Source organism: Mytilus trossulus, chromosome 2, assembly GCF_036588685.1.
Source record: "Mytilus trossulus isolate FHL-02 chromosome 2, PNRI_Mtr1.1.1.hap1, whole genome shotgun sequence".
NCBI lineage: Eukaryota > Metazoa > Mollusca > Bivalvia > Mytilida > Mytilidae > Mytilus > Mytilus trossulus.
Genome location: NC_086374.1, coordinates 35,925,033 through 35,992,956, shown reverse-complemented (window position 1 = coordinate 35,992,956; position 67,924 = coordinate 35,925,033). Strand labels below are relative to the sequence as shown.

At 31.8% G+C, this 67,924-nt stretch overlaps 3 protein-coding genes across 3 annotated transcripts in view; 1 reads left to right on the top strand and 2 right to left on the bottom strand.

Moving 5' to 3' along the window:
- Nucleotides 1–14,019: 14,019 nt before the first annotated feature.
- Nucleotides 14,020–29,964, top strand: LOC134705080 (transcription factor 15-like). Its single transcript, XM_063563847.1, has 2 exons — nucleotides 14,020–14,897; nucleotides 29,546–29,964. Exons 1-2 carry the CDS (start codon nucleotides 14,412–14,414, stop codon nucleotides 29,603–29,605), a joined length of 546 nt encoding a protein of 181 aa, XP_063419917.1. The 5' UTR covers nucleotides 14,020–14,411; the 3' UTR covers nucleotides 29,606–29,964.
- A 2,742-nt stretch (nucleotides 29,965–32,706) lies between these two features.
- On the bottom strand, nucleotides 32,707–36,853 carry LOC134707103 (uncharacterized). Its single transcript, XM_063566622.1, has 3 exons — nucleotides 36,485–36,853; nucleotides 34,042–34,131; nucleotides 32,707–33,508 (listed from the first exon to the last, which is right to left on the bottom strand). Exons 1-3 carry the CDS (start codon nucleotides 36,573–36,575, stop codon nucleotides 32,883–32,885), a joined length of 807 nt encoding a protein of 268 aa, XP_063422692.1. The 5' UTR covers nucleotides 36,576–36,853; the 3' UTR covers nucleotides 32,707–32,882.
- A 13,619-nt stretch (nucleotides 36,854–50,472) lies between these two features.
- Nucleotides 50,473–67,924, bottom strand: part of LOC134707102 (ATP synthase subunit beta, mitochondrial-like) — a 23,515-nt gene continuing 6,063 nt past the window's right edge. The window contains exons 4-9 of the mRNA XM_063566620.1: nucleotides 59,871–59,992; nucleotides 56,149–56,333; nucleotides 55,201–55,482; nucleotides 54,237–54,449; nucleotides 51,216–51,417; nucleotides 50,473–50,708 (exon numbers count right to left, since the gene is read on the bottom strand). Coding sequence (XP_063422690.1) covers nucleotides 50,611–50,708; nucleotides 51,216–51,417; nucleotides 54,237–54,449; nucleotides 55,201–55,482; nucleotides 56,149–56,333; nucleotides 59,871–59,992 — 1,102 coding nt within the window. The 3' untranslated portion in view covers nucleotides 50,473–50,610. The remainder of the gene's footprint in view (nucleotides 50,709–51,215; nucleotides 51,418–54,236; nucleotides 54,450–55,200; nucleotides 55,483–56,148; nucleotides 56,334–59,870; nucleotides 59,993–67,924) is intronic.

The following is a 67,924-nucleotide window of genomic DNA, read 5'->3' as shown; positions in this document are numbered from 1 at the left end:
GTTGTGTCTTTGTGATCCAGGGTGCATCTCAACATAAGAATAATGTTGAATTTTTGATAAACGTTATCAAGATAAAGTATCTGAAATACAGCTGCATGCCTGTTTTCTTTAGTGATACGGCTTTAAAATGGTAATTTTTATATACATTTGTATCTAAATTGTATATCAATCTATCAGTCAAAATATATATGTTGATGGAGTGATTTGTTTTGAAGCTTTTTGAGTTATTTTTGAGTTCTAAAAAATAAAAATAGCAAAATATTTTAGATGTTGTTACTTGATATTTAGTTTAGAAAAATGTCATATCAGTAATTCAAAAGTTCAAATAAATTCACTGACCTGGATGTTAGTGCACAATTAACTACCACTTCCAAAGGAAATTTGAACACTAACTTATGAAAGATGACACAATTATGTAGCCAGTCTAAAACGGTCCATAATGAGTCGTATAGAAAAGCTACATTCGGGAGCAAGATGTAACGATACACAAATTAGACAAAATAATATCTTTAAAGCGTTTACAATTAAGAAACATAACTATATCATAAAATATTCGTCGACAATGTTGGACCTCCTTCATATATTTCATGCAAATGCAAAGTTAAAACAAACTAACAATCAATCAAAGATATGTGGGTTCTACAATGTTTGTTGACAGGAATGAGAGTTGGAAATTTAGATCCCATTGTTAATCAGGGACAGAAAATGTGCCTTGCAAGAGGCCACCTACGTAACTCTCAGAGTTGTTTCTATGGTTCTTCAAGTACAAATAAACTCATCATAGATACCAAGATACAAATTTGAATTAACGACAGAAGCGCGTCTCGTCTGCAAAAGACTCATCAGGGACGCTATAGTCCAAACAAGTTAAAAAGACTAAATAAAGTACGAAGTTGAAGAGCATTGATGACCAAAACCCACAAAAGTTATGCTAAATATAGCCAAGGTAATCTATTCCTGAGGTAGAAAAGCCTTAGTATTTCCAAATTTCCTAAAATTATGCAAAATACAGCCAAGGTAATATATTCCTGAGGTAGAAAAGCCTTAGTATTTAAACAATTCTAAATTTGTGTAAACAGTTGATTACAAATAGGACCACATCAAGTATATTTCATGCCGCACAGGAGTGCTAACTACTGGACTGGTGACCCCCTCGGGGAATCAAAACTCTACCAGCAGTGGCATCGACCCAGTGGTTGTAAATAAATTCATCATAGATACCAGGATTAAATTTGGTATTTACGCCAAACGCGCGTTTTGTCTTCAATAGACACAGCAGTGACGCTCGAATCCTTAAAAGTTAAAAGGTCAAATAAAGTACGAAGTTGAAGAGCATTGATGACCAAAATTCCTTTAAGTTATGCCAAATGCAGCTAAGGTAATCTAGTCTTGAGGTAGAAAAGCCTTAAGTATTTCAAATATTAAAAAAAATTGTAAACAGTTAATTTATAAATAGGACCATGACAATGATATTTCATGTCAGCACAAAGTGCTGACTACTGGGCTGGTGATACCCTCGGAGAACTAAAACTCTAGCAGCAGTGACATCGACCCAGTGGTTGTAAATAAACTCATCATAGATTAAAAAATTGGCCCCAGCTTGTCTGGCAAAACAGTTAATGTACGTCAGAGTTATCTCAGACTACTATTTTGGTCAATTCACATAATAAATATGTCAATAAATACAACAGATAAGTTATTTGCCTTCAACAAAAGCAGATTGTTAGTTCTTCTCTTTTAAACTCAGATTGGCCCTTCTTTAATTGGTCAGGATGCAGAACTGTGTGCATTTTGCCTACGTACTATTTTGAGGAACTTGTTTCTTATATTAACCGTCTTAAAAGCTGTATGGGATGTAAAGGAATTTATCAATCCTGAAAATACTTTCCCCGGTGAAATCACATGAAAAATTCAAAATGGAAAGAACCTAGAATCAAATGCATGGCAAAATCAAAAGCTCAAACAAATCAAATGAAAGGATAACAACTGTCATATTCCTGACTTGGTACAGAATTTTCGTATGTAGAAAATTGTGGATTAAACCTGGTTTTAAGGCTATCTAAACCACTTGTATGATATTCGCATCAAATTTCATTACATTGGCAACGATGTGAGAACAAAACAAAGAGACATAATACGTTAAAATGTAAAAAATAGGGGTCCAGTGGTCAACATTGTGTTATAATATTAAACACTATAACAACGAAACAAATATGTTACAAAGAAGCACAAAATGGTATATAGACCAAGCATAATAGCAAAAATTAAAGACAAGAATACACAAGTTTACCATGGAACAATAACACAATTACGGGATGTATAAGTACAGAGCCACGTCATTTTGTAAAGATACAAAAGGCATGGAGACAAACCACATTAGCAAATATGGAAGACTAGAATACGAGAATTATCATAGAACCATAACACAATGAGTTGGTGTACAAGTATCATGAGTATCGAGTCATGTTAAATGGATATCAAAATAACAGACCTTAAATAGTAAAAGTAATATACATACAGACAAATGAAGAATAGTATAACACGTTATTAAGATGATAAACAACGTTAGTACCAAGCATCTATGCTTCAAGACCATCGTGTATTATTTGTGAAGTTGCGAACTCTTGAATATCGAATAAGTTGGGAAATGTATATATCCCGTATGCAGATGAAGTTGGAATATTGCTACTTAGGTGGGGGGAAATGATAATTTCAAAATTTAAATCGTCTCGCTTGTCATAAATTCTGGTACTGAGATGACCGAGTATGGCAAATTCGATGAATAGGTATAAAAATGAGACCGTGTCTGTTGTTCTAGTTCTTGGGGATATATCACGGGAATCCAATCAAAAGAGTTTGGATTGTTGATGGAAAAAACATTATCAATATATCTGAAAGTGAAATTAAATGACCAGGCTTCTTTGATCTTCTTGTTTTTGAAAAGCGTCTAAAATAACTCCGATTAACATGAAAATAAAAAAAGGTCGGCAAGGAGAGGCGCAGTTCGTTTCCATATGAATGCCAACAATTTGTTGAAAAAGTTTACCTCTAAATACAACAAATGTTTTGTCAATAAGAAACTCCAGTATACTGATCACTTGTACCTCTGTGTAGCATGTTTTACCTTTTGTTCACTATTAAAAAATGTACCGTATTGTATCCCAAAGTAATTTACTCCAAACGCGCGTTTTGTCTTCAATAGACACAGCAGTGACGCTCGAATCCTTAAAAGTTAAAAGGTCAAATAAAGTACGAAGTTGAAGAGCATTGATGACCAAAATTCCTTTAAGTTAATATGCCAAATACAGCTAAGGTAATCTATTCTTGAGGTAGAAAAGCCTTAAGTATTTCAAATATTAAAAAAAATTGTAAACAGTTAATTTATAAATAGGACCATGACAATGATATTTCATGTCAGCACAAAGTGCTGACTACTGGGCTGGTGATACCCTCGGAGAATTAAAACTCTAGCAGCAGTGACATCGACCCAGTGGTTGTAAATAAACTCATTATAGATTAAAAAATTGGCCCCAGCTTGTCTGGCAAAACAGTTAGTGTACGTCAGAGTTATCTCAGACTACAATTTTGGTCAATTCACATAATTAATATGTCAATAAATACAACAGATAAATTATTTGCCTTCAACAAAAGCAGACTGTTAGTTCTTCTCTTTTAAACTCAGATTGGCCCTTCTTTAATTGGTCAGGATGCAGAACTGTGTGCATTTTGCCTACGTACTATTTTGAGGAACTTGTTTCTTATATTAACCGTCTTAAAAGCTGTATGGGATGTAAAAGAATTTATCAATCCTGAAAATACTTTCCCCGGTGAAATCACATGAAAAATTCAAAATGGAAAGAACCTAGAATCAAATGCATGGCAAAATCAAAAGCTCAAACAAATCAAACGAAAGGATAACAACTGTCATATTCCTGACTTGGTACAGAATTTTCGTATGTAGAAAATTGTGGATTAAACCTGGTTTTAAGGCTATCTAAACCACTTGTATGATATTCGCATCAAATTTCATTACATTGGCAACGATGTGAGAACAAAACAAAGAGACATAATACGTTAAAATGTAAAAAATAGGGGTCCAGTGGTCAACATTGTGTTATAATATTAAACACTATAACAACGAAACAAATATGTTACAAAGAAGCACAAAATGGTATATAGACCAAGCATAATAGCAAAAATTAAAGACAAGAATACACAAGTTTACCATGGAACAATAACACAATTACGGGATGTATAAGTACAGAGCCACGTCATTTTGTAAAGATACAAAAGGCATGGAGACAAACCACATTAGCAAATATGAAAGACTAGAATACGAGAATTATCATAGAACCATAACACAATGAGTTGGTGTACAAGTATCATGAGTATCGAGTCATGTTAAATGGATATCAAAATAACAGACCTTAAATAGTAAAAGTAATATACATACAGACAAATGAAGAATAGTATAACACGTTATTAAGATGATAAACAACGTCAGTACCAAGCATCTATGCTTCAAGACCATCGTGTATTATTTGTGAAGTTGCGAGCACTTGAATATCGAATAAGTTGGGAAATGTATATATCCCGTATGCAGATGAAGTTGGAATATTGCTACTTAGGTGGGGGGAAACGATAATTTCAAAATTTAAATCGTCTCGCTTGTCATAAATTCTGGTACTGAGATGACCGAGTATGGCAAATTCGATGAATAGGTATAAAAATGAGACCGTGTCTGTTGTTCTAGTTCTTGGGGATATATCACGGGAATCCAATCAAAAGAGTTTGGATTGTTGATGGAAAAAACATCATCAATATATCTGAAAGTGAAATTAAATGACCAGGCTTCTTTGATCTTCTTGTTTTTGAAAAGCGTCTAAAATAACTTCGATTAACATGAAAATAAAAAAGGTCGGCAAGGAGAGGCGCAGTTCGTTTCCATATGAATGCCAACAATTTGTTGAAAAAGTTTACCTCTAAATACAACAAATGTTTTGTCAATAAGAAACTCCAGTATACTGATCACTTGTACCTCTGTGTAGCATGTTTTACCTTTTGTTCACTTTTAAAAAAATGTACCGTATTGTATCCCAAAGTAATAAAGTTATAGCGTATAAAATGCTTTCCAATAGTTGGCATATAAAACAGCTGAAATTTATTTAAAAAAAATAGTTTGGTGATAATTGAAATTGGTAATCGTATTACGAGCCATCTGAATCATTTTCAAGTTATGAAATGTAACCCGTTTCTTACATCAACATTATCAATTAACGATATCTGTGAAATGTGTTCCATCTACGTTACTGGCATTATCCCGATTGTTTAACTTGACGAATACCTCTGCAAGAGGTGCATTCAAGAGTTGATCCATTTCTTGATATGCGCACATAAACACACAATTTTTAAAGAACTATTTCGTATTCTTTTTAAGAAAGTTATTGTAATACCAAATACACATCTTCCATCTTTGAATGTCAGAAGCTGTTGTTATACGCCCAGTGGTTATACTGGAATATCCACGAAGAAGGGAAAATGTAATTTCGGTACTTTCTTATTTGTATTGGGATGCCACATGACTGTTATGCTGATTATGATCAGATATATAACCATTGACGCCTAAAACCACCAAGATTACAAAGAGAGTCCCGTTATGTATGTGAATAAAAAATATTACCTTTCTGTCCATTCTTCTAACTAATAGCAATTGTCAGGCTGTTTCATGACTACCATTTGCTCCCTCCCTCCTTTATCCATGGTGTGTTCTGCCTTCTACTTAATAGATCTTACAAATATATGTTTTATTTGCCCCCTTGTGTTTTCTGACTTATTCTTTTGTTAAAATATTTTTTATTTGGTCCCTTTATCAACTTTTTTTTCCTACTGACAGTTACTATGGGTTTTTTTTGCCCAATTTAGCCGGTGTGTTTTATGACTTATAATTACCAGTATCTTTTCTTCTAACCCTTTAGCCATGTTGGTGGTGTCTATTTTCTATTTACTAGATCTTACTTTTATATATTTTTAGCCATGATGTAAATTGTTGTCAGCAATCTTCATACAATATATGTTTTTATTTTGGTCTTTTAGTCACGGTGTGTTCTGTCTTTTGCTTACTAGTATATGATTTAATTTGTACCTTTATCCATGATGTTTTTTTGCGTTCTACTTAACACAATGTGTTTTTCTTTGCCCCTTTTATTCATAGTGTATTCTGCTTACTAGAATAGTATATGTTTTTATTTGATCCTTTTGGCCATGTATGGTGTAATCTGGCTTATACTTATAAGTTTATGTTTTTGTTTTACCCCTTTAGTCATTGTACTGCTTGCTTTTGCTTTATATATTGTATTTGACATTCTTGTCCCTGGTGTTGTCGGTCTTTTGTTTTGTATACGCCCCCATTTGCCCACAAGGTTCTCTGTCAATGACTTTGATCTTGATGTTTTGCATTTGCCTCTTATGTTTTACTAGATTTTCTTTTGTTTAACCAAAAGACATGAAAAAAGTGTAACAAAAATACCGACCCCTCCCCCCCCCCCCCCCCCCCCCTTGAATGTTAATTCAAAAAGGGACCCCGAATGTTAATTCAAAAAGGGAAAATCCATAAAAACTGACAAAATCAAACGTAATCAACCAATGAAACGAGTGGAAAACAACCGTCAAATTCCTGACTCAGTACAGGAATTTCGCGATGAATATGGTGGGTTAAATCTGGTTTTATAACTAGATTGGCCTCCCATTTATACGACAGTGTTGTATATTTCTGTTATATTTACACTATTGGGCGGGCAAATTGAACAGACATAATAGGTTAATGTGACAATAATTGGGATCCAGCAACCCAACATGTGTAAGCATACATTACAGAGATACATATTGTTCTTAAATACAACACAACTGATTACAAATCCAAACCAATATACATATAAATCTTAACGAAGACATCAACAAATACGTTAAAGTACGTAGTTGATAAAAAAAATTAAAAAGACGACAATGAAAATAGTACATACCGTATATAGTGAACACTTTCTCGATAAGCAGAAATTTAGTAAAATATAAATAAAAAGGAAAAACAAAATGGAACTAATACGTCCGAATCGACCATCAAGACCCTCCTCCACCAAGAATGCCAATACAACCAAATGAAACATAGAAGAAAACAGTAAAATAAAGGGAAACTTGAAAGTAAAGTTCAGCACCTAGAACCTATAACTTTCTTTAAAAACCAATAAGTACACGTCTTTGATATAAAAAAAGATAGAAGCTAAAACGTCCGTTAACCGTACCGGATGTATAAATATGCAGTAACGTTTAGTCGGAATAGAGGTGGTTAATCCGATGCCTCGTTTATTGAGAATGTTCCACTCTCTCCATAAGTTGACTAACCCTTGAAATCAATTTTATCTTATGTGGTTTGTTGCAACTAAGGCAAATTATACACTAAAATCTGACGTACCTTCTAGTGCGTCCAAAATCCTTGACATTCATAGTTGTCGATAAACATAGTTGCAGAACCTATATATTATGTCTTGGATTTATTGTAAATTTGTTCTAGTCCCTGATATGCATAAAGTTTTTACCACTTGCCATAACGCAAATATCAATTAAAATATTATTCATATGAAATGTAATTCAAAACACTTTTATATATAATTTTCTAGGGAAAAAATCATATAAATTCTGGCAGGAAGTTTAATCTTTTAAACATTACATTATATTGAATATACATGCGATCAATTATCAAAAAGAAATCCTTTGGGAAAACAAAGATACAAGTATGATAAAAAAAAAATCTTATTTACAAATCTTCAAATAAACCATTATATCAATAAAGTCTCAGGATCGGTATCACTACAATAATTGTACTGATCACTTCTGTTAATGTGTTGCTATTTAGTAGTTAGAAAATATGATACAAGGATAAGTAACTGCACGTAATAAGTTTTCATATTTCTGTACTACTTCCAGATTTATTAAGTTTTCTATTTATTTTAAATTTATAGGTTCTTTCTACTATAACGGATGGCACAGATGCGTAAAATATATTGCATATTGATAAATATTTTGGCGTTATGATGCTCATTATCTAGGAGTTTGTCATATTTTCCTCAGCATGCTTGATGATCCGTTCTCCCTAAGGTTTTTATGATGGAATCTACAGAAGGCTGATGACTAAATCAGATGGACTTATAAAATGTTATACCATTTCTTGTCTGTCTTAAATGTTTAGTTTTATAGATAAACTACTTGGTAGGTTTTATGGTTTATCCTACTATTTGAACAATGGATATATTAAAAGTTTCTTTTCAAATCCATTGATGTTTTTTGTAAATTTTGTTCGAAATTACATATTTTAAAATTCACAAATTGATGTCCAATGATAAGCACATATTAGATTAATTTGATATAATACAAAGAAGAAAAAAATATCAGGACAAATGTGTTCAGTATAAATGTTTGAAATTATGCAATGCAGACCGATATCCATTCTCCAACAATGCTGATAGCTACACCTTATACGTGTTGTTTCTTTAAAGGCTTAACTACATATATACACCTCAGATATACACAAACACACACACACACATAGTGATATCTTCCTCTCAGTTGGACCCCTAGCCCCAATAAGGCAGATATCAAGCGTCTGACTATAACCATCATTGTCCACAACACTGGTTGGTCTAAATAGAAAGAATCAATCGGGAAAGATATGTGGATTTGAAAATTATAAACGCTGGCACCAAATGGGATCAATGAAAATGTGTAGATCAAATAGCGCAGTACTAAAAAACACAGAGTATTGTGTAAGTTTCAATTGGGATACATAAATACGCAGCCTTTGTTGTAATAAATGAGTTAATTTTGAAATTTTAGAATTATACAAGAGTGGTTCGATTTTTAATTGTATAAAATTCAAGATTAAAACTTAAGCTGTACAGTCATGACCGTTGTTCACGATGAATTGTTTCAACTTTTTTATTTTTAGAAACTCCACAAGAAATACAAATAAATTCTGTTTTGAAGAAACAATGCTTTAAGTTAATTGAAAATCTTTTAAATGTATGTATATTATTTTTTTAAATTTCATTTATTATATATAACTCTATAATATTTCATCGAAGTACTTGTTTATGGGGATAAAACAGAAATCACTTTATCTTTCATTTCTTGCTGGTGTGTTTTGTATATGTGACTTTTTATGTTTCTTTGGTTCTTTAAAAATAACGTGATTCTGTACTCTGATCCCGTCAGTATGTTATTGTTCTATAATATGTCATTATGATATAATTCCATTATGAATTAGAAAATACGTTGAACCAAAAACGTAAAAAATATTCAATCGCGTAGCTATATGTAGAGTGGAATAAACTATTTGTGGGTTCTTATAAATTCTAAAGAACTTTTGGACTATTTTAAATATCGGTCTATTTCTGACATCCATTCTTACGTACTTTTGATTTTTTAACCCGGTATGTTAAAATTGTCCATGTGAAATTTTTAAATTGATTGTATAAACATTGAACGACAAAAATATGTGACGTATAAAATTTTCTGACGTCAGACAATCGAATCAATGAATGAGTTTGTAGATATTTGTTATTGTGTTCTGTTAAATTATTCCTTATAAAATTGTTACATGATGATGACTACAGTTCCCATTTTTGGACTATTTTTTTTATTATGTCTGTTTAGTTTACGCAACATTGTAAATATAACGGAATTAATTTGATGAGACGGTCAACAAAGTGAGAGGTTTAGCGCGCTATTAAACCAGGTTTAATCCACCATTTTCTTCATTTGAAAATACCTGTACCAAGTCAGGAATATGACAGTTCTTGCCCATTCGTTTTTGATGTGTTTTGTCATTTGATTTTGCCATGTGATTGGGGACTTTCCGATTTGATTTTCCTCGAGTTCAGTATTTTTGTGATTTTACTTTTTATTGCCTGAACTTGTTTTCTTCAAAAGGCTAGATAATCTTCATGTGGTTTCAGGAAATACAACTAAATGCCTAAACATTTCAGCCATTTATAACTTAATGCTTTAGCTTATTGCTTAGGATTTTTAAAGTCTAATTTCACTAATTGCATCTATAATATATTCATCTCGATAAAAATATTAACACTTACAAAGGACATTGGTGTTTCCGAGAAAAATAATCAAAAGCGGTCATCTTGTATTTTTTATACGTTAGTAAGATAAATGCAGAAAGGGGAAGCTTGTCTATTGGGCTGATTAGACTGTCATAAATAAGCAGCCATTTCATGTCGGATTTGGAACTTTTAAATCAAAAGATCCATTTAGGGACAGTAGCACTATATATGTTCATTCAATCTAGGAGAGCATGATTTATTTAATAATTGTAATTGGCTATAAACTAGCTTTTAATAACTGCGAGCACCCTTATATCGGTGCTTTGTGTCTACATTGTTTTTATGTTAATTGTTTTTAAGCCTCGTACCGATTTTTAGAGTTTAGTTTCTTGCATTATATTTTTACTGTTCTAATATTGTGTTACATTACCACTGTCCACGGTCAGGGTACGGGTAACATGCTCACAAATGTGTTTAACACCATCACATTCTGTATGCGCTTGTCCGGAATCCTGAGCCTGAGGTTCAGTGGTTGTTCCATGTCTGTCATATTTGTTTTTCGTATTATTATTTTGTTATGAATTATGCCGTTAGTTTTCGCGTTCTAGTTGTTTCACATTTTTGATGTCAGGGGCTTTTGTAGCCGACTATATATTCTCATTGTTGAACACTATAAGTTATATTCATATTCTATGAACTCTGCATGGTGGATAGCTGTATGATACTATCTTAAGGAATCATATATCCACATTTTTATATGTAAAATTATTATTTGTAGTTATTTGATATCACTGTTAATGATTAATTTGAGTTAAAATATTTTTTTTATTCGATGAGTTGATGTCTCGTTGATATTTTATTAATTTGAAGAAATTTTTAAAAAGGAGATTCGCTAAATATCATGTCTTCAAGCGGGCGAAAGATACCTAAGGGACACTGAAACTAATTTGTCGAAAATAAACGTTCAACGCTATGTCTTAAAAGCAAAAAGACCAATAACCTAACAATTTAATACACAAAACTCATCATAGAAAAATGTCCTTCATATAATTATACATAATTTAAAACAAATGTGAATTGGAGAATGTGCAGCTAAAATGTATACATGAAAAAGTTACCATCAAAACACATTCAACGAAAAAATGGTATATTTGTTCCTGACGAAATAAATGGTATAGAGTATTTGTTCCTGATGGGATAAATGGTAAAGAATATCTGTTCCTTCTTGAATAAGGGTAAAGAATATGTGTTCCTTCCGGAATAAATGGTAAAGAAATATTTGTTCTTGATTGAAAAAATGTTTTAAAATATTTGTTCCTGCTTTAATAAACGGTAGAGAATAATTGTTCTACACGGAATAAAAGGTATAGAATATTTGTTTCTAATAAACTAAACGGTTAAGAATATTTGTTCCTGACGGAATAAATGGTAAAGAATATTTGTTCCTGATGGCATAAATGGTATAGAATATATGTTCCCGATGAAATAAATGATATAGAAAAGTATAGTTCCTGAAGGAATAAATGTTTAATATTTGTTCATGGTGTTATAAATGGTATATATAGAATATAGTTCCTGATAGAACAAATGGTAAAAAATATTAGTTCCTGGTTGAATAAACGGAGCAGTTTGTTCCAGATGTAATACATGGTAAAGAATATTAGTTCCTGGCGGAATAAATGATATAGAATATTTGTTAATGACGGAATGAATGGTAAAGAACATTCGTTCCTAAAGGAATAAATGGTTTAGAATATTTGTTCTTGATGAAATAAATGATAAAGAAAATTAGTTTCAGACGGAATAAATGGTATTAGAATATTTGTTCCTCGTGGAATAAATGATATAGAATATTCCAACAGCTACAATGTAAATATAAACGCGTTGACACTTGTTCCGTTAATTGAACACGTGCTACATGTACCTTCCTTTTGAATACCACGCAATAATTTACTATAATTTAAGCCGAAAATTGTTATTCTAATATATATATATGAACCAAATACCAATTATATAAGCATAAGTTTTTTTTTGTTATTGTCTGTAGTAGTTTTAACTCTGAAATTCGGTTCAAAACAGGTACATGAAGGAGTTTGCAGTCCATTATAATATTTCTTCAGTTTGGAATTTATAATATATATGAACCCGAACTCCATGAAAATGGCACATAACGAATGTGGCGGCGCTAAATATGTTATTGAGCGCTTAACCTTCAAATATAAAAGAAGAAGAAGATATTTGTTTTTGTTGTACTTCAGTGTTCCTGTTGTTGGTTTGTTTCCCTCTTATAGTTGATGTGTTTCCTCGGTTTAAGTTCTTAACCTGGATTCGTTTGCTCTCAATCGATGTATGACCATTGAACACCGGTATACTACTGTTGCCTATATTCATACCCATTTAATGGGCTCACAGTGAGCATAGCACAATATAATACTTTGATAAGACAATATCTAAAAAGAAACAAAAGTCTAGTATGCATCCAAAGAAAAGATCAAGCAGGGTGAACATCATGAACAACACACATATAACAAAAAAATTAAAAAATTACTGAACTCCGAGGAAAATTCAAAACAGTAAGTCTCTAATCAAATGCCAAAATAAAAAGCTCAAACCCATCAAACGAATGGATATCAACTGTAATATTCCTGACTTGGTACACAGGCATTTTCTTGTCTGGAAAATGGTGGATTGAACCTGGTTTTACAGCTAGCTAAACCTTTCACTTGTATGACAGTCGCATCAAATTCAATTATATTGACAACGATGTGTGAACAAAACAAACAGACATAATAGTTAAAAATGTCAAAATTACAGCAGTCAACATTGTGGTATAATCTTAATAAAAAAATAGAAATAACAAAAATATGTAACAAAGAAGCACAAAATGGCATAAAGACCAAGTATATTATCAAAAATGAAAGACAAAGACAGGAATACACAAATTTACCTAAGTACAATAACACAGTGACAGAATGTATAAGTACAGAGCCACGTGATATATGTAAAAAAAAAAAGAAGCATTAAAAGGCATATAGACAAAGCACAATGCAAATGTGAAAGACGAGCAATAAACAAGTTTTACAATAACATTAAAACGAGATGTATAAGTATAAGTCAATAGTGTTTCTCTCCTAAATATATTTCATAACAACTGAAAATAAGAGTATACTATAAAAAAAAAACGTTTTAAAAAGGGTTTTCCGTGTGCAGTGTCAAAATATATAAGTATCTACAGGGAGGACCAACAAAGTTTAACATTGTATATCCATACATTATTATGTTAAGAAGATTTGTTTTAATGTATCTATAATATATATCTATAGAAATGAATAAATTGCGCTTACCGATGAAGTCTTCATCAAAATAAATTACTACAGTGTAAAGATGACCAATTCAAACGCCAAATAAGTTAACATGGAACGTATCTGAAATCTAAATGTATTCGCTAAACCCAAATAACACCACCGTAAACAAAATGGGGATTGATATCTCGTTTGTAATGAGATTTTTCCAGATACAGCCATATATACAGTCTATTTTTATTTTTTCAGTTTCTTGAAGAAATTGAATTAAACATGAAAAATATGCCGAATTTGTACATACATGGAAGTGATTTGGAAATCTACTAATGAAAACTCATCTATTATCAATAAACGACCAACAAATTAACCCTGTATAATTAGCCTCCACAGCTACAGTTTACATGAATTATGTATATCATTTCAGAAGTCTCAGATAACAGAAATAATAACATTTGACCTATCTTTAAACTCATCAGGGCATGGAATGTCCATGGTATTGGAATACTACGAGAATGTGATTTAAGTATCCATAAAATTGACAAGCATTTGCTCTCTGTACAGACAGACGTAGACAAATTAGAATAATGGCCACGCCTCCTTTCATTGCATTATGCTCATCATCGCTCTGAAAACAGCTCTATGTGAGCCAATAATAGGTTTAACGTATGCCTCTCAAGCTGGAATATGCATAATTTTAATATTTATAATCCGTTTTCTACTTCTCTCAACCGTTTTGTTTTTGTCAATAAATAAGCGAATAATATACCAAAACTGCAGGAAATAGCTGTTAGAAACAATTGAATTTTTCTACAGATCTAGTTATGTGAAGTTTTCACGCTTTGTTAATGTGCTTGTAGCTGGTCTGTTTTGGGACAGATGGAATTTGAATATTAATTTCCCTGTAGAGGTTTCATGGGACGCGAGTCACACGGAAAGTGAATTTCTTTTCCATATTCCTGAATCATAAATCTGAAGACGACAGAAGTTTTATATATAAAGAAGAATTATGAAAAGATCATTAGAACATTATCATAAGAAGCCAAAGGAGGACAATTATTCAGACGCGAGTGATAGCAACGGATCAAATGAGGATGCTTCGTCGGGTCGAAACTGTACTGGAACTTTAAAAAAACGGAAACCACTAAATTCATCTGATGACAATGAACAAGATCAATCGTGTGACTATCCTTTTCCTGGCAGACCCAGGAACGCAGCAAATGCCCGGGAGCGGGATCGCACTCATAGTGTAAATTCTGCATTTATAACTTTACGAACATTGATTCCAACAGAACCAGCAAATAGAAAATTGTCAAAAATAGAAACATTGAGACTGGCAACAAGTTATATTGCTCATCTAAACACTGTATTGATGGTTGGGGCGGATTGTATAGACCAACCATGTATTAAACATCAAGCCATGCTCAGAGGAGGAATGGATAACCTACCAAAAACAGTCTGCACTTTTTGTCTAAGTGCTTCACGACTTAGAATGGTAAGCACAACAGTTTGAAAATCGTTTACGTCTTTAATTAAAAAGAATAGAAAAATATCATTTGTGATGAATATTTTTGATCTCTAATCTGATTGAACCTTTTTATTTTGGAAAAGAATTTGTCAAAAATAAGTGAATTTGTATTGTGTCAATTTGAAATATCTTAAATACGGATTTTGGAATATAATTTTATTTTTTAATACTTTTTTTTTGAAAACCATTACATTGAAATATTTTTGCTAATAAGAAATCTTAGAAACAAAACTATAAAAAAATAGTATCATAATGTTCAAATATATACATATATAACAACTTTGCTAATTTACTTTGACATTATCAAAACATTTTAGAAGGGATTTTTGTTTTATCACATGTTCAAATCTGACAGTTACAACCACAATTATATAAAATGATCCGTGAAACACAGAAACAACTGGACTCAATTTCACGGACATAAGAACATAAATGATAATCATTGCAAGAGAAAAGAAAATTTTATCTTTTGGATTCTTTTCACCTTCTTAGAAATGTTCGTCATGCGCCAAATGTATTTGAAATTTTTCGTTACATTTTTTTAATAAAATTTTCTCTCCAATTACAATGTACAGAAATATTTATAATAAATACATGTCTCTAATTAAGCGTTGATCACATGCAATATCTTCTAAAAAAATATTTTAAGAAAAAGTTAAGTTTAATTGCTGGAAGTTAGGCAATCTCGGAACACTATAATATTTCCATAAATATTCCCTTTCACTAGTGAAAACCAGTGTTTTTATTTATCGTCAAATAGTGAGATCAGAGAGAGCTAACTCCCATGTGACCGGTCATTAATTCCTCAGTAAATATCATATCGTCCTAAATTAGAGAAATGCACATTTAACTGACAATCATCTGTCTGTACAGTAAAATGTCAAAGTCATTTCTAAAATTTATATCTATTATCTTTTGTAAATGAGTCGGGGAAATGTTTGAAAATTATTTGTATATTATAAATATGGCTTTACTGCATACATCTGCAAAAGTTTATGTTTGTGAATTGGAGCAATTTATCAAAATAATCACCAAGACCTGAAAGCAGTAAAGACATTTTGGTGTCGACTATAACACAATTAAAACGGAAATAATCAAACGTATTCTTTAATTATATGAATATACAAATGAAAAATATATATATAAAAATAAAACAATGTCCGTTCTTAACATGAATTACTGACAAGCAACATATAACTAGATATAAGAAGATATGTATTTTTATGCAAAAACCGTCTACCAAATCAATGCTTACATATTCACAAGAATGACTCAGAACAAACCATAACTATAACAGTAAAATATATGGGCTTCTTCTTATAAATCTTTCCAAAAAGAAATAAAAAAGAATGCGATTTTATTTATATGTTCAAAAAGTATATAACAGGAGTTTCTTTCTGCTTACAATTATATTCAGTACTGGTCTGATTAAATTCAATGAAAATACACCATTAATGCTAGGGCAGATAATTCCCATTTTAAACGTTTCAATGAAATATTGACGTTTAAAAAAAAAGTTTTTTTTACAAACGACCAGGAATTTTGTTTCATAAATTAACAAAACAGAGTATTGTTCTTTTGAACCACTGTTCCAGTATAAGGGAAGGATTGGGACGCCTATGCACTAAAATGTTTACCCCGCCACATTCTGTATATATATATGTGTGCCGACCTACGTCAGGAACCTGTAATTAAGTGGTTGTTGTTTGTTGTTATTTTAGATATTTGTTTTTCATTCTAAATTAATTTATACAAAAATTAGACCGTTAGTTTTCTTGTATCAATTGTTTTACATCTGTTATTTCGGGGTTTTCATTAGCTGATTGTGCATTAATGGCTTTGCTCATTGTTAAAGCCGGTACGATGACCTGCAGTTGTTAATTTCTGTGTCATTTTGGTCTCTTGTGAAGAGCTGTCTGAATGGCAACATACCACATCTTAATTCTTTTCTATATAAACACTCAAACTTTCAAATATATGCAGAGTTAAAAATTTAAACAATTTATAAAAATTCTGAAGTTAAGGGAAAAAATAATAATCGAGAGTATGTCGATTAGAAATTGTATCTTAAATATAATTTAGGTGTTTATTCTAATAATTTATTTAATGTAACTTTAAAGAAGTACAGTCAAAAATATGTGTTGCTTATAATTTGTTTACTCATTATACAACTATATAAAACATATCATAAATATTATGAACTCTAAATATCCTTTTTATTAATTTCATTACAATTTCAATATATTTATACATATGCAAATGACTTCAAAGATGAATCATGATAGTTTACATGCATCTTACGCAGAACAATTACCCTCTCCATCTTTGTCATACATTTTACATTGTTTTATCATGGTATCTCTAAAGGGGGTTTATTTAAATATTGTAGTCATATATGCATCGTTTGAAAAATTGTGCATTTTGTTTTAATAAGTAAAACTAAATCATTTGCCTTTCTTCAGTAATTTTTAAGTCGCAAAGAAGACATTAACACAATCTGAATTTAATTGATCCTTCTTTCGAAAGATTATATTTTTTTTAATAAGTCATTATTAAAAGCAAGTCATATTCTAACACGAGTTTTTTAGTGCAGGGTCATCTCTAAATCCAACTGCATGGACGAAATTCCTACCCAAATTGTAGATGTTCAAAACACCAGACTTTCCTTAGCCTGTCCTGCTTTGCATTATTCGCCGACTGTAGCAAATATTTTAATTTGGGTAGAGAAGTTACTTTGAAAAAGTTTATCTTTTACCATCGTGAATAATTGATCGTGTAACATTTAAAAATAATGTCCGCCCAAATATTAATCATATTATGCATAAGCGCGTGGTAAAACATGTACTATAAAAGTGAAAGGCGAAAGATAGTAAAGGGACGTTCAAACTCAAAAATTATAAGTCGAAAATGAACTGGCAACGCCATCGCAACAAAGAAAAGGAACAACAGACAAATAACAGTTTACACAACAAAACATAAAACAATCAAGAATGAGCAACACGAACCACACCAAAATGCAAAAATCGAACACTTGCATGGCGTTTAATATATAAAAGAAGATGTGTTATGATTGCCAATGAGACAACTGTCCACAAGAGAATACAGTATAAGAAATAGATCATAAATCATGATAATATTATAAGTAGACAGCTCTCTGACAAGCAAAAAAAACCTAACTGTAAAAATATAAGGAATGCATATTTATCAGACTTGGGCCTAAAGCCGTTTCTAGTAAGGTTTAGCTAGAATGCCAAGTTATTAAAATATAACCTTATAAATCTTGGTGTCACAGACTGTGGAATAACCTACAGCATACAGGAATGCTCGAGCTTAGCGCTTCAGATTTAACAGTTTAGAAGCCAAATACTTAGTACACATTTCCCCCTTGAAAGTATACAAACCAAAAGGTCCTCTAGATAGAGCAGCCAGCAATCGGTTATACAAGATTCTCTTCTCATTGTAACTTTTTAAACATGTTTTTCGTGTAATTTGTTTTATAACCACTATATTGTGTACATACAGATTTATTGTATACATGGGGTTAGAGATTTATTATAATTATTACAGATTTATATTACCAGGAACAATGCATAGTACCGAATATTTGGCGCCAAGCTTTGCATAGTAATATCATTCATTGTAATATATATGATAATTTATATATGCCCTCTTGCTGTACATAGAAAAAGAACCCAATCACTAGGTTGTACAGAATATTTCTGAAACAATGGCGGATTGTTTTTAATACAAAACTAGACCTATATATAGTATTACAATAGTTTTGCGGAAAACTTATGTACAATCTACAAAATGTCAGACATTTAGATACCAATCGTGACGTATACAAGTATAAATAGGTAGACATTATCATATATTTTAATTCCTGCAGAGTAATACACACCTGTTAAGATTATAATAAAGTAACCCCATTCGTTACCCCATAAGGATTGTTTGTTAAAGATTCCCTCCATAAAATAAGTTCGTTCGAAACACCGACAAAAATTCACGAACAATTGAAATAATAAAAGTTGTATCAATCAAATATAGGTACAGTTCAAACGATCTGGCTTCAAAACTTCTAGAAAAGATGTTCATATCAAATAGGTACTCTCTAAGGTCAAGAGAAATGTGGAAAACTCTTCAATCTTTTTTATCTGGCCTTACCCATATGATTGTTTTCTTCTTTGGTATTTTAAAGAGACAAAAAGATGCGAGCACCCGTAATTATCATTATGTTTCTGCTGTTAAGTAAATCAGATGGCAAAACTAATTTCACAAGGGATTGCTGTTTTTAGAGCGAAATGTGCGATTTAGTAGTTAATAGGATTCAAATTTCACCTAATTATAGGAGCGGGTGTTGTCATTTTAATTTCAGATTTTTACAGTAAAATTACTTGTGCAAAATGTTTGTATGCTGGAGACTGTAAACTCCATAGACTGAGATATAAATTACAGAAATACTTCCAGATTATAAGAAAAAATATCTAGAAACAAATGTTATGCATATATTATTATTGTATATATTTTATGAACGCATTTTATTTTCTTTCAAAATGACCACTAGTTTCGGATTTTCATAAATACATATTAAATGATAGATTTCATTTTTTGTTTCTCTTGAAAACTTTTCCATAACATAAGAGGAAAATACTCAATTCTTTTAAATATTACTTCAGTATCTTGTGTAATGATCACATTGACTGCATACGCATTCAGACTAAAAATGAAGCCCCTAGACGTTATGATAAAAAAATATTAATATTTTTATCTTGTGTTTCTTTTATCTATTTTTCCTAAATGATATTGGTATCAACTCTTCGAATATTCGTGGGAACTTCCCCAATCTTTATTACAAAACGTCTGAAATCATGCAGTCTTTTTTTTTATACCAAAAAGGCTAGAATTTGTGTTTTTTTTTTTTTATTTGTCAAATGTATACTCATATTTTGTCTTCAATTATATGAACTATTATAATTGTTAAAAGAAATTTAGCAGGTACGATCATATGAGATTCAGCTTCATTTTTAAAGACCCGCACCTTTTTTGTCATCTTTCCTTGAGGACACTCTTTTGTGTGGCTAAATATGAGACTGGATGGTTTCTCCCATTTATTAAATTGTATGGTAAACTCGGGTTCAAGCCCGTGTATCGTGCTATTTATAATGATATGGGATTTTAGCATTGGTTTTATTATCCTGTATAAAAGTAGTACAAGTTGAAATAATTTCCTGGGTTGTAAACTCAGTCGACCTCTTTTTAGGTCATTTTTATTAATGGTGTTTTTCTAGTTCTGATCATCTGTTAATTTCATCTGAGCGGAAACTGAACTCATTTGAACTCATTTGAACTTTCTTTCAGTAATAATTTATTTTATTCTAACGGTTTTAATCAGACTGAAGCTTATTTTTAACAACTTCTTGTCAAGTGTTATAAAGGAAACAATTGAATCTCATTCTAAATACACAATTTTTAAGTTTACAGAATATGAATTATTTTACATTTCAAAACTCTATAGGCAGTCTAGGAAAACATGATTTTCTAATTACTTTGTCAAAATATGTTTTCCTATAGACTGTCTATGGAGTTTTTTGAAAATGTAGAATCATTTCATATTCTAAAAACTTATAATTGTGTATTTAGTATAAGATTTGATTGATTGACTGTTCTTCTAGTATCTTTCGCCCCTCTTTTAGTATCAAGATCTTTGTCGAAAGAATCGGTCTTCCTACTAAGATTTTTACAGTAAAAGACAAATTCCTTTTAAATCAACATCGATGCGAGTTGATACTTATGTAAAGTGGTTGACAGTAATCTTCCAGTCATGCAATATGAATGTGGCAATTAAAAATCTTGGGCGAGCTGTACAAATTTAAATAAGTATTGAGTCATTTGAACATCACACCCAAGAAGTATATTATTTGGTAAATGTTAATTGCATTAAAATATATGTCGTGCCAAAATGTACGTTTTATTATAATATGATATAAGCTGCAAACAGGCAAATTATTATACAGAAATTGTAAATTACATGTCAGACAGTCAATTGTAGATGTAAATACAGCAATGTTGAAATTGGAATACTTTGTGTGCTTCATTTACCTATAGCAGTGTATGTAAAGTGCGGATCCTTAAATATCATTTTTACTGTATATGCCATAAATGTCTAATGTAGAATGATAAATAAACAGACGAACTTTTTTTAATTTTTGAAGAAAATTAAGAAAATTAGTTAAAATGTATATGTTCAGAAATACATAATACTAATAAAACAAAGTAAGAGATGCGAGCGGGGTTTTATCGCGCCTAAAGCCATCCAGCTGTGAAATATATACCAAAATAGGTGAATATTTAGGACATTTCACGAACAGATCGTGCAGGTGCTTTATAACTAACAGGTTAGATGTTGTTGCAGTAAAAAATATTCATTTTAATACAATTATTAAAGTTGTATAACGTAGAATATGTTTTGTCATTCAGTTTCTTCATATTTAACTAAATTCCACTATGATGATTTCGTAATGCTAGTCATGTTTACTGTCGAATAATGATACTCTTCTTTCATTTTCACTGTGGAGCGAATCATTATTATTGTATATGCAGTGCATTTTCACTGTATAATTATTTATTTTTTTTATCTATTACAGCTCATTTCTTTGAGCATGTAGCATGTAGCGCAAGACTTTAGTTGATTTGCTTGCTTTTTTTTATTGGATAATCATTATGATAACACCCAATTTAATTCAAATATTAAAAATACAGGTTAAACTATGGCTATTCATATTGTTTAAAAATTTCAATCTTATTTACAAAGTTTGTATAAACAATTATACAAACAAAGCAAGCAAGCTAACCAAAGTTTTGCTTTACATGCATTAGGAAATTAGCTGTAAAGCCTTAATTTAGCCGACTTGCTCAAACAATAGATAAAGTAAGAGAAAGATTTGATAAAATTTAACTTACGGAGGAAAGTTTGGTTTTAAAACACTCTAATAAATTCAATAGAAATAACATTTATTTCAAATGTATTCCATTTAGTTTCTTATAAAGCGTATAGGGATCTTTATCCTTATGTTTTATCCATTTCCATGACACTTCAACACTAATTACGTACATCTTGATATAGATTGCACCTTTGTTTTCCCGTTTAAAAGGTTTTACACTGGAGCCCTTTATAACTTGCTGTTCGGTGTGAGCCAAGACATTATGTTGAAGACCGTATTTTGACGTATAATGGTCTACTTTTATAAATTGTGACTCGGATGGAGAGTTGTTTCATTGTCACATACGACATCTATATATGGCTCAAAAACGAAACGAGACGGGATAAAAAGGGATAAAAAAATCTACTCTACTTTTTTAATATATTTATAATGGGCTTAATTTTTCATAAGCAGGGGCCCACTGACTGCCTAAGAGGGCCCGCTGCTGTCACCTTCCAGTGATTCCCTATGTAAGTTTAAATCAAGGAGAAATGTAATCTGAAGAATACAATATGACATTTTGAGAATCGCTTTCGTTACAAGTTTGAAAAGCTATATATTTGATGAAGAATGAATGAGGAGTTTGTATTTCAATTTGAAAATACATGTATCATAAATCCTAAAGTCATCAACTAAGTTTTTTTTTCATTTGTTGCAAGTGCATTTATCACATAATTCTACAATAAAAATTCCTCGCATCTTTGAAAATTATACATTAATAATGACTGCACTAACAGTGATAATTCATCGCATCTATAGTAAAAATGGATCGCTTTCAATAATCGATATGCTATGTTATGATGCTTTTATAACACTTATTTGAACTTTAATGCTATGTTTGTATATTATAAAGACATATTACAATGAAAATATGTTAAAACTTAACTTAAAATCCTTTAACTTGATATTTTCAAAACGTAAACAAATACAGTTTTCCCATGATCCTTTATTCTACAATAGACATACCCGCATATAACAGTAAAAATGAACTAGCTGGATTCGCACTTTATATACACTGTATAAAGTCTTTTGGAAAGACATCTTCTTTAGATTAAAGCACCTGTTTTAATATGCCGTGTCGTACCTAGTCATTCGAGTAACTCGACCTTTAGTATTGGTCCGTTAAAATGCAGAGCTTTGGTGTGCAGTCATGTCATTAACTACCTTAATTTATAATAACTTGTAGCTTCAGAAGGTTTTATTTAAGAATTAAAACATCAAACACAAACCAAGAACTATTTGCAAATGCATAGCGAATAATTCAGGAACGGAAAAATAAAAATATCTATCGCTATTAGTAATTTGAAACGGACGTATCATTAATTTTCACCAATAAGGATGACCACGTTCAAATCTTGATTCCACAAAAAATAAGTGATTTTGCACTTATGCATTTATTCAACATGTTCAGTTATTAAACGACTGCTGAACAATTAATCTAAGAAAGACGGATTTCGTTGAATGGTATTCGGATATTATCATGCAGGGACACACAATCTTTGATTTTTAATAGTGATATACAAATACATATACGTTTCAGTTTCATATAAATAAATTAAATTCTGATATAACTTTTCATGTGACTGTTATACAAATCAAATTTGAAAGATTGTGTCAATTCGGGTGGGTAGGCCTATATGAAACAGGCCGGCAATACTTTTTGAAGAAAAAGAAAAACATTTTCTGATAAGGAGAATGTTTTAGCTAGAACACTTGAAAAAGAGTATTGTTTTGAAATATCGTTAAAAACCGAAATCCAAAAATTAAAATATATATATTTATATACCAATATCACAAACAAACTAGCCGATTAAAAAAAATAAAATTGTTAAGATATATTATTTATTCAAATGTTCTCTTATATCCTTGAGGCATCGTCCCCTGGTATCAACTGCATTCAAGTTACCTATGATGCTTCCTTGTTTGCTTTTGATACAGGTAGGAAGGAGACATTTACACACATTTTACATGCCTATGGCCCATAAGGTATCGCCCCCTGGTGTCAGCTGCCTTTAGGAAACCATAATGCTTTCCTATTTGCTGCTGACACAGGATGAGTCATGGACATGTTTAATTTCTACTTTCTTTTTGGCTAATTATTATATATTTAATTGATCCAACTTTTTGTGTACTATACATATGTGGATATCTATTTTTCTTTTTTTTCTTTTTGGGCTGCTTGTTTGTTATCTATATCAACCACACTTGCAATAAAATGCATTAGTATTAAAAAAAACATACTATAGATTCTTTATCTACGTATTCTTTAAGAACTTAAATAGTTCTCGTTTAACTTTTTTTTTTTTTTTATCTCATTGTTTGTATTGTATTATGAAAAAATTATTGATGTTGTAATGTTTATGCCCTTTGGGGCCCATAATTGGAAATAAAAATATCTTATCTTATACCTGGTATATAAAAAATACTTGATCAATTGGTAAAGGGGTGCAACCTGTTGTTGATTTAAAGGATAAACCCTTTATGATAAATGATTTCTTAAGTTGCCTCATAATACGTCATGCAGAAAGATATGACGATATCGTGTCTGTTTTGTCGATTTTATTTGTTTAATGTTGCAGTAACAAATGATCATCAAAACCTCAAAGACTTCTAGGCTTTCTTCATTCTGAGAAAACACGATAAATAACGTATTTATAGCTTCTTTGACATAAATACTCGTTTACAGTTAATAACATTGCTAAGACGTATTCCACAGTTGTTCAGTCGAATTGTTCAGAATGACGGATGACAATATTTGGTTTCTGAACATCTGTTCTTGGTAGATTTTTTATTAGAGTTTGGAAACATTACTGTAAAATGATTTTGTTTTACTTCCACAATAATGAATGTTGTTGGAAACAAGCTCTTTCTGTCATTTATCTTTCTAAAATTTGATAAAATCGGTAACATATGTCAGATTTTGTTACATGCCTGTCAAGTTTTCTGACGAAACATTTCCATCCGAAATGATAAATGTATTGTATACAATTTCGTCTTATCTTAGCATGTAGCATATATTGTAAGAGTACAACTATTGTCTACTACGTTCTTGTTGAAACTGAGAACACAGTGTATTAATTGCACCTTCGTGTAACCTGGCAAACCTGTATTTGATACGTCAATAAGACAGCAATCCAGCGACAACATGATCTCAAAGACATCTAGATCTACTATGAAGCTGAAGCAAGCCTCCGGGTGCGGGAGTTTCTTGCTGCATTTAAGACCCATTGGTGACCTTCGGCTGTTGTATGCTCTTTGGTCGAGTTGTTGTCTCTTTGACACGGTTGTCCATTTTCATTCTCAATTTTATGAATTTGATGTTTTGTTTCTTTTTATGAATACCAAACATATATAATAGATCTTCATAGTGTTTTAATCATACAATTGATTATGAGGAACTAGTCTTTTTATATTGCTTTAATTTTGTGTTGGAGTAAAAATTTTGGTACGCATAACTAGTCTTGGTCAGGGCAATTATAAGCTTGACTCGCTGTGTGAATGTTTATTTTTTGTTGTCATTTGCATGTTGAACTGAAGATTATTGTTGAAAACTCATAGCAATCTATTAAGAAGATACAACTCAACGTAAAAAATATGCCATCATTCAAAGGTCTATATTTTTTGTTTGCTTTTGTGTGTAATATAAAATAATAAAGTGTTTATTAAGTCAGATTAATGCAGACTTTTTTTACAACCATGAGAAGAATTTAATCGCAAAATAGCGAATTCTGAATTATAGATTATGCTGATACATGATAGTCATTATTTTGTAATTTCAATTTATTTTATACTCGAGACAACAAGAATTTGCATTTTCATCAAAATTTATTAAGTTGTGATTTTTGAAATTGACTAGCCCTCATATATATTTCAAAAGGTCGTTATTTTGTTTATACCTTGAAAGTTTAAAGCCATTTCATGTATTCCGTCAAAATCTAGCAAAAGTGGAAAAGTTGTTTAGCCTCATTATGATACCTCAAAACCTTCATAATTCGGTTCCTTAAATCTCAAGTTCTGTAACGAGCTGCAACAATAAACGGAAGTTATCGTATATATTTTTGTTGGGTGCCATAGGAACCTTCTAGCTATTAAGATAATCTCGTTTGACGCTCGACTGCAAATGAGCTTAGATGCGTCCCACGTTAACACGTGGCATTAGAGCATTTCATCAGTCACTGGAAAATGCATATAAGAAATCCTTTTGACATAAAATTAGGAATAACAAGAAAGAGAATCAAAAGTTCTCATTATGAGGTTGATTGTTGTGTGAAATGTACAAAACACCTGATGATGACACCTGAAATACACGCTCAAATGCAAACATATGAATATCATTACAAAAAATTACTGTATTATAATTATTTCTAAATCAATTAAGACAACTAATTAATCTTATTGACAGGTGCTCCTTCCTTGTATTACTAAGTCTTGTATTTTGACCACGTTATATTTGATCCACAAGCCACTTTCTACATATTTGTTTATTTGTATGTGTGCTTTTTATAACACTGCTGTATTAAAGCCCTCTCCGGGTGCGGGGATATCTCGCTGTGTTGAATTCACTTCTTTTATACAATGGCATTAATAGATGACGTTACCATTTATAGTAGTCGTGATATATACCGATTTCCTATACAGATCCATTTAAGTGTCTGACGGCGTTGAACCAAATCACCACGACACCTTTTTTATCCGGGTGTGAGACACTTAATAAAGGTTGACTATTGGTTGCTGTACAACGTCCAGTGGCAAATATGTCATGCATTTTCATGACGTCGTCAATGAGACTGCAACCTACCGACAAAAAGTATCAATAGACAAAAAGTATTGACATATCGTTTGAAATATAAGTGAAGATTAAGAAAACTATGTTAAGTCCCTAAATCACTTTCAAACTCAGTAGACTGTGTCAATATTTTAGTGTTATGCAATAGGAAAAACCTAGTTAGAATTATTGACAGTAATGCAATCACATTTTTCAGCGCCGATATTTAAAGCTTACGAAAAAAGTTTTTATATATTGGAAATACCAGAAAGAAATGAATATATCAGTCACAAGAACAATCGATAAAATGAATAATTTTAAAATTATACGACCGACATGAGAAAATTGTTGTTTTTCAATTTTTTATACCAGTTCCAGTTCAAAGCATGATAACAAATTGTATAATTCGTAATCACAGATTCAATTCGTAACCACGAACATAATCTGTTATAACAAATTCTTCAATTCGTGGTTTCACGAATCCAAATACATGTATATATATTTTAGGGAGATCCTAAATCGACTTTCATAAAACATGCTTTTCAATCTGTAAAAATGCATTGAAAAAGATGTAAAATAATAATGAGTTATGCTTTATTATATAGGCCTAGAAGTCTTTTATGCTAAAGCAGCATAACCCAGATACTTGAGTCGACTTAGTATGTTTTACTTGTCAAACTCAAAAGCATGTTTCTCTTGGTTTATGAATCCTCAAAAATTCACGTATATCCTGTCTGTAAACACGTTGTTATTAATAAAAAGCAATGAATGACAAATATTTCTGCCTTCTCTGTACATTTCTTATAGAAGAATTACTAAGATGAAACTTCTATGCCAAAAAAATATCCAGTGAAATTTAAAAACAACAAATAATGGCAACACTTCCTACATCCATTTTATAAAAAATAACATCATATTAACAAACTGAACACGAATGAAGTTAGATCTAAAAGAACACTAAAAAAATCCGTTAAATAATAAACCATTTCGAATTTTAAGTCTTAGAAAGCTATTTGTTCATTTTGAATTGAAAGTTGCCGGTAATCTCTCCTGATAAAAATGCATGCGCCTATATATATACACCAAGGCAATTGAACAGATAATACTGGTCGATTTTTGTTAAAAGCACATTTTCATAGATAACGTGATAAGATTTTTCAAATTTTTTTGTAAAAAAAGAACATAGTCAAACTGCCAAAACGTCATATGGGCTTTGCTCATTGTTGAAGGCCGTATGGTGAACTATAGTTGTTAATGTCTGTGTCATTTTGGTCTCTTGTGGACAGTTGTCTCATTGGCAATCATACCACATCTTCTTTTTTATTTCGACAGCGAACATTGAATTATTGACCTATTATACAAAAACAGATATGTAAAACTTTCAAATAAACTTTCAAAATAAAAACAGTAGCAGTGGTTTATTATTATTATTAGTTTTTTCTTTTCTTTTTTGTTATCTCGAATACAGTCTTAAAATTAACTGTAACAAATGAAAGATGCTTTCATTTCTAAGTGCAAGCTATGGATTTTAAGCAAACATTTTTTCTCAAAATAACTTTTAGATAAAAAAAAAAAAAAAGAAAGAGTAAAATGGTGACAGCATGACTTATCGGCAGTGGAACATCTCTTCATCCTTTTTCTTCTCAAACACTTTCATTAAAACAACTGTCCTTTAATGTACTATATTACATATTTTAGAGTACTCTATTTTTACATTATAATTATAAAAAATGGAAAACTACTTTGATATGCAGTAGGGTTAAATTTTGTCCACTTACGTAAAGGCTTTAGTTTGTGTCAATTTTAGTATAATGTATATTGTAATGTCGCTTTTGTCATTTTTCTTTTAGAGATGTCCGGAGAAGCGACATAACTTATACATGATTTATACTTAAAGTAAGTATCGGACATATGATGCGTTTATGATAGACTATTTTTCAATTATTACCTGCTTTTGACTTCGAAGTATATAATTTTTAGAAAGGTTGTCTACTATGTGAAATGACATTCTGGTCATCGGTCAAGTATGAGCCAAAAAAAAAACCCAGAAGAAACTCACACTTACAATCGGTGCATTTGTGAACAAAAGAAGAGTTTCACGATGATGATTTTGAAGTTCTATATATAGAAAACAAAAAAACAGTTATTTGTGTTCTTATATTGCACTGATTGGAAGCTTAATGCATCTTTTAGTTGCTTATACCGAACCAGTAACAGAATTTCATACCACAGAGTACAAAACCTGTCCAAAAATTATTATAAATCGAAGTCGAAAGTCTCAATATGAAAATAGTCTTTTGGCTGTGGAACATGATGGTTACAATTGGGTTCTCTCCCGTTGATCAAAATCTTAACTTAGCAAGAAAGATGCATTCCGATAAGTCCGATACTGTAGTCAAATATAATTTCTATCGCTTGTCCTTGTATAAACAATTTTCTGTTAATTGTTGAAGAAAATGCGTTTATATGTGGATGATTTTGTCATATGGTTGCTGTTTAATTGGTGTAGATTACAAATGTACGTTTATCTTTAAATACATGCAACCTCTCAAAAGGTTAAAAGCCGTGTGTTCCTCTATACAGTAAAATGCCTTATCACAGAACTTTGACACAAATCAGTGACAGTATCTGTCGTTTGTCAATGTGTACAAGAAAAGACGGTCGCTTAAAACAGGGAAGTAATCGTACACATTCATAATTTTATTTTGTATGACAAGGGTACGTCTATATAAAGAAGACTAGCTTCTATCATAATTCCATTTATAGTTTTCGCTACAGTCTACGATTTAACGCTAAGTTTGGGGAGTACATGTCTCTTTTGTTTACATAATTATTAATATATCAATAAGTTTTTTCTTTTTTATTTTCAGATCCGACCAGAAAGTTGTATGTACAAAGATATAAGAGTTTCAATGCAGTCACGAAGATAATCCAATATAAAAAGGAGTATATGCATTTCAGTCCGGAATAAAATGCACACTAGAGCTATTGAAAATATGATTAAACAAGTCCAAGTCTTAGTGCGACAGTAGCTAATTTTGAACTGTTTAGTAATATGTAATAACAAACCGTTCAGAACACTATACTGGAGTTAATAGGATAGACATATGTTATACTTTGTCGCTATTAGTTCCATCATAACAGATAAAAGCAATCATCAATCATATATCATATTGCATAGTGTATATAATTATGAATTCGTTTTTGTATCAAAATACTGTTGTTTATTTAATTGTTTTTGTAACTAAAAATAGAGTATATACAAATAAAATGTCTTCCATATATGAAGAAAAAAATCTTTTCGAAAATTGTAATATTAAGAAGGATTAAAACTACAGTAACGCATAACCTGTACACGAAAACAACAAACGACCATATACCAGAAATAACAACTAGAACTATGTCATTTGGTCCTTGGTAAAGAGTTCTCTCATTGGCAATGCTGAACAATGCTACAGTTACATGTATATCAAAATTACAACAATCAAGAAGTTTCGAAATTGCTTTATATATGTGTTAACACCTCGACATTTGAAATCATCTTTAAAATAGAGGCATGCATTATTTTTTGTTGCAAATACTTCAATATACATGCAGAGTAGGATAAGTATATCCTTTTTGTCTTATTTATCAATACTTGCTTAACATCACACAGGGACTTTTTATATTAGTATAATTATATATAGAAAGTCCCTGCCTCGCCACACGTATATTCGCAATGTATAAGCATTGATGTATTAATTTAATTGATAGCAAGTTTATTTACATCGAAGACAAATGTTTTATTTTTACTAATCGTCTTTTGAAAACAAACGATATCTGCTTTGATGATTGGATTTATATGATGCCTGGTTGAATATTACCCATTTGGTTTATTCCCAACCCTTTAGCCTGGATTCAAAAAAGGGGAAAAATATAAACCTGAAAACAACCGTCCTAAATCATTGACATGTATTTTCTGTAAACTTATGGATCATATCATCACTAAACACATCATCAACCATCTTGAAAAGAATAATATATTGTATGACCTCCAGCATGGCTTCCGCTCATAACAGATAACTTTACAAATGAAACTATCACGGTATCCAAAATGACCCTTTAAACTGGATCTCCGCCTTCCTAAATGACAGAACACAAACAGTTGTCCTGGACGGAGTCATCTGACCTAGCCCCAGTCACCTCAGGTGTCCCTCAAGGCACAGTTCTGGGCCCAGTATTATATTGGTATACATTAATGACCTACCAGAATACATATCATCCAGTAAGCTCAGATTGTTTGCCGATGAGAGTATCATCTACAAAGCCATCAAATCTCAAAGTGTCTATGATGCACTACAGTTAGATTTAGATGTAACTGCTAGTTGGGAGCAAGATCGACTGGTTGATGGCTTTCCATCCAGACAAATGCACAGTCCTTACAGTTTTCACAGAAAAAAAACACCGTTTAAACCTGACTATATCCTTCATAATTACAAACTCGAACTTGTCTCTTCGGCTAAATATCTGGGCATTACACTTTAAGCAAACCTCAAATGGTCAAAACACACAGACAACATCATAGCTAATGGCAACAAATCTCTGGGCTTCTTAAAAAGAAACTTAAAAACATCATGACAGATAATCAAAACCTCAGACATACATGTATCTGGCACTAGTCCGTCATAAACTGGAACATTCATGTTTAGTATGGAACCCTCACACAGTTGAACAAACCTCTAAAATCGAGATGGTCCAAAGGCGAGCTGTCAGATATATCTGTAACAGGTACCATAACATCAGTAGCCCGACAGATATGATAAACACCCTAAACTGGCCCACTCTACAAGAAAGAAGAACACGCACAAGACTAATAATGTTCTACAAAATAGTACATCAAATCGTAGCTATACCATCTGCTATTCTCATACCATCAGAAAGTAGAACCCGCAAAAAACACAATTATACTTTTAGAAACATTTCAACCAAAAAGGATACATATAAATATTCATTTTTTTTCCATATACCATAACTCAGTGGAACTTATTGCCAATGCAAACAGTCGCTGTCGCCACAGTCGATACTTTCACAATTTAAAAAAATTAACTAATTTCCAAATATTTTTGTTTTTGTTTTTGTAAATACTGTATATGTATAGGCAACGCTACGCAAACAGTAAATAGTCTTCAAATCAATGAAGAACTACTGAAAACTAAAGAAGGAACTACACTAACACAGGTGGACTATTAACCACAAAGCTCATTTTCCACCTCTAAGCCAGGATCGATACCATCCCTAGTTGACCAGGATTGACTGCATTAACCATTTATTACATTGTCCACATATTACCCTGGATCAACACCATCATTTGTAAATTATTGTCAATTAGAAACATTAACCGCTCTGATTGAGTTTTAAACTAATTCGTAACCATCCTTTGTTGACTTTAAACTACTTGGGACATTATTCATCTATAAGCCTTGATCGACATTACCCCTGGTTGAATATTTCCCATTTGGGATGTTATCTATCTATTAGCCTTGGTCGATACATCCATGGTTGACTATTGACAATTTAAGTTGGGACTATATATATATATCAACCTTTTAGTCTAGATACAAACCCCATCTGGTTGACTTAAACAATTTGGGACATTATCCATCTATAAATTTGGATCAACACCACCCCGTGTTCACTATTATCATTTGGGCCATAATAATTCGCCTACATTATTTAGGGTAGATACCTACCCTAGCTGACTTTTAACCGTGATCGACAGTGCCGAAGTTGTTTTTCGTTTAATGCTATTAGATTAAATTACCGTTAGCTTTCTCTTTGAATTTCTTCACAGTGGGTTATCCCAAGACCTAATTATTATTAAAGATTACAACTAGTCATTGATATGGGTTTTGCACATTGTTGAAGACCGTACGTTGACCAATAGTTGCGTATATTGTGCGTTAGTCTCTGGTGAACATTCGCAATCAAACTACATCTCCGTATTTTATACCTGTTGTGGAATTTAAGGAAACTAAAATAAACAAACACAATATTCTTTCTTTCAAAACAATCATTTATGAAACTGTTTTCTAGTATCATGTATACCACAGTTGTCATAGTATTCGTATATGGATAGCAATAATCCATCCTTTTAAAATACACCCATGAGTATTTTGCATATCTGTTAAAAGCATAATGTCCCTGGAGGCTATAACTAGTTCTTGGCCATTATTTCAATATAGATTTGCCCAGCAAAAATAAAGCAATAGTTAGGCATGTTAAGCAGATAGATTCCTTCCTCGTTAATAGTTTGCTGCATGTAAGACTACGCGACTTTTTATATGCTACAATAGGTATTACTATATGAAAGAGGTCAGGTATAATAAATCCAAGATTTCTCATTCTTTGAAATGTTTGACCATCCATAAACAACAACTGTTTAAAGAACTGATCTAAACCACCTATAAGTATATGCACTATATTGATAGACAATACTCCAATTAATTGTGGCGGAGTTATGCAATCGTTACTGGAGCACATGCGCACAACAATCACCGAAGATATCAGTTCAGTCACAGTAAAAAACAATTGGTGAACGAACTGAGAATAGAAATCGTCATTAAAATAGTTCAGGTATCCCCACCAAGAATAATAATGCGGATGAATATCCAACAACAATAAAAATAACATTGAATATCTGAGATTTCCTTCCACATGTAACCGCAACAAGTGTTTTACTACCTCATATAATCCTAAAACTGCCGCCATTGTTATCGTCCACATCATGAAAGTTTGTTTAGTGGCGTTGAAATACATGTGTTTATATCCAACTCGCATTTGGCTTTCATATGACCCTAAAATAAACAAATACATCTTTAAGTTAATTGTTTAAAAAAAAAACTATGTAGAAAGGATATACTTTTGAATACAAACTTATGTTAACTTAATTTGAATTACATAAAAAATAAGGTAAAGATTTTTTTGACAGGAAACATCATTTTAGAAAGGTTGTCCATATGTACTTTTGGTTCAAGGTTGTCCTGTGATAACTGATCTTCAATGACGTTATTTTGCAAGTCGCGTGAAACAATATATTATAAATTTATTCATGATCAATGTCTTAATGTCCAGCGTCAAATATTTCATCAATCTTCTGTGTGAATTTCAAATAAACTTGAAATCAAATAGAGTTCTCATGCAGGAGCTTCGTGTATCTTAGTTTCCATTATTTTTAAATCAATTTCTAGTTTATCGACCCCTTGTATATTCTTACACAAACCCGGCCATGTCTGCTCATTTACTTCCAGTTTACCAAATAGTATGTGTACGTCTCAATAACAAGATCTGGTTGGTATAATAAAATAAAATATATCTTCATTAAACAAACCTTTAAAAATAGTATCCCAGCAACTACAAGTACAGTCATCATGTGACACTGGCTTTTTGTCTGGAACCCATAGTTTCGAATAAAGAATTCCTAAAAAAAAAAGACGGATACATTTTAACCAAGGCTGACAGTGTTCAAACAAAAGAGAACAAAACTTTTTTTTTTCTTCAAGAAAACGTTTCATTTCGCAGTCCGGAATGTACTTGTTACAAAGACACATACAGTTTTTACCAATGAAAGAGATCAGAGTTATGCCGCTTTTCCCAATGAAAAGTCACTCGAGTCTAGCTACACACGGCATTATCAATATGTAGTCTTCAGACATTTTAATACGCTTATGTTATTAATGATTATATATTCATATTACTGAGAAGCCGTAATTTTCATAAAGGTTATTTTTTTAAATATAGTGCAAGTTTAATAATGAACATTTAGTCCGGTATAACTGCTAACAGTTCAATTCGATCTGTATTACCCGGCAGATAATTTAAGAGTTGGAAATGCATGTTTATGTCCTCTCATTCGAATCAGTACATATTGGAAAAATAATTATTCTTCAATTTTGCTATTTCATGTTGTTTGTCTTAGATAAAGTGTGTGTTTGCTCTCTCATTTATATGAACTATTATTTATAGACAAAAGAGACGATTCACCCTCCCAGATTGTGAACTTTCCAGCAGCGCATGCATTTAGAGTATATTTTTACAGCCATTGGTCAACGTAGAAGATATAGAGTGATAGAGTGGGATGTTTTGCAGAATCCGGAGCTGATATTTTTGGAAATTTGCGCACGTCTATATGAAATATATTTCTATCATCTATAAAATTTACACTTGCATATATACATGTATACATCAGGCGCGGATCCAGTATTTTTGAAAGGGGGCAAAACTCTAAAACAAAAACAACAACTGTAGATACTGCCGAATAAAGCAATGCGAAAAAGAAATTGACTATTTTTTAAACTTAATTTCACTTGAAATAAAAGATACAAAATATACAGTTAAGTCTGCCTATAATACATGTATCTTAATTGACATCTAGAAATTAACAAAGAGGGTCGGTTGAAAAGAAAACGTTACGACAAAAGAGACGATTCACCCTCCCAGATTGTGAACTTTCCAGCAGCGCATGCATTTAGAGTATATATCTTCCAGTTAATACGATATTCCTGCGTTGACATTTCTTATAATGATTTCATTTCAAGGAAACTATCAGATAAAGAGTTTCTCAAGTTGTGAAGTTGCTATCGACCCCTCGAAACTTTACAAACGCGCTCACGAGTTTGTTGACCGTTAAGGAATATGTGTTACTCGTATGACGACGCATATGTTCCCACAATCCCAACCTCTTTTCATTGAATGTAACCTTCCGAATTAGACTTATCACCGAGAATGTGCTCGCATGAGCAACACGACGGGTGCCACATATTGAGCAGGATCGTCATACACTTCATGCGCACCTGAGATAATCGCCAAATTTTAGTGGGATTCATGTTGCTCAGTCTTTAGTTTTCTATGATGTTTTTTTTTTGGTATGTTTTTGTGTTACTTTTCGTCATTTTTCGTTTTTGCCATGGCATTGTCAGTTTGTTTTCGAGTTTGAAAGTTTTACCCTATGGTGTCGTTTGTCTTATTTCTCTGTACCTATGTTTCTGAAATGGTATGAGAATAAAACTAATGCTAATGAAATAATCAAAATCGTAATTGTCTTACGTGTATCAAATAGGTGAGCTTGTTGTTTAGATTGTTAATCTAATTTGTTTGAAAAATGAAAAAAAATATTCATGATAATAAGCATGATTACTTTTTTGTAATCTCATTTATTTACAAAACCAATTGACTAAACACTTAAGTGAAAACAAAAACACTTTTAAAAGTGTCAACAAATGTTTCTGTGTATAAGCTGTTTATTTCCTGTATGTCGATTTTGTATTTACATGAACATGATGAACATACATTCGTTAAACACAAAAATACACATACTAAAAACGCCTTACACAAGGTAATATATCATATATGACAGAAACAATCTAAATTTTAAGTATGTTAAATAAACATTGTTGCTTTTTGTTATTTTCTTTTTAAATTGTAATATTGAACCAACTGTCTCTCGCAAACATACAATTTACAACTTGCTTCAAGTTGACTATTATATATCAGAGACATTGTACTATATCGTCTCTGATTATATTGACAAACTTTTATGAAGATTTATTGTGAACATTGTATGGTCTTTTATTATACTTGTCCTGAAGATATATCTTCTGTCTTTACTGATTCTATTTAAATAACCAAACTTGCATAAATCAGGCAATATAAATTGAAATGCTATGCGTTAATATATGCGACTGCTATAAATAGCGGTTAAATAGCCTTTAGATTTGTTTATAACAGAAAACTATAATAAAGAAAGTGTGTCTGCGTGTAGATGTTGTTCTTACCTATATGAAAATATGGCAATATGACAAGCAGGCAGAATCCTACCAAACACTGTGTATAAAAGGATCCACACAACATCTTAAAGCGTTCCATCGAATCAATAAATGCGCTCTACACGGATGTTGTCCACCATTTCCTTTCTCACTATAATTAGGATAAATAATTACTCACTTTCACTACGGTAAAACACAAACTTGTTAATATCAAGTCGATAATGACGGTAACCTCAGTTGGTCATGACTCTCAGGGTCATGAGTGTATTGATCAATAAGACTTTTAAATTGTGCATTGTTGTATTTATACACATAAAGAAAGGAATCCAACATTCGTGTAGAGCATAATCCCATTTCTATTAGATCTATTTCTGATCATATAATTATAAATTCATACCTGTGATTTAAAGCAACAGAATATTTATATTAGAAAACAACGGATATGGGGTATCCATCCATGAAACTAACATGACTAACAGGACCAAGTCAAGCCAAACTATAAACATTAGATTTTTATCCAAAGTAAACATTTTAAATACGATATAATTTAGTTGGACCAAGCAAGACCAGGTTATATGATTTAAATCTACGGTGCATTACATTGTACCTCTTCTGCAAGTATAAACTCCAAAAAGCACAAAGTTCAACTATTTCCCAAAAGATCAAATATATTATTAAATACATCAAGACCCTGACCAAATGCACACCTTCAATCACGAGCCTTCAATATATGTACATTCAACCAGCAAAGTGACTGCAGTCTGGAATAACAACACAGGCACTTGTCTCAGAAAAAAAATTCCTGTTATAATATGGTATATAGGAATTTTTTTTGAGACAAGTGCCTGTGGTTAAACAATATGACCTCAACTATTAGTTGCGGGGCATACCTAAAGGGATGTTATGTTTTACAAGTTTTATCGAAATCGTCAGATTTCTTTTTCAGAATAGACATAACCTTTCTATGTGTATATCTATAAAAGTGGTTCAGGCGTGCCATAGTACTTAGTCAGTTGAATTTATTCAATAAAATAATGAAACCAATATTCCGGTACGGGGAAATAATGATGTAATTGAAAAAAGGTTGTAAATTGTTATTTTTTATGTCTGAAAACATCAACACCCTCGTACATGACTTATGAGGAGATTGGGAGATATCATATCAACTTGGAAATAAAACTAGATTGATTTCATTTTGGAGGAAATTCAACTCTCAAATTAACACATTCTCTATATAAATTGCGCTATCGCATGTCTATAAATGACAATGTGAATTTTTCATGGTTAATAAATATCATATGAAACGAGTGACTAGGTAATAGTTATACACCTAGGGAAAGGTATGTCTGGATAAGAAACCCCGTCAGCCGTATCTCGAGGTGTATAACTAACTTACACCCCTTTTTAAACTCTATATTGTTAACATTGATTATCAAATGAAAAAAATAACGATAGCATATATTTTATTGACAATATCAAACCATGATTTATAAGATTTTTTTGTTTTTACATTAAAACCCACTAGTAGCCTTTTTCGGTTATCTTAGTTCACACTTTGGCAAGTGAGTATGTTTTACCAATGTCAAGGCTGTTTTGCATATTCCAAATAAATCCTTGGGTTGATATGGATCAGCAGGTCAAGGTTGACCGTATCGTGTATTCATATTAAAAACAAAAAAATACGTCATGCTCCTTGTATGCAGTTGTCAATATGGAAGGGTATGAGACGGACGACATTTTTTAGCAAGCGTTGGATTTGTTAGATGAGACTAATTTAAAAGATAAAGGCAATATTATAACCCAAAGTAATTACCTGTATCTGTTTAATAAAGGTAATCATAACTATATTTTCTATTTTACGGTTTTATGGAGGAAAAAAGCCCCCCACTACTCGAGAATGAATAAACATTCATACACGGACCTACAAAGGGATAAAAAAGGAGTAATTGAAGGATTTTTTTAATTTAAAATAAATGCTTAATTTTTTTTTCGCTATTGGAATTTCCTCAAATTGGTTTTTTATTTATATCTTGAAACAATTTGTAGTGAACACTGTAATTAATTTCTTGTGTTCATGCTATTTAAAGAATAATTAATTTCTATTGTTACGAATAACAAATGAGGCTCATCTTCAACTTTACCAAGTGAGCAATTAGTACAAAGACGCTCAGATCTTTCTATATGCTTTTTTGAATATCTGTCCGTCTCAATTTTTAAAGAGTGAGCACTTATTCTTAATTTACAAATTGACTGCCTTTTTTTGAAGTCCTGCAATTCTAAATATTTTTCTTTTTTAAAACAATTTTTTATGGAAAAATAAGTACCAAGCTTCCCTTTTTCAGAGTTAATTGTTTGATACTTCAGTTTATTTCAAAAAGTGACATTACTTTTACATAGTTTATTTTTAACATACTGACATAAAGAACCAATTGATTGGTCAAAATTTGGTAATTCAATTTCTCTCTGAATATAATCTATACTAGAATACCATGTATTTACATTAGAGCTATTTAACTGTTTACAACATATAAACGCATCATATAATAGTCCTTCTGTCAAATGTTCCAGTCTATGACAATATTTTAACATTGATAAAATTATAGTAAAATACATAGGAAATCTACCAAGCTCTGACATTACAGCTATATTACTTGACTTTCTGTTTACACCAAGAATTTATTTCATAAATTTGGTGTGAGATTTTTCAGAAGAATCCTGACCAAAGACTTTTTCTAATATATAATCATTATCTTTTTTACCAGCAGCTGAATCTGTTCTAAACATTCCCCATATTTCACTACCATATAATAGTATGGGTTTAATTGTATGATCATAAAGATGTAAAAAAAGTAGCAATACTAGGGTTAGATGATGACAAGCATCTCTGTAGCTTAAAACAAGCTTTTAAAGATTTGTTGTATAATTCATCTTTACACTGCTTAAATAAACCACTAGATGTAAATGTGATTCCAAGATATCTATATAATTTTGCACTTTCAATCTCTTTACCTCCAAAACGTAAACAGCATTTTAAAAAATTTCCTGGCTTGTTAAAAATTATACTTTTTGTCTATTTTAAATTTACATCAAAACACCATTCTACACAATATTCATGTAACATATTAATTCTCTTTTGCAAGCCTTCCTGTGTTTCTGAAAAAAATACTACATCAACAGCATATAGTCTACTCTACGGTTATTAATATTTACTGGATCAGGACAAGATAAAAACTTGTCAGGTAGATCATTGATAAATATTTTAAAAATATTTGGGCTTAAAACATCACCTTGTCTAACCCCTATAAATGATTTAAAACATGGAGTCATTTCATTATCAATTTTAACACAGAGGTCACTTTTACTATACATGTCTTTAATGATAGAATACAACTTTCCAGTAATATTGTTTGTTAAAAGCTTATATCTGATACCCTGATGGATCACTTTATCAAAAGCCTGTTTAAAATCTACAAAACAGGCAAATAGTTTGCCCCCTTTTTTACTTATATATTTATCAATAATGGTTTTTAAAACAAAAACATGATCAGATGGTCTACATTTTTATGAAAATCCAATTTGACATGGATTAATCACTAATTCTTTTATTAAAAATTTATCTAGTCTGTTATTCAAAACAGAGTTAAACAATTTACCAACACAAGAATTAATGGCAATGCCACGATAATTATCTGTTTTACTTGGATCACCAGACTTAAAAACAGCAGATAAATAGACTGATGACCACTGCATTGGATAAATACCAGATGAAAAAACATGATTAAACAGTTTCTGAATTAAAGGATTTAGAACTAAACTTCCTGCCTTTAGCATCTCATTAGGTATACCATCCAGACCTGAGGCTTTACCACTTTTGAGTTTAGATATTGATTCAATTATTTCTTTAGTAGAGAATCTATAATCTAATTCACAAAAAGTTTTATTTTTTTCCATATTTTCTATTTTAGAATTAATTTCTTTAATTCTTGTCTCACTTATTGAAGGAGATTTATTCAAATCTGAAAAATGATTAAACCAGGCTTCTGGTTCTACTGACTTTCCTTTACTATCATCTGTAGACTCCTTTAAAGAATTTATAAGTTTCCAGTATTGTTTTGGATCAGAATCTCTTAAATTGTCAAGGCTATTCAGGATGGACTGTTTAAATGTGCGCATTTTATATTTACGCAATTTATTATACTCTCTGTAGCATTTAAAATATGAACCTCTGACAATAGGATCATACGGAAATTTTGACAATAATTCTCCTTTAGATACTAGAATTTTCCTCTTTACACCTAAATCAGAATCAAACCATTTACAATTAGGTTTTCTTTTTTTTAGATGATTTATGGCGAAAAATATTTGCCTTTGTAGCAGCAACGTTTAGTATGTTTAAAAAATCAGGAACTGCTCTCTCTGAATCTTCATTGTCATAATCATGATTCATAAAATTATTTAAAAGAGATTTGCAAACAGGGTGGCAAAGTGCATCTTGAAATTGACTGGTTGATGATTTTGTCCACTTATAACCACCCGGAAATGCATTCATTTTAAACTTATTAACAGACAAATGTGAAGAATAAGTTGCTAAAATTCCAAAAGACAACTTACAATGACAATCTGAAAAATTTGGTATGAAATCTGATATTTTGAAAGATAAAAGTTTAGGTAAAAGTGCCTCTGAGACAATGACATAATCTACAACACTCGATCCTGTGGGTTTATGGCATGTAAATTTACCATACAAATCTCCCAATACTCTTCCATTTAAAATTCTCATTTTTGTAGATATACATAAATCTAATAACTGTTTACCTCTAACATCAACCTTACTATCATAACTATGTCTTACATCTTGAATAGTATCACAATCATAATCATTATATATAGGTAAGTGAGTATCATAAACATCATTTTGTTTAAAATCTGGCTCAGATCCTGACCGAGCATTCAAATCACCACATAATATAATATCTCCTAACTGTTTATAAGTGCATGTCATATCCTTTTCAATACTATCTAATACATCATCATTAATCTGATGTAAATAACTTGACATACTTGGAATTATATAGGCTAGACACAAATATATATCATTTGTTAGATTAAAAAAGTTCTTATTCAGTTTAATCCACTGATAATCTTTACTTGTATTTTGCAAAATGTTTATGCCTGGACGGATAATATTCTTTATTAGTATACCAAGGCCTCCATAAAATCTTGAATTAGAAGACTGTACTCTACAAACTGGGGAAAAATGTATCCCTCAACACTAATAGGGGTGTTATATCCCAAATGTGTTTCTGTCAATAGTATAATATCATAATGAATGATCTGTTTTAGAAATGAGGAGTCATGTAATTTATTGTAGGATTTTGAAATTAAGCCCCCAACATTCCACACACAAAAAGATAAATTAGATATTAGAATATTCTTGTGCTTATTCATTACTTCAATTAAATGTTAAGAAATAGTGTTGTTAAAGTGTGTACTGAAATATTCAAGTAATTTGGGAGTAAAAAATAAAATAAACCTTGTGTAATTCACAAGATGTTATATGAAATATAAGCACACACAAAAAATAAAAAAATCCCAAACAGATATGTTAAGTTCAAAACTAAATTCAAATAAAGTTATACAATACAATATTAATATAAATGTTTGTATATATTTGGCAGAAATTAATGCAAATAGGTCGCTTTGCCTTTAAATGTTATTATCCCCTGCGGTGATAACCACGATTGCCTCGAAACTGATGATTGTTCCCTCTTCCGCCTCTATATCTCTGGCCTCGGCCTCTGTTGTACATATACTGATGTGAGTCATCATCTGGCACAAAATCATTTGTATTGTCACGTTGGACTCTAGGCGGTGTATAATTGTATTGGTTAACATTGCGTTTCATGGGAGTTCTCGGAGGGAGGCCAAGAATTCAGTCTATTGTGTCTCTAATGTTAGATGCCAACATTTTTAATTTAGTGCCATTTAATGAAAGATGATAATTGTCCTTGGGATCCAAATATTTTTGGAGAGCACTCCCTTTAAATGCCATATTACATTACTGTTGTCGCATATCTCTACATTTGGTTCATTTCTGAGATCTTCCTTTGCCATTAAACTTAAAATGTGTGCCTTATTATTTAAAGACTCCTCATCGGCTCTTGGAGTTGGGAGAAAAACTACTATTTTGGTATCATTAAATTTCTCTTTAGCACTATCAATAATTGTATGTAGATATTCAATGCTCTTTTCATTTGGGGTAGATCGAACAGCATTTGATAAAGAATGCAAAACTAAAATATCCGGTGTAACTTCTAGCTCCTGTATAACATGACCAGTTTGCTCTAATGTGAATGCCTCATGTTTTTCTGCAGAGTATTTGGAAGAAAGTTTATTTGGGTCGATCCCCTTAATGTTGGAAGTACCAATTAGAACAACATGTTTTGTATTTCTTGTTTTAGGATGTTTTAGTTTCACTTCCTGAAAATCATTTGTATTGTCTTGACTCAAATGTAATTTTAGACTAAGTACTTCATCTTCTTTATGTTTCAAATTTTCAGATTCTGAATTATAAGCTGAAGCCATCTCTTCAATTTTATTGATTTTATCATTTAACTTAGTTTGTAGATCAGAAATGTCACTTTGAAGGTCTTTAATTCTTGTGTCCTGCGAATTTTTTTGAAGTTCCATTTGGGACCTTTGAGTTTCCATTTTTGAAAAAAAGTCACGGGAAAAAAAGTCACAAAATCCCTAGGAAAAAAAGTCACAGGAAAAAAAGTCACAAAATGTTAAAGTAAAATTAATTATCAGAAGTCACTATGTACATGTATGCAATAAATAATTAAACTGCATTGTGTTTTTTAATGCATAGAAAAAAGTCATAATATGCTTGTACCAGACAACTAATCTTTAAAAATCATAAAGGAAATATATATAAACTAATAAAAGCGTATGTTTTTTTCTTCAAAATGGACTTTTTAACAAACAGGGAAAGCTGATTGTTTCCTTTTATATAATATTGAGCATACCTTGTATTGCATTGTCAAGGCTTCCTATGAAGACAGGAAGTGAAAGGTCTACAAAAGGGGGAATGTGCCACAAGAAGCCACACATCAATATCAACAGTCCCAAATTAAATGAAGCTATTATTAATGGCAATAAGTTGTTTGTTTAGCATTAAATTGAAGGATACTTATCTTCAAAAATCAAAATAACTTCTAACTTGAATTCAAATTGAAGGAAATTGTTGCTGTTGAACGCACATCTCTTTCACAAGAGATATAAAACAAAAATAATTACATCAAATCCACCAGCATGTACACGTTTCATTTAAATGATTTGTGATTTATGTCTAAATTTCGAAAGTTAGTCTTATAAAATGAATTAAAAAATGTCAATTTCCCAACAAAATATCTATTAGGAATGTTTCTCCTATTAATACATGTATGTGCAGACCATAGGACTATTTCATACAAACAATTTATATTGTGACTTTTTTTCCTGTGACTTTTTTTCCTGTGACCTTTTTTCCTGTGACTTTTTTTCCGTTACTTTTTTTCCATGACTTTTATTCCTGTGACTTTTTTTCCTACATTCGTATTAGTTGCCATATAAATTATGTTAACCAGCTTAACAAGGACTGGGAAATCTTTATCTACAAAAGTGTCTTTATGATTTCCTTGCACTTGCACTAAGCCTGTGTTTACAAATAGGGTGATTTTGTACAATAAAGAATCAACATCTGCTTTTGTTGATATTTCTACACAGATGGATTTATTTCCAGAATTCTTTGTAGACCAGTTTTCAGGGTCATCGAACCAACTCACAACATAATCAGTTGATTTACCATAGTGTTCATAATACAATAGCGATAGACTTTTGATCCAAGGTGCTAGCTTTGGGTGAGGTATACGAAATGCTATCATGTGTGCTGCCTCATCATACAAATGTGTATCAATTTCTTCAGTAAGAGCACGCTTGCCTTTGGGTCCTGATGGTGCATTAAATTTTGTTGGTAGACAAGTAACAGGGTAGTCACAGTAAACACTAGTTAAGGTGATATCATTGTTTGAGATCAAATATTCAACATTTATGTCCGCCATGTTTTTTTTCTTTTGTACGCGTTCAGGTAAGTTAACAGCTATTGCTTGCAAGATTTAGTTATAGGTCATAAAACCATTGTTAATTAGCGTTATAAGTACTTCATTTCATTAAATAACTATATTACTTTGGATACAATCGTCAAATTCCGAAGCAATTTAGATTTTACCGGCGCTCACTGGAGGCTGCCATTGCAATTCAAGGGAGATAATCATATATCTAAGTATAACAATAGAGCTGGGGTGTAATGAATAATAATGTTAAACAAACGCATGCGTATATGACAAACTTGGTCTTCTTTGCCCATTTTTATCATGGCCTGTTTTACACATCCATATCGTACAATCGCCAAAAAATATTTCACTCGGTCAGTGTTGATGTAAAAATATGGCAGCTAAATAATTGTCGTGTTTTAAGCCGAAGTTTACAGATTGTCATCTTTATGAAAAAAAATCAACAAAAAGCATGGATATTGAGGTAAGCATGTGCATAACAGGGACAATAAGATTTAGTTTATTTCTAGGACGATGCAATGTTATATGTTTGTTTGATCTCTCTGACATGTCGATTTTCACTTTTACGCTTGCATGTTGAAATCACCGGATTTTTACGAGAAAGGTCACACCGGGTTAACTGCATACGAAAACATGGTGATGAATTTTTGTCTGGGAATACAATAATTTTAAATAATTATATCTTCTTGATTTGGACAAGTAAGAATTTTCTTCAGAAAATAAGTATATGTTCAAAAGTTTATAATAAAAACTAGCCATAGAAAAGTGGAAAGACCGATTGGTTCTGATTATTTTTTTCTTTCGCTGTATTTTTATTTCAAAAGATGTCGCTTTGTTTTTTTTTGTATATAATGCCTTTGAAACTAACTGTTTAACCGCACTATTCTATGAAAGAGTTATCTCCCCAAATACTGTTTTCTTGTTATGAGCAATCTTCCCTACCATACTACAGGATGTAACATTTTATTTGCTTCAGGTAAAATGTAACAGAGATAAATTCACTTAAAACTAAATTTATTTCTGGAAACCATATGCGTCTTGGGGCGACACTGATATCAGTTATGTATGAAGGGCTAAATAACCTCTTTGGAAACGACAATTACAAATACTATTATGAATACAATTATATACCAAATACCATTAACAGTTCATTAAAAAAAGTGATTCCCTTTAAAGGGGCACTAGCTGTCAAAGTCATGGTCACCGATTTGACTCAAATTCTCACATTTCATTTATAACAATGTAAAACATTTATCCAAACTACCAAAAGTCTAAAATAAACAGTATACAGAGCATGGTATAGATAATATGTAGGTTCGTTTCGTGTGTATGTTAGTCCAGACGTCATCTAATCAAGTATTGATTTGACCTCAGATGACCATATAAGCGATGTAAACATAAATAACGATATGAATAGATTAAACCAACACGTGCAATTAGATTTTTATAGGTCTGTTTGATTTTATCTTATAGATCAAAAATTTATGGGTCTCATTGTTTTTAACCGTATAAGAATGATTTTATATATATATCGAATCAGTAATCAAATGATTTACCGTAGTTTCACTTTCATTGTTGACATTCTTTTTCTTTAAATAACCTGTACACGTATAATGCATGCGTTGTCAATCTCTAGCGAGGGGTTAAATTGAGGTTCACATGAATACGGATTTAATGAGGTCGGCTAATTCACTTGCAAGTGAAACAGTAATTATCAATGTTTCATCGCTTAATTTGACAAAATTAAACCATTTTGGCTGCTAAAAGCAAATTATTATTTCACTTTTTTACTTTCATTATTGATTGAACAAAAAAAATCTTACTTAATTTTTTTTTATATATCTCGTAGCTAGTGCTCCTTTAAAGTTGCTTAAGAATAAACTTTTTAACATGTGAAGCATGCGAAAGTATCAAAGTCAACGAACCGTGCTCAAGGGACTGGGCCAAATACTCCATGGAAATAACATGTGCCAATACATACCAAATATCATTGACCTGTATTCCGAAGTTCAAATTGACCGTAGCTCATTGAAGGCGATCAATGACCTATAGTTGTCAATTTCTGTGTCATTTGGTCTGTTGTGAAGAGTTGTCTCATTTGCAATCACACCACATCTTTTTTTATACATACATACTTTAACATTGTGGATGTGGTCATTGCTATTAAATTGGAGAAAAGATGAATAAGTATTGTAATCTGTAAACCGATAAAAATATAGCAATTTAATATGATGGACCATCATATAAATGGTTCTTAATTGGACTTTTTCCACTTGAAGTCACCGAATGGTCAAATCATAAAAAACATTCAAGTTATGTTTGAAGAAGTTAACACGTGTGTAAAACATCCAATATTTTTTTAAATAATGGTAAATGTATGGCATTTTTACAAATAGTTCTGGTCACAACCGTACTTTAAGACATCCATAAATCAAAGAGTTACTAGAAAGTCTTACAATCCCATATAGGCAAAAAAACAGTCAAGGTTCTATAACTCTAGGGATAATTTTCAAATCAACATCGTGGATATGACGAGGATTGTTATAAAGCTTGCTGTCTTGTAATTGAATGCTCACTAGGCTTACATACAAAACAGCCGACTTTGAAAATTAAAAAAAATGCTACATATAAAAACAATTTCATGTTCATATCATGTATGTACTAATGTGAAATTGTGATTTAGTAAAAAAAAAGTGGGTCAAGTACATGTTTAAATTCAACATAATTTTATTCAAAGAACTGCAATAATTCATTTTTTGATGAAATAAAACAATGTTTAATTTTTGACCCTATTGGCCCCTCATTCTTTGGGACCAAAACTCCCAAAATCAATCCAAACCTTCCTTTTTGGCCATAAACCTTGTGTTTAAATTTGATAGATTTTTATTAACTTATACTAAGGCCACACCAATTTGATTCCTTGTTCGACGGACCCGCCCGCACCTATTTTTTTCAAAACAGATTTTTTTTATTTTTATTATATTCCCGCTTCCCGCATCCGGAAATGAAATCATGTCCATTTCCCGCACCGTTTTTTTGTAAATATTATTAGATAAAGATTTCAACATTTGTTTTTTAAAATCACAGTCTGGCCTTTATAAAAACGATTTTAAACCTATCAGCACCCCACAACACTAGATATCTGCGAGAATATTTGTTTCAGCATGAAACCAATTTATTCCAAGCGGGAGTGCTCCGATATAAATAGAAATACCAGTACAGAACAAAACGTTGGTTTCTTTCCCCCTAACTTATATTCCCTATAAAAAAATGTTCGTTTGGTTGTTAAAATAAAGTACACAGAACTTCTGAAGGATTTGCCTTCAACTGCAATTATAATGTATGGTGACGGTCATACCCGTTGCAGGTTTGTGCACCTGTCCTGGTTGATTCAGAGACCTGTCGTTCAGCAGTTATCGTTTGTTGATGTGGTTCATTTGTATTTTCCCGTTTGGAAATATAATTTTGATCGTTGGTTTTCCTGTTCGAATTGTGTACAATACTAAGTTGTGGTCCCTTATAGCTTGCTGGTTGGTCTTGATCAAAGCACTGTGTAAAAGGCCGTACTTTGACCTATATTTGTTATTATCAGGTTGGGACCAACCCTCCCTCAGACAAGGAGGGCCTTGAAGGGGTCATTTTACCATGGTTACTGTTCAGTCTGTTGTAGAAAAGAAAATAGAAATACCAAGGATTTGTACAGTGCTACTATACAAAACCTTTGACAACTTAGAATTTTTTAATCAAAAAGAGGAGAAATACATTATATTTTAAACAATTTTTCTGAAAGAGGGAGGGGTCCACTTATTTTGTATAATATTAAACTGTTAAAGTAAATGTGTTAACATGGTTTAATTCCAGGAATATTACAAAATTCTTGGACATGTTTTGACCATTCAATACCAAATATTATAGTTCTTTGGGAAAATATAAGCCCTTTTGTACTAAGGGTTTTTACAAAAAAAATATATTAGAACTTTAATATTTTAACCCATCATAAAAGGGATATTCATAACATTAAGGGGTTGTTCTGAACCTGATTATGATGGAGATTTGTCTCATTGTCAGTCACACATACATAGACCAGATTTAATTATTCAATTATTTCTTGTTGAATAGGGAAAAAATACTTCATAAATTAAAGAAATATGTCAAGGTACAGGTGATAAATCAAGTTTTAATATAATCAAAACCTACTATTTTATGTTTACAAAAAAAAATTATAATCGCTCGCCTTTACTTTTTAAGCTTCGCCTCAAAAATTTGCAAATTAAATATTTTTTTATTAAAATTTTCAAATCGCTCGCTCGCCCCAATTTTTGGAGTCCAAAAATCCGTAGAACAAGAAAAATAAATTGGTGTGACCTAAAGCTATTGTGCAAAAACCAAGAAAAATGCTTATTTGGGACCTGTTTTTGGCCCCTAATTCCTAAACGTTACTAAAGTTATTGTGCACAAACCAAGAAAAATGCTTATTTGGACCTTAATTCCTGAACTGTGAGACCAAAACACCGAAAATCAATCCCAACCTTCCTTTTATGGTCATAAACCTTGTGTTTAAATTTCATAGATTTCTATTTATTTTTACTAAAGTCAGAGTGTGAGAACCAAATGTCTTCGGACGACGAAGACGCCATGATAGCAATATACGACTAAAAAATTTCAATTTTAGCGCTTGTATAAAAGGTTATGTAATCCTGAAGTCAAAACATTTTTTTCTACTTTCTGTTTACTGTTTTTACAATGCCGCACCACTTCCAGTAAACATGATATCCTTCCACTTCCCTGAATTTCCTCCAAAAGATGCAAGATTTTTTAAAAATCTATATATATGTTTCAATTCAGCATTAACCCCATAATTAAACAGAAAAAATAAGAGATCAGACTGGTACCAAAAGTTACAATGACAAAATGCTTATTAAAAAATTCTGTTCCTCTCATGGTGTTTTAAATAAATAGCTTATGGAATAATAATTGTCCTGCTGGCAGCCATCTTGGATGATAGATCAGTTTCAAAGTAACAATATTTGGTCAGCACTTTGTTAAGAACATGCTTGCCATGTTTGGTTCTGTCCAACTTGGTGGTTCTCTAAAAGAAGATATTTGTATGTATTTCCCATAGGGTCCTTTGTTAGACAAAGTCACCATCTGGTGGCCATCTTAAATGATGGATTGGCTACAAAGTAACAACACTTGGTCATCAGCTGTTTTTCCAATTTATAAAAGGATACAACTCTTTAGTTATAGTGACACTTCCCAATTGTTTCGTGGTGAGAAGCATCGTGTAAAAGTTTCATTACATTAATTTGGTGAAGCCAAGAACAAAATCCAAAAAAAACACTTTTGAGTTTGTCCTTCACCAGGATTAACTCATCATTTACCAGATAAAGGGGATCGTCTGTATCCCTGCACTATCAACATTCATCAATCATCTTAGTGATCGTCATTGTGCAGGATAAACTAGAAATAATGTTTGTTCTGAGGGAACTGAATCATAATTACCTAATGACAGCAGTGCTGATTGTTAATTATGAGAATTTAAATTTGCCGAATAATCTATGCAATATAGCATCATAGTTTTCCAACTACTTGCTAAACATGGTAATGGAAGTGACGATGTATGAATTATGTTCACTTTAACCAAGGATTTTGACAGAAACACATTGAACTTGAAAGTTGTCTATCGACATGATAAAACTTTATGACCTTGTCTCCTTGTATTTGCTATGAACAATTATTTTTTTTAAATGAATGAACATATTATGGGGAGAACACTGCATAATAACGCTTGATCTTTCTTAAAATAGTATTTGGAAGAATAGTTAACTTTTATATCTAAGACCTGACAACATTCAAACTATACTGGAAACAAAAATATAAAACTTCTATATTAAGATTTAATATTCAAACTGGACCGTCAAAAATACAAGAAGTTTTTAGACAATCAATTCTTCACAAGTCAACAATAGTATCACTCATTCAGCACTATAATAATTTAATGTCCATAAGATGATGAATGTATTATGACTGTTCTTCAGCCAATTTTTCTGCCTTTTTAACGACCTCTTCAATTCCTCCTACCATGTAGAAAGCTACTTCTGGTAAATGATCTAATTCACCTATAAAATATATCAAAATTCAACATTATTATTTATGCTATATGAATATAAATCAGTTTATCATAATATGTCTTTACCAAAAAAATATGCTATAAAAAGAAGATTTTTCCCACCACATCATATTCAAACTAATTATAATGACTGAAAACAGATCTATAAATGATGCTTTAAAAAAAAAATCCACAAAATTTCTTCAATCATAATAACAACAAATCCCACAACAAAGAAACCAAGTCATTTTTATATGTTTTACAGGGAAACAAGCCATGATGTATCAAGGTTTTCTTTTAACTTTTCATTATCTTGCATTCTGCATCATTTGTTTAAGCAAGACAAACTTATCTTATTTTAAATGAAATTCAGATTTGAATTTAATAATTGTCCCCACAAAATTTACTTTTTTTTTTTTTTAAAGAACTTTCATGGCAATTAACCCAAAAAAGTATGTTTTAATTCTAACTTAAAATTTCCATGGCTATAATTAAGTTTTATGTAATCTGAACTAACCTGACATAATTTTCTGGAATCCAGAAATTGATTCTTTGAGTGGTACATATTTTCCTTCTGATCCAGTGAAAACTTCAGCCACTTGGAAAGGTTGTGATAAGAACCACTGAATTTTACGGGCTCTAGCTACAGTTAATTTATCTTCTTCTGATAATTCATCCATACCCAAAATGGCAATGATATCTTGTAATGATTTGTAATTCTGAAAAAAAAAAAATAAAAAAAAATGATTTAACAATACAATATTTATGGTATAACCAAAATAATTTTGACATTAATGATGGAATAACATATTTTTTTCGTTCCTGAAATAAGGAACAGCAAATGTCCAACATTTGGCTAACACATTTAGCAATCTTATTTTACTTAATTACAAATGAAAGCTTCACCAAGAGTCAATAATATCTAATCAACCAGGTGCTCAGCACGTCGCAGCTTCATACGACCGCAGATGTCCACCCAAGAACAGTTAGGGCAAGTATAGACACAACATTCAAGCTTGATACAGCTCTGAATTTGGATTGTGATCACATTTTACATAATATGAGTTTTTGACACAAAACAAATGTCAAGATCGTAAAAATCTATTGTGCAATAAAAGATTTCTTTTCAAAAATTTGGAATTTGAGGGAAAAAAGGAAAACTGCCCCCCCCCTCCCCTTTTTTTAGCAACTATTCCAAAACCTGACATTTCTTTATACATAACTTACAAGAAGTGTAAGAGAGGTAAATTAGAACATACCCAACATTGTATGTTTAATTTTTTTTAATTACCTCCCGTACACTGCTTTGAAATTGTCTTAAGGATGTTTGCTGCTCAGTTCATAATAAATAACTTTCCTAAAAACTAGTATATATTGATAGGGGAGTAATTGAATTATCAAAAAAGAAAAAAAATATAGGGGTCAATGTGCTTGTTTTTGAGATATTAGCCATTGAAATTTTGGCGGGAAAATGTTCTCTTGATTTTTCATAGCTTTATCATTGACCAGTTACCAAAATGGTTAAAGTTCTCAAAAACTATCAAAAAATAAATAAAATTTTATAAGAACTTTACAAATGGCGCCTTATTGTACTTGGTAATGATTTATAAAAAGAAATATGGGGGTTCATGTGCAAATTTTTAAAAGACATTTAAGTGGATAAAACCAGAGGATTTCGAAAATCTAGACAGAAAGTCCAAAATATGACAAGCAGACATCCTTATTAATTGTCCATTGACCAGAGAAAACCTAGATTTCCCCCTTTTGCCCCTAGTTCTTAAAAATGTTGAGCAATAACCCCAAAAACAATACTAAACATCCTTCATGATATGGAAACTTGTGGTATAATTTCAAAGAGATTCATACACTTAAACATAAAAAGTAAAAATACAAAAATACTGAACTCCGAGGAAAGTTCAAAAATCAAAAGGCAAAATCAAAAGTCCAAACACATCAAACGAATGGATAACAACTGTCATATTCCTGACTTGGTACCAAGGTTTCCAAAACGGTCATATATTCAGGACATTTGTATTATGTCCGGTAAAAGTCCGGCTGGGCAAAGCATGAAACGGTCATATACTTTTTAGTTTTCAAGGCTTTCTTAAAAGTCAGTCATTTTAACATAATTAGCGATCTTTTTGACCCAACCTATATGCCCTTAAACAGCCACACATGTCCGGTCATAAAAGTGACATGATGATTAATTCCTATCAAAACAACCACTACTTCAATACCTTCTAATTTTAATCAAGGCTAATTAGTTGTTGGACACCTGAAATCTACCTGTTCAGTTGACAGGTAAACTATTTTCATTACCGGACATTGTATAAATTGATCGGTCTATTCAAAGTTATTTTTTACATTTCAGTGGGTTGTATCTAATTAATTTAGTCCAAAAGATTAAAATTATAAGAAAAACCTTATAAACATGATTTCATGAAAAAATTTAAAAGGTTTTCGATTAAAGAATCGTCAGAACTACGCTGTACAATCTAGAACATGTGTGCGCATGTCCGCAGGTTCGAAATTTAATTCTGCATCCTACATTTCTTAAAAAACGCTAAAACTATCATTGATACCTGTATCAAACGTTCGTTTCTAGTAAATTGTTGAAGAAATAACGTGAAAAGAGTTTCTTCGCTCAGTCTTGCTTTGAAAACATACACGGATTTTACTTATCCGTTTCTGGTCCATGTTTTACCATTGTCAAGTCAACATCCGGTTTAAGAATGTGATTCAAAACAAAAGTAAAAGTTTTTTAGAACATCATTTTGCACAAATAAAGAGTCTTTGGCAGACATGAGCAAGCTGATGTGCTGTCAATTTAACAGTTTACATCAGAACATCAAATTAATATTAAAGTAAACCTTAAATATCGTTTTTTTTTAATTTAATGTCAATCATTGGGATGGCCAATTGCAAGTGAGTTTCATGATTCCCTTTTTCGACTTAAGTCTTTAGGGATTAAAATCAGGATCAGATATAAAATGTCCGGCTGGCTCAAATATTTTTTGGAAGCCCTGCTTGGTACAGACATTTTCTGATGTAGAAAATGGTGGATTGAACCGGGTTTTATAGCTAGCTAAACCTCTCACTTGTATGACAGTAGCATCAAATTCCATTACATTGTCAATGATGTATGAACAAATATATTGTTTGAAAACTACAAAAATGCTTATTTTGGGCCCACTTTTTTGGCCCCTCATCCTAAACTATTGGGACCATAACCCCCTAAATCAATCTTAACCTTCCTCAAAAGTGGTATTGAACCTTCTGGTAAAAAATTATAGAGATCCATTAACTAAAACAAAAGTTATTGTCCGTAAACTAAACGCATCTTCGGATGACGACATGATACCATTATATGACGCAATTTTTTTTTGGTGGTTGTATTAAAAGTAACAAGATGTGGTTTGATTGCAACTATGGCAAGTCACGACTATCTATCAAAAGAAAAAACTTGAGACAGTATGGTTAACTGTAAAATGTCATGTAAACGAAATGTGAAATCAAGAAAAAACCAACAATATTTTACCTGTAAAACCTTTTGTACGTTACGGGCTACTGTATAATGTTCTTCTCCTACTACAAATGGATCCAAAATACGTGAATTAGAATCCAAAGGATCTACAGCAGGGTAAATACCTAACTCAGCAATACCACGAGATAACACAGTGGTGGCGTCTAAATGAGCAAATGTTGTAGCTGGAGCAGGATCTGTCAAATCATCAGCTGGTACATATATAGCCTGAAAAGTGTATCAATTCATTTATAAATGGTAGTTATGAGTGATATAGTCAAGAAAAAGATGGTAATTGTATCCTGTGCAATAAATTCATGGATTTAGAATAAAAAGTAGGAAATGTTTTATTTCTCATAGTCAAGAGTTGTGGAAATATTTAAATAACACTTGAATCTGACCATCAATACCTCATAGAAAGTTTAACTGGAAAGAATGAAAATAATTGAACAGATAGAATGTGATTTTATCATCCCTTATAAGCATTTCACTATTTTAGACATTTTTATGAATTCTTTTAAGAATCAAAATATATCACTATGGGGCTATATCTGATTAATACCAATACTTATTTCAATGTATGATTCCAATTATTCAGTATATTAAACAAAAAATCAACACAAGGTGTCCTGAGAGAAAGCATTTGATAATACCAAGTTCTGAATAGGGACAATGACTGGTCCTTTGAAGTGCCCATTAGAATATTCACATGTGGAGTGGAAAACTTGATTTTTGGGGCAAATTTCCTCAATCAGATTAGTAATTCTATAATTCAAGTTCACAGAAACCATTTCTTTGAATTGGGTTATTTTGAAATAATTTTTTCCATCGTTTCTTGAGTGTTTTTACTCACAAGAAATGTTAAGTAAATAATTGATAAAGACTTCAGTGCGCTGAAAAGTTAAATCACAGGTAAATGATTTCTTGATAAAATGATAAATGAACAGATACATTTGCAATATACAGGGTGTCTGCCTACCTGTACTGATGTGATGGAACCTTTCTTGGTTGTTGTAATTCTTTCCTGCATGGTACCCATGTCTGTTGCTAAGGTTGGTTGGTAACCTACAGCTGATGGGATACGACCTAACAAAGCAGATACTTCAGAACCTGCTTGTGTGAATCGGAAAATATTGTCAATAAACAACAACACATCTTGTCCTTCCACATCACGGAAATATTCTGCTACAGTTAGACCAGTCAGAGCAACACGGGCACGTGCTCCTGGAGGCTCATTCATCTGTCCATATACCAAAGATACCTAGTTGAATTGAAAAAAAAAAAACTGATTATTTTTGAACAACCAAAACTTGTTTATAGTATGAAACAAACCACCAGTGTCTGCATGTTGAGATTTCCAGTTTGCAAGGAGTAACTAGTAAATATATCAAGGTCTGTCTATTAATACAGTTCATTTTACAGTTACCAGATAAAATGTGTTTTTTAGTTTCTGAAGGGAGCAACAGAATGCTCCAAAATTTGTGGTACGTTGCTGATATAATACATGTACATGTGCCTGCAATTACATTTGTCAAAGATATGTTTTGAAAGAAAAACTTTCAATGGAAAGCTTTAGTGTATAAATGCAACTATGTAAATATTTGACCCTTTTTGTTTTTAGAAAACACACATGGTTTTTTATGCATGAATATGTTATACAAAAAGAAAATCTTCTTTGGGGCTTTCAAAATCAAAACAAAAGAATGTTGACATTACTTTGTTTTTATAAACCATCTTCATGAGCTAACATGGAAGCACAGACTGAAAATAATCTTTTTGCCATGTTCTAGATTTTAGAGTAAACAAGTTACAAAATTATTTTTAGCTTATTGTAGAGTATGGAACATTTTCCCTATTCCAGTCAAATTAAACAGAAATAAACAGATAAGCTGCCTCCATATTGGTCTTTTCATATGTTAATAAATACCTTTGATGTGTCGTCTGTCAAGCTGATAACTTTAGATGTGATCATTTCATGATACAAGTCATTTCCTTCACGAGTTCTCTCCCCTACTCCTGCAAACACTGAGTAACCACCATGAGCCTTGGCAACGTTATTAATCAGTTCCATAATCAATACAGTCTTTCCTACTCCGGCTCCACCAAAGAGACCTAAAATAATCAGTGTTTTACAAAATTAAGCTGATTCAACAAATTTTACTAAAGAGATCAATTTCTTATCTTGTAATTGTTTTGACGATGATAATGGTCTTAGTTGAAAATTAATGCAGTTATAGGGGACCAAATTAAACCGACTCCTTTTTATATTTGAAGACCTAATCAACAGACATGCGTAAATTTACTGTCAGATTCAGATAATCTGGAAACTTAATTTGTGTTATCCAGGAAGTTCAGTTTTGATTTAATACAGACAGGTGATTAATATTACATTAAGGCCTTTTTTTTTTAATTAGTTGGTTTACGGATCCGCCGACCCGATTTTGTTTAAAAGTGAAATAAAATTAAAATTTTGATTTTGTGTTGTTTTTTATTCCGCCGACCCGATTTTTCGAGTGCTGTGAATAAAAAAATCCGAGGCGTTCCAAAACGTTTTGTCTGTGTCAATAAAGCGTTTGTAGTGAACGGCGTATTTTGAAAAGCTTCGAAATGACGCAGACGAATTCAAAAACCCAACGAGGGAGGACCATGGAGTCTGACGGCTTCATCTACTTTCAGTTGAATATTAAAAGAACTATCTGCAGTTACCTGTTGAAAATAAAACATTGATCTCAACTTTTTATTTCTTTGCCACCATTTCCACTTTTCAGCGAACGGGATTCATGCATAATTTAGATGCTAACAAATTTCTTGTCTGTACAAAATATGTGTTTTAGTCAAACTTTGGTACATTGCTATTTCTTCATCAGCATGATAGGATCATGAACACAGTTGATTATCAAACATTTCATAAATCAAAGAAATTTGTTTATGTCAAGTATATTGTCCTCAAAAGATTTTTGGGTCAAACATGCACATATATTCATACGTGAAGACCACGTGCACCTTAAATGTGATGGTATTGTGTTCACCTGGAGAGTGAGAGATCTTGGGTTTGAACCTTGACCCGGTCAAATCAAAGACTTAAAAATTGGTATCTGCTGCTTCTTCGCCAAGCACGCTGCAATTGCAATTATTAAAGGAGTCAGAATAATGTGTTTGGGTAAGGTAACATATCTTTGGGGGAACTGTTACCTTGTGAGCTAGCACATTTAAATTCTGGCTCAGTGTGTCAGTTTAGCATTTCATTTCTCATTATCATATTCTCATCCTAATTATGCATCTGATTAGCCACTAGACATTAAACAGCAATTGACCATCCATCCATCAAATGCAAAGCATATCAAGATAAGAGCTAAACTATTTCTCCTCCTCAACCCCTGTAATGTCATGAATGAACAGCATTTTTTTTTTTTTTTTCCCTCCGACTCAAATTTTTCAGAACAGTTATACGTGAACAAAAAAAAAATCTAAGATTGCTATTTTATTTTTATTTTTTTTACCTCCTCCGACCCTAACCTTTGACACTAGTTGTCCGTAAACCAACTAATTAAAAAAAAAAGGCCTAAGTAGACTTGCATGTAAATAGATTTTCTAACAGTAACTATAGGTTCAAAGGAGCCTGCATCACCTACCTACAAGTTATGCAATATTAATTAATGTTGATGTAAGATTTCATAAAGTCAATAAAGTGTTTAGGAGTCTGAAAACTAGTACATGTATATTAAGCCATGTTGGGAACAAAATCTCAACTAGAAAACATTACAGTAATTTTGACCAATTTTTATTTCAATTTGCCTGAAGTTTTAACAAAAGAAAAACTTTAATAAAGTCATGGTGATTACAATACACCAAGAGAGCAAAAGTTTGTGCTGTTCACGTAATGGATCGGTAGTTTCTTTCTGAGATCTTATATCATGGGATTTTCAGCTTTCCTCTACCAGGAATACAGCTGGGCATTTAGCAGTATGGGTTTGGATTCCAAGTATGTCCTCTCCGGTTTCCCATTCATTGTCTAGGCATTTGTGTGGCATCAGGGGGACCTTATCTTTTATTTTGTTTATAATGTTTTTTTTATATTTTGAGGATGACAGAGTCGGGTGAGTGAGTGTGTTTGTATGCTTTATTACATTGTACTTATCAGTGTTCTCCCCAGGCCTTTAAAGGACCACGGGCCCGCGATGTATTATTTACTACCGCGGTGGTATCGTTCTTGCCGCGATGTATAATTTTTCTCCGTGGTGCTAAAGTTTTCGGTAAAAAAAAATCGTATTAAAATCGGTAAAGTTTCAGATGACTTCAACTTTCAGTGAGGGTTAAAATTTTACATCAAAATTGACCAGTTCTGAACCAGTTTAATCCAGTATTGACAAGTAGATTGTTTACACCACGTGATCGATTTACCTGTTGAGGTTAACCTTGATGATTGAATTTAATCGATGTACATGATTCTCTTGTGTTTTAATTAATTAAGAGATCATACTTTTAATAACAGACTTGTAATAGGGGACAAGCAGACATTTGTTAATGACCTCTCTTACGCCAGTCTTTAGTCAAAATAATTTGCCTGTTAGAAATTAATTGTGGAGTTACTTCCCCTGATTTTGCTTATTATAAATAAATGCTCCTCACGTATAATTTCTCATTGAAGATTAAAATAATGTACAAATTGAATGCAAATCTATATTAGAATGTTACTTAAAGGATAAAAACTTCCTTAGAACATACCAACAAAAATGTTTTGCAAATTATTTTAGAGAATCATACCTTTATTGATACACAGACATTTTATATTAAATTGGTAGTATCTTGAGAAATTGTTGGCCTTCAACCGACTGTGCGAGGGCTGAAAAGCCAGTCAAGGTTGTTAAACACTTCCATATATATAAATTGTTCAGGAGAAATGCCTAAATTTATAAGGAATGTAAGTTTTATAATTACTTTTACATTTTAAGATTTGGTATCAAAAGTTAATCTTGTCCAAAGTTCATTGTTATTGTCACATCTATCATGGGGAATCAGTAGTGTAACTACAAGTATTAGATCAAAATGGCTTGATCAAAATAGAAGAAGTGATTTTAGTTTAAAGACTAATTGTGCTTTCTTTTCCTTTTCAAAGATATTAAAGTATACAAACTGTTTTATTGATTTACTTTTTCTACCAATAATGTTCTGACCCAAAGTCCATACAACACAGTACCATAGTAAACAAAACAAAGGCAAAAAGGTAATGACAAAAACTAACAAGAAAAAAATAAGCGACGCAACGCGACACAAAATATTGTAAAATTCATTTCGTCACACGTTACCCTGGTGCTATCCAAAAATCCTGGGGAGAACACTGCTTATTGCTTTGGGGTAGGTTAACTTTCTGGTTGTAAGACCTGGGAATCTGGATAGGCAAATGCTCACAGTAAATCTGTATCGATACAGTGTGTTAAATGTCTTCTTCTTTACCTAATAACCCATGGAGGAGGGAGATACAGAAAATACATACATACTGGCCATTTTATAAGCCACAAGACTTAATTTTTTTTTTTTACCAAAATGCATTTATTTCACCATAGACTACAGTTGAGCAACTTTGCTGTCTACTAAATAGTTTTATTCATAATTGCATTTTTTAAATTACCCTATTAGATTGACACTTACCAATTTTACCTCCCTTAGCATAAGGAGCCAACAGATCTACAACTTTGATTCCAGTCTCAAGTACTTCTTGAGTTACACTCATGTCTACAAAATCTGGAGCTTCTGCATGGATAGACAAATATCTGGAAAACAAAACAACTCAGACAATTATGATTATACAAATGTGTTATTTTGGTGGTGATCTGCTGCGGTTGGTAGACTCTTTTAACATACATGTAGTAAGTACATGTACAGAGAATGCATACACTGAAAAGTCTAGCCTAACCAATGTAATGAGATGAAGCTCAGATTTAACTGCCACATAGATATGAACACCATAAATACAATCAAGCTACAAAACAAATAAAGTTTGCCCTAAACATGAACGGTTCTGTATTTTGCATACTGGTATCTTTAACTCAAACATGTTAAAACTAGAGACTCTAAAGAGCCGGTGTCGCTCACCTTGGTCTATGTGAATATTAAACAAAGGAAGCAGATGGATTCATGACAAAATTGTGTTTTTGTGATGGTGATATGTTTGTATATCTTACTTTACTGAACAATCTTGCTGCTTACAATTATCACTATCTATAATGAACTTGGCCTAGTGGTTTCTGTGGAAAATGTAACCGGTAGTAAAAAATAACAAATTTTATGAAAATTGTAAAAAGTTTACTATTAAGGACAATAACTCCTTAGGGGGTCAATTGACCATTTTGGTAATGTTGACTTATTTGTAAATCTTACTTTGCTGAACATTTATGCTGTTTACAGTTTCACTCTATCAATAATAATATTCAAGTTAATAACCAAAAACAGCAAAATTTTCTTAAAATTACCAATTCAGGGACAGCAACCCAACAACAGGTTCTCTGATTTATCTGAAAATTTCAGGGCAGATAGAACATGACCTGATGAACAATTTAACACCATGTCAGATTTGCTCTAAATGCTTTGGTTTTTGAGTTATAAGCCAAAAACTGTTTTACCCCTATGTTCTATTTTTAGCCATGGCGGCCATCTTGGTTGGTTTGGCGGGTTACGCCACACATTTTTTAAACTAAATACCCTAAAGATGATTGTGGCCAAGTTTTGATTAATCTGGCCCAGCAGTTTCAGAGGAGAAGATTTTTGTAAAAGATCTATAAAAATTACGAAAAAATTTAAAAATTGACTTTAAAGGGCAATTACTTCTAAATGGGTCAACTGACCATTTTGGTCCTGTTAGCTTATTTGTAAATCTTACTTTGCTGAACATTATTGCTGTTTACAGTTTATCTCTATCTATAATAATATTCAAGATAATAACCAAAAACAGAAAAATTTCCCTAAAATTACAGATTCAGGGGCAGCAACCCAACAACAGGTTGTCCAATTCATCTGAAAATTTCAGGGCAGGTAGATCTTGACCCGACAAACAATTTAACCCACGTCAGATTTGCTCTAAATGCTTTGGTTTTTGAGATATAAGCCAGAAACTGCATTTTACCACTATGTTCTATTTTTAGCCATGGCGGCCATCTTGTTCGGTTTGGCAGGTCACGCCACACATTTTTGAACTATGTCCAGTGCACGATGTTTTGTCGATATTGTCAACATCGCAATGCCAACTTTATAGAGTCATTATTGTGTTTACATTGTGTCCTATCAATATGTTCTATACCTTTCTGTTTACATCGTTCACATCGCATACATCGCAATGTTAACAATATCGTGTCAACATCGTGTTTATATTGTATATATAGAGTCTATACCTTTCTGTTAACATCGTTCACATCGCAATGTTAACACTATCGTGTCAACATCGTGTTTATATTGTGTATGTAGGGTATATACCTTTCTGTTAACATCGTTCACATCGTACACATCGGGATGTTAACAATATCGTGTCAACATCGTGTTTATATTGTGTATGTAGAGTATACCTTTCTGTTTACATCGTTCACATCGTATACATCGTGATGTTAACAATATCGTGTCAACATCGTGTTTATATTGTGTATGTAGAGTATACCTTTCTGTTTACATCGTTCACATCGTGCACATCGGGATGTTAACAATATCGTGTCAACATCGTGTTTATATTGTGTATATAGAGTATACCTTTCTGTTTACATCGTTCACATCGTACACATCGGGATGTTAACAATATTGTGTCAACATCGTGTTTATATTGTGTATGTAGAGTATACCTTTCTGTTTACATCGTTCACATCGTTTACATCGCAATGTTGACAATATTGTGTCAACATCGTGTTTATATTGTATATAAATATATAGTCTCTACCTTTCTGTTTACATCGTTCACATCGTATACATCGCGATGTTGACAATATCGTGTCAACATCTTGTTTATGTTGTATATATAGAGTCTATACCTTTATGTTTACATCGTTCACATCGTATACATGGCAATGTTGACAATATTGTGTCAACATCGTGTTTATATTGTAAATAATTATATATATAAGGTATCTACCTTTCTGTTTACATCGTTCACATCGTATACATCGAGATGTTGACAATATCGTGTCAACATCGTGTTTATATTGTAAATATATATATAAAGTCTCTACCTTTCTGTTTACATCGTTCACATCGTATACATCGCGATGTTGACAATATTGTGTCAACATCGTGTTTATATTGTGTATATAGAGTCTATACCCTTATGTTTACATCGTTCACATCGTATACATCGCGATGTTGACAATATCGTGTCAACATCGTGTTTATATTGTAAATATATATATAAAGTCTCTACCTTTCTGTATACATCGTTCACATCGTATACATCGCGATGTTGACAATATCGTGTCAACATCGTGTTTATATTGTACAATGTATATATAGAGTCTATACCTTTATGTTTACATAGTTCACATCGTATACATCGCAATGTTGACAATATTGTGTCAACATCGTGTTTATATTGTATATATATATATATATATATAAGGTATCTACCTTTCTGTTTACATCGTTCACATCGTATACATCGCGATGTTGACAATATTGTGTCAACATCGTGTTTATATTGTATATATATATATATATATAAGGTATCTACCTTTCTGTTTACATCGTTCACATCGTATACATCGCAATGTTGACAATATCGTGTCAACATCGTGTTTATATTGTAAATATATATATAAAGTATCTACCCTTTTTGTTTAGATCGTTCACATCGTATACATCGCGATGTTGACAATATTGTGTCAACATCGTGTTTATATTGTATATATATAGCGTCTATACCTTTATGTTTACATCATGTTGTTTGTGCTGTATTTGGACCCTTCTACAACGAAATTTGTTTTACATGCACACGTATAAAAATTGCTACTGTTAAATAGATTAAAAATTCTGGTAAGAGTTAAAATTTGAGCTCCAAGAAATTAAAAGTAAGATTGCAGTTTCTATTTTTTATGGGTGCACCTCTTTTTCTTTGGATGTATATTCTTTTGTTACATTTACCTTTATTACGGTATGTGTACCTTTTTTGACAATACTGATTAATGATAGTTAAGTTGAAAATAACTGATTGTATCTGTGTGCCAATTTAAGCACTTTCTGCTTTATCATATTGGCCATTTTTTTCTCACAAGACCTAAATAATCAAGAGATATTCAGCTACCTTTGTATTAAAAGAACTTGTTAACCTTTTCAGTCATGTTCGAAATCCGACAATTTTACTGTATCACTGTCTACAGCCATGTGATCACATTAAGTAACCTGAACACGAACCTACATCTCAACTATTGTTACTTGTTTTTAGTGGTTTTTTCCATTGTTTTCTTGAAATTTGCAAAACTTTCAGTGGCAAATATTACATAAACATCATCAATATTTGTCTATATGAGTGGAATATTCTTTCACCAGACGGACCATTAATGTGTTGGTTACTATTTAGCATGTAATTGTACATAAATACGTGCATAGATGCCAACCCCCTTTTGACACAATCAGTAACAAACTATCAAATTTTCCGTATTTTTGAAAAGTTTTCAGTAATCATTCATAAACGTGCATTTACCAATACAAATTACTGACAAGTGGTTGCATAGTGATGTGCACGAAATTTGTCGTTTAACATGTTGTCTGTAGTATGTATTCCATTCATTTATTGTTCAGATGTTCTTGACTAGTAAATTTTCGTTTTGTCAAGGAGAAGTAGAGAAAGGGGGAAAGTTACTTCATAAATGCAAGTTTGCCTCTTCGGAAGTCAGTTAGTTACTCAACAATAGGTTGATAACTCCCGAGAAACCGGAAGCATTACATTAGCGTTTTCTAAATACCGGACCAGGACGGAAAAGTAATGATAAAAATCCGTGTTTTAAAAAATTGAACGGCGATGATTGGAAATCCGTAACTATTCGACTTTGACCGTAATAGCGTAGTTTTTATCGCAAAATCGGAAAAACTACGCAAAAATCGTAATGGTTGGCATCTATGTACGTGTATGTGTGAGTGTGTGTTAAATATTTCTACTGATGTAGACTTTTTAAGCCAAATGTATAATATGTGCTAAATTGGTATACCTTCGTTTACGGGACGTATTATGGTATATCGTTGTCCGTCTGTCCGTTCGTTGTCATCACGTCAGACTCTTTAACCAATTGACATAAAACTTTGGTGAATTTTTTAGTTTTTTTATGAATTTTATATTTTATGTTTCTCAGTTATAGGGTTTTATTCATTATAAAAGGGGGATTTATCCGTTTTCGGACAACAACTAAATATTGCTTTCAGCATTTTTCATAAAACTTTGGTGAATTTTTTATATCTATTTATGTAAGCTTCCTTTAGAATTTTATAGATTTTCGATTTTACGATTCAGAGATATTGGGTTTTATTCATTAAAAAAAGGGGTATTTTCCAGTTTTTGTACGATAACTCTAAAATACTTCCACCAATTATCATAAAACTTTGATGAATTATTTATATCTGATGATGTAAATTCCTTTTAAATTTTCATAAATTTCTAATATGACATTGAGAAGTAATGAATCTCTCTGAAATTGTACCACAAGGTTTCATATCACAAATGAAAGGCTGAAATTGAGTTTAGGGTGCATGTAATTGCTCAAAACCTTCAGGAATTAGGGGCCAAAAACAAGCATTTTTCTAGTTTTACTATTTGACAATAACTTGTGTTTAAATGTGTGGATCTATCTAAAAATGCACTACAAGGTTCCATTATCCAAAGGAAAGGCCGGGATTGAGTTGTGGGGTAATTATTCTAAGAGGGGTGGAAAGGGTGGGGTGTCATATTTTGCACAATAGTTTTTTAAGACCTTCGACCACATATATTTTGTGTCAGAAACCTATATTATCTCAAAAATTTGATGATCACAATCCAAATTCAGACAGTATCAGAATATTGTGTCCAAACGTGCCCCAACTGTTTATGATTCAACATCTGCGGGCGTATCAGGCTGCTCTCAGCGAAGCTTTTTATTGTTGTTGTAGTTAATCAATAGTATCAAAATATAGAACTAGGCATATCGTTTGATATTCCCAGATTATTTGACGTCTATAGCGGCTTTATGTTTAACTTGCTGGTCCTACAGTGCGTTAGCGACAGTTTGAAGAAGTACAACTAAATATAATTTATTTGTGTGCAAATATTGTTTTTATTGTCAAAATAATGAGCAAAATGTAAAATTTAATACAGTGCTTTATTTTATTAACGTTTAATATTTTAATAAACATGATTACTAGATACGAATCACTCATTTCCATGCTCAACCCCCCCTAAAAAAACAATAAAAAAAAATAAAAGACGTCAATCTAATTAAAATATTGATCTCTGATTACGTTATACTGCATATGAGCTCAGCTCAGCTCATATGCAGTATAACGTAATCAGAGATCAATATTTTAATTAGATTTTATACTGCATATGAGCTCATATGCAGTATAACGTAATCAGAGATCAATATTTTAATTAGATTGAAAAGACGTAAGATGTCATAGGAATTTACATTTGGGAAGAATGGACAACACTTTGATAATTTCTATCGTCACATGTAAAATAAATAACGATTTCAAATAGCACTTTAAACATAATTTACGTCCAGTGGCAAGTTTAATGCAATATTCAGAATTAGAACATATTAATTTTGACCCTGCTTTGTATTAACCCGACAGGCTGAGTCGAAATTATTTATACATGTAGAATAGAAGACTATAGTTATGACGTTTTCTGCATGTGATATGAAAATAATGAAAGTTATTTACAATACTCTGATGAACCAAGAAGGTTATCATATAACCTCCTTGGATGAACAGAAAACTACAGATTCCGGAAGCTGTACGCTAACATGCTGTTACTCTTGACCTATTAATATCCCTCTTCCCCTCCTCCCCCCCCCCCCCCCAGAAAAAAAATAAAAATATACCATGAACCCTACATACAGCATCGCGACAATACGCTCTAAAAAAAGTATATGTCACATACTTTGTTTTCAAGAAAATGGTTCTAGAGGGGGGTACTTAATAATATTGAATATGCTATGAATTTCAAACGTTCTTACTGATTATGTGTTTTGAATAGATACGTTCTTTTTTAACATAAGGGTCTGGATAGAGGGTCAATCATTTATTAATATTAAGTTTGTGTTACCAATATTTTTATTCTTTATATTTTAGCACCTCATCATTTTCTAATCTTTTCTTTCTTTTTTTTAACTTTTATTCAGCAGTATTTGTCCATTATTCTGTATTCCGTAAACCCTCATACAATCAGACCCTTCCTTATGGACACGTATTTTTAATTTAAGTATAACAGTTGTAAAAACATGATATGTTCATTATCAGTTTCCTGCTTTAGTTGAACTTTCCTTTGGGCGACTCGTTATCTTACAAATTAGCAACTTTTACGACAGACTCGAAAACGGCGACGTCATAATACAGTCACGACACTATAGCGGCACCGAAAACGATGCGTATAGTGTGATTTCCCTTTAACGACGTCAACGATGTAAACAATATCTAAGAGTTCAAACAACGTCAACAATGTTGACACAACATCGTGTTAACATTGTAAACATCGCTATGTTAACGATGTCAACGATGTAAACAATATATAAGGGTTCAAACAATGTAAACGATGTTAACACGACATCGTGTTTACATTGTAAACATCGCGATGTTAACGATGTCAACGATGTAAACAATATATAAGGGTTCAAACAATGTAAACGATGTTAACACGACATCGTGTTTACATTGTAAACATCGCGATGTTGACGATGTCAACGATGTAAACAATATATAAGAGTTCAAACAATGTAAACGATGTTGACACGATATCGTGTTTACATTGTATACATCGCAATGTTAACGATGTCAACGATGTAAACAATATATAAGGGTTCAAGCAATGTAAACGATGTTTACACGATATCGTTTTAACATTGTAGATATCGCGATGTCGACAATATTGAATAAACATCCTGCACTGGACATGAATGACATTTTTTAAACTAGACAGTGATTTTGCTAGCGCTCGTCACTCTCGTATTTTACGAAAAGGTTTTCAAAATGACGAAAATATTTCATATCAATTTCGTCACTTAAATTTGGAAAGTGTAAAAATATTTACACATCAAATTACTTGAATTCTACCTGTCTTTATGTTTCTGACAAGTTTATGACCTGAGGTAATTATCGTTTACCAAAGGTGTTAAAAGTTGTGATGACAAGTAATCCGCCTATCGCCAATCAGATGGGTCACTAATCCCTTAATTAATATTATAAAACCTCATAAATGACCATCATAATAATCTATTTAAGTTAAATCAGTCAGTCAGCATTTCATTTTAATAATTTCTCACAGTTCTGTCGTATTTTCGTCATTTGAACACAATTGATAATCTCACGGGGGGGGGGTCTCTTCCTATAAAAAGGTATATACATATGTGCCGCTGGAATGGGTCCCTTTTTTGATCCGTCAAATATATCAATGGGGTGCAATTTTACCGATTGTGATATATCAATAGGTAGTAATTGACCGATTGTGATATATCAATGGGTCATAAATTTCAGTTTGTTGTGCAACGATC

Coding starts and splice junctions, on each gene's coding strand:
- LOC134707103 (XM_063566622.1), bottom strand. CDS start 36,575: ATGGAACGCTTTAAGATGTTGTGTGGATCCTTTTATACACAGTGTTTG. Junction 34,132..36,484: donor ATTGCCATATTTTCATATAG/GTAAGAACAACA, acceptor TTTTTTTTTTAG/GAATTCTTTATTCGAAACTA. Junction 33,509..34,041: donor CTGGGATACTATTTTTAAAG/GTTTGTTTAATG, acceptor TGTTTATTTTAG/GGTCATATGAAAGCCAAATG.
- LOC134705080 (XM_063563847.1), top strand. CDS start 14,412: ATGAAAAGATCATTAGAACATTATCATAAGAAGCCAAAGGAGGACAAT. Junction 14,898..29,545: donor GTGCTTCACGACTTAGAATG/GTAAGCACAACA, acceptor TTTTATTTTCAG/ATCCGACCAGAAAGTTGTAT.